At 40.6% G+C, this 72,089-nt stretch overlaps 1 long non-coding RNA gene across 2 annotated transcripts; it reads left to right on the top strand.

Moving 5' to 3' along the window:
- The first annotated feature begins 41,674 nt into the window (after window positions 1-41,674).
- Window positions 41,675-49,285, top strand: LOC116451447. Of its 2 annotated transcripts, none has more exons than XR_004243197.1 (3): window positions 41,675-41,762; window positions 42,118-42,197; window positions 46,851-49,285. It is a non-coding gene; the product is annotated as an uncharacterized LOC116451447 (long non-coding RNA). The 2 variants fall into 2 exon arrangements; XR_004243196.1 differs by having other exon boundaries at window positions 42,115-42,197.
- The last annotated feature ends 22,804 nt before the right edge of the window (window positions 49,286-72,089 follow it).

Genomic DNA, 72,089 nt, shown 5'->3' with positions numbered 1-72,089 from the left:
TAGACACCCAGGCTTCCTATAGATTTAACCAAATGGTGATTCATCTTATCTTCATTTACTCCATTTGTCTTCAGAGTTATTCCATATATTTCTTTCTTTGTCCTGCCTAAAGAGTGAGCCCAGACGGATGGTTTAGACTTGACAGCTAACTTCTAGATGGCTAATATTAACTGATCTCTCTCTTCCTAGTTCATACTTCCTTATCTCACAGGGGTCATATGAGAAAACATTAATTAAAGATTATGAGTTCTTGCCTTTCTAATCAGAAGACACATAAATAGAGCTTAGATGGTGTATTTGCAACTGTGAATATCTTGTTATTTTCTATGCAGTCAAGGCTGCAACTATAACCAGCAGCAAAACACAACCCAGTGTATGTGGATGTACCTCTGAATGTGGAACCATTCAAATGCCCCAACGCCCATGCGCTGGAGGAACCCAGCACACAAGGCTGTGGAAATGGAAGATTGCTGGGGGAAGCTTTGATGGGGGCACCAGGCAGGTATTCCTATTTCACCCCTAACACCAGGTCTCTCCCAAATACACTGTGCTGCTGTTTAGTTGTGGTCTTCTAACTTAAATTGGGGATCTGGCCTAGAAAATAGTCACCACAGGAAACAGAGTCAGCTTTATATCACCTCCTACAGTGAGGCAGGAGCTTTTTGGTGAGAACCTCAGCTGTGGTCCGTAGGATACACGGATACATCACTCAGGGCTTACCAGTAAAAGTTCATTTCTGAAAACTACTGCAGCACTGTGGTGCATATATTTGCACATACACAAGAACTCTGTATATTGTACACAGGATCATGGTTTCATTTTCACTCTGTCCTGATTTAACTCCATCAATAACAGATTTACTTAAAGAATAAAGGAACTTGTCTAAAATCCTGTACAGTAAAGGATGTGACTAGATGATAGCCAAAGAAAATATGTGCTGATAGGAGACAGAAACCCTAGAATCCTATGAAGAGTGTTGCCCTGGAGATACACTTTGCTTATGTACAGGTATCTTGCCATTCTTCTTGTGCCACAGCCAACTGGGAACCTTATGTTTGTCCACCAATAATGTAAATAACTGTACAGCTTAGTGTTGTATCCCCCAGACTAGAAAGATTTAACTTTGTAGACACCAGAGCTCTTAGCTCCTAAGAAGTGTTATTATGATATTCTTCAGCTGATTTGGCTCTTACCCACCACCTCTCCCAATTACTGTCCTTGTCTCAAATTCCTCATGTACCACTAAAAGTACTGTGGTGGGTTGGCCCTGGATGCCCACCAAAGCTGCTTTATCACTCACCTCCTCAGCTGGACAGGGAAGAGAAAATACAATGAAAGGCTTGTGGGATGAGACAAGGATAGGGAGGGATCCCTCAGAAATTACCATCATGGGCAAAACAGACTCAGCTTGGGGAAATTGTTTGCATTTGTTACAATCAAATCAGAATAGGATAATGAGAAATAAAAGCAAATCTTAAAAACACCTTCCAAACACTGCTCCTTTACCCCTAGGCTTAATTTTACTTTCAATTTTTCTCTATCTCCTCCTCCCAGCAGAGGAGGGGGATGGGGAATGGGGGCTACAGCCAATTCATCACACATCGTCTCTGCTTATTCTTCCTCCTCAGGGGGAGGACTTCTTGTACCATGTTCCAGCGTAGGTCCCTTCCGTAGGGTGCAGTCCTTCAGGAAAAGACTGCTTCAGCATGGGTCCCCCATGGAGTCACAAGTCCTGCCAGAAAACCTGCTCCAGCTTGGGCTCTTCACAGGGCCACAGGCTCTGCCAGGAACCTGCTCTTCCATGGGCTTCCCACAAGGTCACAGACTCCTTTGGGCATCCTTCTTCTCCAATGTGGGTTCCTCCATGAGCTGCAGGTGGATATTTGCTCCGCTGTGGACCTCCATGGGCTGCAGGGGGAGAGTCTTCCTCACCATGGTCTTCACCATGGATTGCAGGGGAATTTCTGCTCTGGAACCTGAAGCAGCTCTTCCTCCTCCTTTTTCCCCACAGCTTTATATCCTGGGCATGATGTCATTTTGTCTGGAACATCCCTTTGGTCTGTTGGGGTCGCCTGTCCCAGATGTGCCTCCTCCCACCCTCCTATGCACCCCCAGCCTCCTCACCATCACGGCAGTATGAAAAGCAAAGAAGGCCTTGGCTCTGTGTAAGCCCAGCTCAGCAATAATGAAAACATCTCTGTATTATCAACCCTGTGTCCAGCACAAATCCAAAACACAGCCCCACAACAGCCACTGTGAAGAAAATTAAGTCTACCCTAGCCAAAACCAACACAACAGGGCATTGTAGTATGTGGTTGATCAGAGAATGCAAAGAGCCCATTAGCTGTAGATGAGGATAAGGGAGGAGCATGCTTTCAGTAGTTATCCTGATGGATCTATCAGCTACGAGGTCCTCCAGAGGCAAGGGAGTCACTGAAGTGGGCAAGGAGAGGAGAACTGCAGAAATTTTCCAATCATCTGGAAAAAGCTTCAGAAGTTTTCAGTGAGTAGGAAACTGAGGAAAATGCATTGGATATCATACAAAGGAGGGGGAAATCAGTGCAGTAGAACAGTGGGTGCTTGGGGTCAGGAAAGCCAAGCCAAAGACTTGAGGAAACAGATTGTGTGGTTCAAAGCATTTTTGAACCTAAGAAATATTAATTTTGGTTCAAGGAAAAGACATATTCCAAGTTAGTTCCTATTTTAATTGGATCAATTCGCATGTTTATAACTACCATAATTGGAAGGTATGTGATTTGTAAATATCAAATAAGATGAAATCTAGCATACTTTTTTCTTTTTAATAATACAAGCCAAGTTTATTGGCTTTTGCATATAGTCTGTAATTCAGATGTGTACATAAAATTGTCTTTCTTTTGTAGATTAATATCATTACGAATTATTACAGATGTTTCATCCTAACATAATTTATACTGTGATGATCAAGGTATTATTGTAATATCCACACACTGAAAAGTAAAATGGGTGAACACAGCTTTTTATCAAAATTAGAAAAGTTCCAAAGACCTTCAGAACCCTTTGTCTGGAGGTGAATTGGCATAGATTGTAAAATATATTTTAAAATCTGGAGGAATGTTTAAGATGCATAAAAAGTTATCCTTTCATTTCTGCTAATGACAAATCTCAAAATGTGTTTCAAATTCCACAAGTATACTAGGTACTTGGAGGTGACAGCCTACTGTTTTCATTTGCCTTTTTAGATGTCTTTTGCATTTGCCAATAATGCTCTTGTATCACAAATAGAAAAACACAAACAAAAAACACAAACAGAGAAGTGGAAAAAAACCATCACTTGCCATTTTAGAGATCTGGTTGAAGTACATTAGAAGTGCAAATGCTGGGAGAGTATCATGAAGTGTTAACCATGCATGAATTCATAACCATTCAGAGTAGCATTCCTGGTGGCAAGCTGTTGCTAAATAGCATTTTCCTGAGCATCACCAGCATATGCAATTAATGCTGTTTGCTAGGCATCATTCCTCTGCTTTGGGCAGTGACCAGAAGACCCTAATGTGCAGTTAGAGAAAATACCCTTTCAGTGTTTTCCCCCTGGCAGAAAATTCAACACACAGAAAATTCAACTAGTGGCTCTGGAGGAATCTCAAGTCTGCCACATAGGTGGTCTGCTGCCTGCTGAAGAAGTCTGGATACCTTTTTATTTGGGACATAATTTTTCTGTCACACTATGCTCACTGCTCAGAATTTTCAGACTCATGCTTTAAATCAAGCCTGAGGTTCCTCCAAAGCATAGTTTGAAAAAATCCTGAGGAGCTATTTTTAGCACTGCTGCACAAAGGGTCAGAGGATCCCCACAGAGGTGAGGGTTAGTCTATGTATAGCTATGGCAGCTACCTGATTTCTAGGTGACTACAGGTAACACATTTCCTGTATTCCATTCTGACAGAAAGTCTCCTTTCTTCTGGTCTGAGCTCTGCTTCAGTCATTACAGAGCTAAATGCTGTGTCTCTGCCAAGAAAGTAGAACAGAAAAAAATCCCCAAACAGTAAGTGGGACTGAATCTCATACCAGGATACTCAGGTTGCAGAGTACACATGCATGTGTGTGTGTATGTGTGTGTGTCTGTAGAGGCTGACAAGTATGCATGCACACAGGCAAGTATGCATATTGCACACCAAAAACATGTAGCATGTGGGGTGCACAGAAACAAGCCTTTATATTTCACCCAAAAAGCAGCAATTCATGTTGTGAAGAATACCTCTTCTGCAAGACAGATATCCCCTCAAACAAATAGAAAAAAAAACAGGGAGGGGGGGGGAAAGGCCAACCAACAAGAGAATAATAGCATACCCCAAATGTAGTCTGGAGAAGAAACAGTCATGCTGCTGGTTGGCATAGAGAATAAATTAATTTCAAGACAAAGAAACAAAGTCCTTACTATTCCCTTCTGGAAAAATGCAATCCTTAGCTCAGCATCTCTGTCCTTGAATCTTGTGGAAGTGACTTCAGCAGATTCAGCTCACCAGACTCAGAAGTCTGCATTGCCTATGATGATTGTCAGAAAATACCAATATTTAAAGGAAGTCTATTTATATTTTGTAAGAACTGGAAATATTATAGTACCAAAACTATTGATGATTCTCTATTTATGCGTAAAAGAGATTTTGTTGGCTATGTTGACTTTGAAGAAATTAACAGTAGATGATATCTCAATTCAATAAAACTGACCTGTTGCATTTGACTATGACGTTGTTCCTTAGAACAGTTATTGAACACTTTTTCAAGTTAAACAACTATATAAAGCAGAAGTTCAATTTTCTTCTATTTCCTCTGCTCTCTCCAATTGTTTTTGTCAGCTTTTAAAGGTGTTATCCATATGAGAACAGATCAGTTGCTCAAGATCTGCATCATGATTTCGGTACAGACTGCATTTACATTATATGTTAAGCTTGGAACAAGGGAAAGTTGCATCTGCTTGGACATGGAGTAATCCAGAGCTACCAGAATTGTGGCAGTGTTTCAGCAAAGCCACACTCATATATAATGCAGAAATTAAAAGATGCACACAGGGAGAAAGAGTTCCAGCATAGGAAGTAAATACATCTTTTATTAACCCCAAGGAAGGTGAATTTGCTATGAATAGTGCCATAAGTCTGATTTCAGTTTAGTGGCTTACTGCTTATATTAAAGACAACAGAAGCTACCTAGCACTGAAGTTCAGGTCTAAAGCAAGTCTGTATTCAAGGATCACAAAGAAAGGAAGGTCAACCAAGGAGAAATATCCAGATGGAAAGCTACTTTTCTCAAACTTGTCACCACAACATCCAGAAATGGAATGTGAGAGACCACTCTCAGAAGCAGCTGAACAACAAAATGATCAGAAACATGTTTATTCTGGTTCCACCTTCTTGTTACAGATAAATTAGATCCATAGCAGATAGCCAAATGAGAAGTACATCAGAAGTCCAATAATCTGGTAATACACAGAAAAGCAGAGGCTGCCTTCCTGTTTGTGGGCCTGGATTCCAGAATATGCAGTTGGGTAGTATCTCTCTGTCCTCCTTATTAGGTAATGTGTTCACAAAACCAGGACATTACATTAATACAGTTCAGACAATTCCACAAATATTTCCCCAAGAGAAGCCATCTGATGGCCTGTGTTTTTAGGAATTTACCTTCTTTAGTCCAGGATTGCTTCAGGTGACCCAAGAGAATATAAAAGTAGTGCATATTAAGCAATGGATGTTGGTTTGAATTACTAAGATTTCTCTGAAATGGAGTTTTCTACTCTCCCAAAAGAAGGTGCAAAATCCCATTTGAGTAGAACTAATCTCATAAATCGTAATATAACATCCAGTAGAAATAAACAAATTACTTCAAGGATCAAATATTCAGATTTATTTCAAAAGGCAGGTCTGTAAAAATGAATCACAGCTAATGTATCTGACAATTTGCATTTGCATATATGTAGATTGAGAAAATAATTTTAAAACAACTATTCTATGGAAAAAACCCCATATTATTGCCTACACTGTTTAAACACACACAATAGTGCTTATTTTATTTTCCAGTTTACCAAATAGAAATATGGCACATAGTTTATCAATTTCAGTATTAAATGCTCATGATATTTAGAAAGGGAGGGAAGGACGAAGCATATGTGAGCATGGATTTAGCTGTTTGTGTCAGATACATGTGATTCTTTTTAGACACATTTTTCCTATAGCATTCAAAAACATAGTCACCGTCCAGCTAAATTACAGCATGGAAACCCTTGCAGATTGTTCAAGAGAAAAATGTCTAACATAATACAGCTTGATAATCTCACTCAGTTAAAGGCTCTGATTAAAAGAAATCCTTTAATGACCACCAAATGCCAGATTCAAGCCCACTCACTCTCTCCATCAAGTAGCACTACACTTAGGGCTGAGTGTGAGCACAACCATTTTTCTGAATCTGAACTGTTTTTCTGAATCTGAAAAAAAAGGTTTTATGTTATTAAGAAATTGCTTTATTTGAAAATATTACTTTAACATCCTCTACCTGGATATTTACAGTCTTATTTTCTAAGTGTGGACTTCTGGAAGGTTCTCAGGTAACCACTAGCAAGCATATGTTACACACCCTATGCTTTTGTCCGTCCAACCTGGATATATGTTGCTAAAGCACGCAGCTGCAGAGTCTTGGCTCTTAACTCAGGTGCTAAAACTTGAGCTGTGCACTTTGGGTCCCTGAGCTGGAAACTCAAATGAGAGGGCACTTGACGCATAAACTGAGACCATTCCCAGACTCAGGGAATGCTGCTGTGGTCCCACGTATTTGGATGCATTGCCCTGTAGTGTGTAACCCTCTAGTAAGTGTGCATTACAAACCCTCCCAGTCTCAAGAGCCTGATCCACCAAGGTTATGAGATTTTAAAAGAGCCAGCTAAAGGCTTTGGCTTCAGCTTTATGGCAGCTTATGCTTTATAGCTGCATTCAAAGCCTTCTTGTCAGTCTAAATGAGGCTGACACCTTGAGTGCTCTCCACTCCTGTCAATAGCTGTCAAAGTTAAAGGCACTCAAGGATTCCTAGCTGCAAATCAAAGTGATGCATTAACAAAAAACTGCATTGGAGCAGCATACATTTTCCTTCTAGGAGCAAAATTTGGGCTTCAGATCATCTTATTTTTAAAATTAGCTTAAATTAGTGAAAAAAAAATGGAACCTATTTATTTGTTTGATGCAGGCCTGCATATTAAAGCAACACTGAGGGAATAATTGCAAACCGCAGAACTGTCCTCCCACTGGTCTCATGCTACCAAGGTTACTTTACACCACATATGTATGATAACTGGCATTCCATGTGCTATGTCAAGACTAACTCACTGACATTGTGTATTTTTTTATTACTATAATTTCCCTCAAAATCATTTTGTGGGAAGAAATGGTGAAGAAAATCTGCAGGGTTGTATTTTCATTTGAAGTTATAGAATGTCTTGGCTACAAGTACAGCACCACTTGGATTACACTATCATTGAGTTGTTGCTGGAGTCTTCAACTTGAATAAAGGAACAGAGAAGCTGCATTACTTTCAAAAGTTTGAGCACATCTCTGCTACACACAAGTATAAGGGTGGGATAGGAATTCAACCAAAACATAGTAATTAAAATGTGCTTCTAAATGAGGAAAGTATAATTATTTTCATTGCCAATATCTTGAATTTTTAAGATAAAACAAAATCCTATTAAATTCCATTTTAAGATTTTTTGAAAGAAGGAAAAGAAAGCAGAAAGTAGGAAATGAAATAAGACAAAGAAAAATGGCAGCAGTGGCAGAATAGCCAACTGGGATAGTTATTTCCTTTATGGAAAAACTGTGGTTTAGATTTCCCTTTGGAGCCATCTTCTTATAACACAATTTTCAGGAACTATAAGGAGAACACAGACCCAAGAAAAAGTGCTTTGAAAGTATTTCTGTTCAGTGTGAAATACTCATATTTGTGCTCATAAAAAGTTTGCTTCCCTTCATTTTTGATACGATGCCCAAAAAGAACTCCCAAAAAGGAAGCAACATTCCTGTAACTATTTTTTTTCCCCACCAACCATGCACTGTATTGAGTTTGTCAGTCCTCAAGAGCACTGCTGTTCTGTGCATTATTTCTTTTCCTAAATATATATATATATATATATATAAAGAAGCTAAAATAGTAAAAAAGATCAGTTGCCATTTAGAAAATGAACAGACCTCATTTAACAGATAGAAATTATCTGGTAACAATACACTTAATTGAATAAGTCAAAGTGTAGCTCTTTGCTCAGTCCTCGTTAGAGGAGGATTGCATTTAACGTATTTGAAGTGAACAATTTGTATAGCGTGCATCTGTAGCTGTAAAGTTTTCAATTTCTCAGGCAGAGAAATATCTCCATTGCTTTTTGCCACAATGAAGCTCCTTCTCCTCCCAGTAGCTCGTGGGAGCAGGCCAAGCCAACCCAAACACACCTTGCTGGCTTTTACAGCTTCATCTGCGGCTTCGTCACGTATTTGGTGAGTCACAACCATTGATGTGCATGTAACAAAGTGGATTCCATGGACCCACATACTAACAGAGAGTCTTATTTTCTTTCCTTACCCTAATCTGCAGAGGCTTCAGTCCCAAAATACCCTCTGGGACTGTCAACACCACTTCTTGGTAACAAGGGCCTGTGTCTAAGGAGCATCTCTGTTTGCAGCAATTAAATGTATTTCGGATATTCACATGTGCTGTGGTTACCCCATAACAAAAACATACTGGATTATGAAGAGATTTAACGTTTCTAAGCCACTGTCATCTTGCCACCCATTTAATTTTAGAAGTAATAGTAGTCACACACCAGTCATGGAGGAGTGGATCCAAGTTTAACAGGATTCCTTAGGGAACACCGAAAAGGCGCATCAAGAATGAAGCTTCAGGGACACAGACCAAAGGTTGATAAATATTTTCCACATGCTGGGTGCATCGGGGAAAAGAAGAAAAAACAACAGCAGCCTTTGTATCCTTGACCCTTTGCCTACTGTGCATTTTGGACAATCATATGCACGCAATCATAGCCTAATGAGAGCCTGCATGACTTGCCAAAGCTAAAGTTTGACCTCAATCAAAAAGTGATTTCTGCAGAGATGAAGGAGGATTAGGAAAAATGTATTTCAATTTCTCATCAGACCAGTGTTAACCAAGCTGATGAAGTTATCTTGCCCCTCTAGAATCAGTATTTTATTAAAGAAACCTTGTGCTGAAGTTCTGAATTATGCAAACATGCACTGTGCCAAAAAAGCTTTCAGTGGCACGTTCACATCATATTCTTTCCAACTATATTAGTGGATACTGCAGCTGGTTACATCTGCACTGAACTGCCTCTATAGTTGATTTTTGGCTGAATCCCAGGGGAGATTCTATTAGCTTGATAACAGTTTGGTAGGCTGGAGTTTCTTTTAAGAAAAAAAAAAAAAGGGCCCAATATATCTTCATTTTCAACTCTCTAAATGCTTCACGTGACTCAAACCTTCTCAAGGTTTCATCAGCTCCAACTATTTCATAGTGCATTCTCCACATATTATTTAAAGATACTATTTCAGTTGGAAATGTAACCCTGCCCTTGTACAAGCATCACTCTGCAGAAGATGCTAAACATTCATCTCATTACTATTACATTGTACATAAAACAACACACCTAATACAATTGCTACCAGCTTAATTAACAAGATTGCAAGGAGATAGTTGGAATGAGCACAAACAGTACTGCGCTTTTCTTCAGATGCCTGCATCCACTGAAAACTCCTCAGCTTAAGAGCAGGAAATAACTTCTCAGGTGCACAGTGAGACTGCAGATCTTAACTCCAAGCTCCACTTCTTCCCACCAAAAAAGTTAGCCTGTGCTGCAGAAATGGGAACAAGATATTTATGGCATGAACTCAGTTAACTTGTGGAGTGCTAAGACATAGTGTACATTCAGGGGTTGGGCACCATTAACGTTAATGAAAGGCTAAGATGTACATCCACAAGTTTTTACAGATGATGCATGAATGGATATGTATCATACTTCCTAAGGGCACTAAATCAGCAACACAGCAAACCCAAAATTAAACAGCTCTTGCTTGAACACAACACATTGAACGGCTTGTTTATTTGAGCAAATGGGTTTGTGTGAGGGAAATCAAAATTTAGGACAGTACATATGTGGAATGAATATAAAGATAAGCAAAACAAAGAGCTCTGCTTGTGATCCTGTGTAACAAAATTTTACATTTAGTGTTTGCAGCTTGCTGGGGTTTGGGCTTTTCTTTATTTCCTCATTGTTGGGGGAGGAGGGTGGGTATAAAAGCCCAGAGGAAAATAACCAAAACAAAAAGAGAAAAAACATCATAAAAGCATTTCAAGAGGAAAATATGGCATTCAAATACAGCATGCCCAACAAAAGAAATACCATACAGTGTAGTCATATACCAGCATTAAGTGATTCAAGAGTGCCCCTCCTGACTGTTACTGTCACACCACTGTAACAATGGGCTGGCAAGAGGGGAGAGGAGAATATATTTCAGTTTTCTATTTTTTTTTAGTGTGCCACAAGTCTGTCTTCAGCTACATATGTGCAATGCTGAAGCTCTTCCATGGTGTCTTGGGTTGCACAGACACCTGTAAATAATATGTCTGTTGAGGCAGATAAACTATTTTTAAAAAACCCAGCACCAGTAGTTTTCTTGCATTATATTGTTCAAAAAAATGTGCTTGAACTCAAAAGACAGCAAAGCAATTCAGTCTATTTTATTTCTGATGTGAGGAAGGGCTGTTTGCCACCAGGTGATTCAGGAGGTGCCTTGAGGTCCCCTAGCCTTTGGTACCTCACCCTTGAGCTGCCACTTTTCCTCCATAGGAGCAGCTCTGCCTCCCCCAGGGAGGGAAAGGGGGCAGAGCTGTGGGTCTGCAGCTGGCTCTGAGTATATACACCTCAGCCACCGCCTCACTACGGACCTGCTGTGGTGATTAAAAGGGAGGTCAGGGAAAGAGGATCATCTCAGAACTGCAGTCACCCCCAGAAATTGGATCTCTTACCTGCTACCACAGCTAAATCTGGAAAACAGGGGATCTAATCAGGACCCCTGTTCACCCAGGCTGTTTCTTTGATTCTGTCGTGGACAATACTGATCTGCCCACCAAGTATCTTTTACTTCTCAATTTCAGCAACTTAGGCAGGCAGGTTTTACTAGGGAGCAGGCCAGGCCTGCACAAATTAGACAATACACTTTATAATGTGTAGACACTTTTGTATTCCTTATCCCATCACCACAGACTCAGCAAAATTTGGCTTATTATTCAAAAATTTCCCTAAGGTCTGAATTTATTGAGAATTTTCTTGCTATACTTAACTGGAATGCCTCTATTCAAGCTTGTTTATTACAGGATTTCTCAGTATGATCTTTGCATTCCAGTTACCCCAGCACAAGCTGTGATGACCCACAAAAAAAGAATTCATTTTCCTACCTTAGATTACGTACCTGTTGGTGCTAGTTGGCATGGTATGGTAGCAGTACAAAATTTAATGGAGGTTTTAGCATAAAAAATAAGTTGGGTCAGTTTTCTCTATAGCATAGTGGACATTATTAATTTATTACATACCCTGTATACTGCTACAAATATTAGATAACTCTTATCTCTGAGAAAATTTTATTGAAAAACCTGTATATAAGCTTTTTACATAGGTTGCTGGTGGCTTTTCTGTGGCTTCATCAAAAGAATGCATTGAGACTGCAACATAATATATTCCACCTCATTTTCAGCAGGAATATCTGTAGGGAGAGGACTGTGATTGTCTCAGTTCTTTTAATGGAACTAAAATCCATTGCTTCCAAATGGAAAAACAATATCATCTTAATTTCCCTTGTGATGGCTATTTTATATAATAGAAGGGAAGTATTATTAGTAGTACCACTGTTATTAAATGAAAAAAAAAATGCCACTGTTCTTTGGATGGTTTTCTACCCTGGAGAACAACAAAGAAGCAGAATGGTCAGAGAAGAGTTTGAAACATATGTACATTTTATTTCCATTCTTTGGGCTTAACTGAACCCTGGAGTTAGGATTCATGGTTCTCTCCAACTGGGAGAGCTGCGCATCATCACGTGCAGCTGAATTTATTCACATTACTTCGAAGGGGTTAACATCTATGCTCTGAGATTCTCCAGTTCCCTTAATTAAAAGTGGCTTTGTAAGCAAGTAGCTATTGTTTTAAAATGCCAGATTACCCCTGTAGTTGATAAGGAGATACGATAGTCATAGACCAGAGCTAGTTTTCATTTTCATTTCCTCATTTTATTAGGTTTAAAACAGTAAGAGTGGGCTGCAGTGATTAGTACAAACAGGAGAGCCACACTTAAAAGCTGTCAGGGTTTTTGTGTATCTGTTTAAGCTCCCCAGGCTAAGAAACAAGTCTATCCTTGCATGTTTACAATGCCTGCTAAGCATAACTGACAAGCACTTCCAGAGCCAACTCTAAGGGCAGAGCTCTCATCCAAGCTTTGGACAACTTACGTCAGATTTTTGTAATCCACTCTGCTCTGCTATCAACAGCCATACAAGGGTCCCCCTTGAGACAATCAAAATGCTGCTGCTAACCTTTTCTTTCCTACTGATGGCTATGTGCTACCCTTGGTGTAAGCTCTTCCCCTTTTTCATCGTATGCAGCACAAATTTCTTGGCCTTATCTTCAAAGCCCATCACAATTTTGCCCCACCTTACCTTTCCTGCTAAGTCCCAAATAGAGGTTAACTCCCACCTCGCTTCACAACGCTCCCCTTTGTGCTCTGTCCCACTCACAAGCCCTCACCAGCAGAGTTTCTCAGCAAATGCACCTCCTGACACATAAACTTCACCCTCCCAGGCCTGCAGCTCACAGCCCAATGAACAAAGCAGGACTGAGCCACATTAAACAGCCCTGACTACTGGTTTCAGGGCTCCTCCAAAATCGGGATACCATGCCCTAGACCCTGCTCTAGGATGCTGCTCAGGTGCTGCAGCTTTGCTCCTTCCAGCAGCAGAGCTGACTTTCATTTGACTGAAATGCTTGTGTGACTGCAGCCTCGTGTTCAGTAGGTAACAGGATCTCCAGCATTGTGGGCAATATCAGGTCAGGTTTATTACAGTGCAGTGAGGGCTGGGGATTTAATGTGCAGAATTTATTCTCTTACTTTTCTATCACTTAGGTCAGAGTGTAACCTCTGTTATCCAGGGAGATTTCTCAACATGTACATTTATTATTGTTTGGCATCAGGCTCGGCAGTCTGATCCTCAGCTGTCAGAGATCCCCCATTTATAATATTTTTTCCATTGCCGGGCAGTGCAGTCGACTGGCACACAACGTGCAGCTTGTAAAACACAAGCACATTGCTTCACACTGTGCATGTGCTCCTGAGCAAACTCCCAGCAAGATACCACATACAGTGTTTGCAGAAAATTGTTGACACTTCCCCTAAATGTTCTGGCTGCTAGTGTGGGCTTGCATATCTATCCACCTAATACTCAGGTTTGACAGTAATGTGAATTCAGCATGTCAGGGAAGGTGGTACTTAAAGATACTGGCACGAGCAAGGCAGGTGGAGTCTAGGAGGCCATTGCCAACAATAGCTGCCCTTTTTACACAGTCTCTCCCTTTTCCCCCCTTTTTCTTCCTTTTTTTTTTAATTTTTTTTGTGTGTGGGTGTGTGTGGTGTGTGTGTATACACTGACGATTCACTTCATTGCAAATGCTTCCAGGGAAGTAACACTTCTGTCTACAATCCAACTGACTTGTATAAGAGTTGGCTGATGGTGTTTTGAGCCTGACTACAGTTTTCGTCAGATTCGTATGAGTATCCAGTCAGTCAGTTCAGTGGGGTATCTAAAGCCTTGTTATGGAAATATCTTTCTAGCTACATCCATCAGTCAAACAGAAGCAGGATGCCAATGCTGGATGGACATCTTCCACCCTAGCTTGCATTGCTAAAGAATAAAACTGAGATGAAATTTATAGGCACAAATTGCACTCGTGTATTTTATGTATCTTTTCACCGTATCCAAAATAATTGCACTTTTGGGTTTCCTATGCATGTCATTCATACATGATGGACAATTTGGCCAAAGCAAGAACTACATCTGGCCCTAAAGCTATGTGAAAAATAGCTATTCTTTATGAACTCCTGTATGTGAGTAAATAGAAGACAAATGATCTATTAATTCAGTTCCTGATCATATTTGTTATGTATTAATGAGAAGGACACACGCAGGTTCAGTGATTTAGAAAAGGAAAAACTTACAATGCTGTCTACAGTTATTAATTCTCCCAAATCATGATTCATCTTGTCAGAAGACTTCATGAGGGCACCTGGCTTTGCCACGGCTTTTCTTCTCTATTTTTGTTTGCTTCCTTTGTTTTTCTTCCCTGTCAACAGGTATTTGCCCTGAATCTATTTGGATTATAAATGCCCAGTGAGCTAAGACCTGAAATGGAAAGTTGATGCTACAAGATACTGCCAAAATGAATCTCACCAAAAGCAAACTTGACACATGTCTAGTCCCAAAGTGAAAAAACTTAATTGTGCATTTCAATCACTGGCACAATTGAAACACAGCCTTGCTGCCTCACACTTTTCCTACCAAACCCCAGAGATTGCCACCCTATTTTTAACATTTTTGACACCAATATCCCTCAACTGCATGGATGATTACTCATGTTCTCCTGGCATTCAAAGGGGACAGATGTATACTTGGAGCTGCATCTCACAAAATGTACATGAAGCAAAGGAGGAGGCATAAAGCTGCATCTTGCTGGCCATGTTTGTTAAGCTGAACAGCTTGATGCATCTTGATTTCTGGGCTGGTATTCTCAACAGCATTTCTGCACTGCTAGATGCCTGCAAAGCACCTGAAGGCTGGTTTCGCCTGCGCTTGGAGTTCACAACTGAGCCTGTAAACTCCACAGTGAGGTATCCTGCTTTGTGTGCTGCCCACGAACACGTCCATGATTTTAGGCTGGGACAGTGAGCCAAAAGGTAATCACTTGTATATGTACACACATGCTGTGCGAGTGAGGAAGATGTAAGTACCTAAACACCTAAAGCTGCCTTATTCTTTTGCTACTAGAATGAATCAGGTTTTGCATGGAAGATGGGACCTTTTAAACACTGGGTAGTGCAGTGGCAGACAAATCATACCAAATAGCACAATACTTTCCATTATACACTAATCACCACATTTAAAATTGTTATCATCAGATTATGTGGATGCATGATTCACAGCCCACTCCCTGTCTCTAAAGAATCGTTTTTTAAGCAGGCTGCCACGCGCCTACTGCACCTGATTTTTTCATCGGCACATTCCAGCTAACAAAGGCAGACGAGCCAGGGCAGAGTCCAGGACACTGATACACTTGTTCTATCCCCACAGGTGTAGCAGCCTTCTGTTTTGAAAGCTTCTGGGTGTAGGCGTTAGGGCTGCATTCTTTCTTTAATTTGTACTCGCTTCTTTTGGAGTCAGATGGAACGGCAGCCAAGTGAGGAGTGCGCAGAAGGAGCAAAAACCCACGTTCAAAAAGCCCTGCTAGGACGGGGACCGTTACGGCAGGTCCTGAGCCCTTGTTCTCAAACAGAGGGAGAAAAAAGGGGGGGAAAGGGGGATGACACAAGGGTTTTTAAAAGTCCCTTCCTATCCTCATGTATTTTTGCTCGATGGTTCTGGCAGGAAATGTATTCTGTATAACATTCAACGAAAGGTAGTTCCATGGGAATTCATATTTTATGTAAAATTACTGGTACAAGCCACTATTTGCACAGTAGTATAGGTGCACATTTCATATATTCTATGTGCAATTACTAGAACCAACTATTATTTATATGGTACCACTCTTTTATTGTCAAACAAGCAGAGGAGAGGCCACATTCTCCTCCCAGTCTACACTATCTGAGGCCAGAACAGACCATCATACCCATCCAGTCTGACCCCTTGCACTCTCACGCACTAATTTTCTCAGTTGTGCAATTATAACTCGGAAGTCCTACTTCCAAAAAGCCAACAGTTTTCTAGATTAAAGCTTGGGCAAGGTGTTGCATTCTCAGCACTAAAAACTGAAGTCTCTTACATGGTTTGAAGACAATTGTGTCAGGGGTAACACGTTACCTTCTGAAAGGAGGGGACAGGTCACTGAACACCCCACATAGACACTGCCACATCTGCTGAGGTGGCCTGGCCCACAAGATTTCTTACAATGAATCTTGTGACAACCACCTGTTCACCAGGATTTTTATGTAGTTTTACCCGTTTTGTGTAGATTAAGGTACTCTGTCTGCATTGCATTGGAGATTTAACTAGCCAATTAAGAGATTAATTTAACTCACTGATGCTTACAAAACTTCTGTGAGCAAACTGGCTTTTGTATGAAAATTCAGTATGGGCAGGAACAATTTTCATGGTCCATAAAAGGAAGAGTAAGATGTGTGAATCTGACATTAATAACTCCTGCTCATAGCTCAGTGGTCTGTGTTTAAATCCCCGCAGATGGAGCTAAGAAATTACCTTTTTTTTTTTATTAGAGAAAGTATTCAGGAATTTCTTGAAGCTCCACCTGTTTTAAAGCCAGCTTCAGATAAACTCAGAATTCTGCAATTTTAGAAAAAAACCTCACAAATATCTTCTTTCTTTTTCCTTTTTTTTTTCCCCCACCAACCCAGAGTTCTGTTATCTTATACTTATTTTGATAAGCTACCTTCAGCTTTTCTGTCTGCACATGCAAGGCAACATATCCAGCCCCATTTCCAAAGCAAGTTTAGACAACGTGGTTAAATTAACAGCTTGAACATTAGAAAAGAGATTAGGATAATTAATGCCAAGATGATAGAACTAGGAATGTTTTGTACTGTAGGCAGGGCCACTATTTGGGAGGCCAAAAGAGGAGTTTTACCACCAGCTTGCAACAGGTTCTAACAGTGGAACTTGAAAACTGGAATCACATTCCCCTGAAATGTTAGAGTCATCTTTTCAAAAACATGTGCCACAATCTGGTCTTCCAAACTCAAGAGGAAGCACCCAAAATACACCCTATTTTCCCCATTTTAACAAGAAGATTCATTATATGCCCACTTTGTTCTAGAAAATTAAACATTTCTTTGGGTTATTTTGTGACCTTGTGTTCAGAGTCGGCCAAAAAACACGGCTTCGACACCTTAAAGAACAGAATAGCTGCTATCTATCTAAAGCCCAGAAATTAATTCAGGGGGTTTTGTTTGGAATTAAGAAACATTTTTTATTTCCTTGCTCCAGGGCCTGTGCAATACCCTCCCTTAAGACACTGAGATCACAAAATAATTAAGAGCATATTTCTTGACCTGGAATCATTATTTACTGTCAAGCTGCTAGGTTCTTTACACAAAATTCACTACATAAAATTACACTGGGAATTAATGATACTGGTTATACAGAGCCAGTCAAATTTCAGGAAGAGTTTCAAAGCCAATGGGAAAGGGAGATGTTTGATTCATGACTAAACCATTTACAATGTGCTAACACCAGTGATATAAGATGGACAAGAATTTTAACATTTTAAGAGATACTTTTGCAAGGAACAAATATAAGCTTTGCAAAGTCCTTTCTCAGAGTTCTCCATGAGCATATAGCTGTACAAGCTTCTTCCTAAAATCCAACTAAATCACCATTCCCAGTCTTAAAATAGTGCTTGGTTTGTAGAGAGGTGCACTGATACTTATCTATAAGATCCTCGTGGGGTTCTGGGTGCTTCAGAATCCCATGAGAAAAGACAAATTTTTCCAGCGAGACACTTTAATTCTTCCAAAAAGGAAGCAAACTATGAGAAATTTTTTCATTAAAATAGTGAGTTTGGTCATCCTCTGTTTTCAGGTGAAGTTTGCTGTTAGTATGTCTGCAACTGTCTTTGACAGATGCAAGAAAAATGGATTTTAGAAAGAAGGATGTGAAACAGAGAAACAAGAATGTAGAAAGATAGACACATGGTTAAACTGGTAAGCAGAAATGGCCTGATTTTTGTAATTGTTGAGAACTCAAGGTCCCATTCACATCACTGGAAATTTGACATGCTAAAAACATTTGATTTACATTTTCATAACTGTCTTACCTTGGCACCAGTAGACAGGTTATCAAAACCTTCTGTTGTAATGCCCAACCTGAGAGGACATAAAAAGACTCATGTTCAGAGGACACAGGCTCAACACTTCCCCAAACCATAGCTCTCTTAATGTCCAGAACTAGAGCTGCTCACTCTAAACTGGGATACCAAGAAGCACTCATTTCATTTGAAACCCAGACTTTCAGTTCCCTAGTCTCTGCACCCACGTGTGAACATAGAGCAGAAAACAAGTCAGTGTCCGAAAAAGCTGCTGCCTGAATCACTAGAGCTGAGGCCACCAGAAACACATTCAGAGTTTTTCTCCCATCTCTTCTCAGGAGAAAGCGCTGGAAAATCAGTTCATCAGGGCCATTACATCCCAAAGCAACATTAGATTCATTTGATCTGCAAACTGCTCTGTCCTCAGCAATTTGTGGCTTTCTGTGTACCCTTACACCTCCAGCTTGAATCCATCCAAAAAAATATTCCTCCCCCAAAACACACATCCTTTTGTTTACTTTCACCTACCCTCCTGCCTGTTGAGCTGTACACTGCTCTGTTATGTGGTCTCTGTGTTTTCCAGGCAGATTTTCCTCATCTGAGGGATCTCTCAAGTGAAGGTTATTTGAATAAATGAGGATGTTATAGCCCACCCACCCTAAGCCCCCTATCTGTCTTCTGAGAGCTGGCCTTTACGAAGAGCCAAGAGCTTGTCTTTGGACTGCAGAAGTCTAGAGGGATTTCTTTGCTAACATGAATAGATGTAGAGGCTTTCAAAGTAATAATTTAGATATACAGTCAAATAAAGCGTAGATATCTCAGAAAAACAGATTTAGAAGACTTCTTTTCTTGCCACAGAACATGAGCTAACCGCAGAACTAATTTTTATGATCTCTGTGAATCTGAAACATAGTTCTGGGAATTCCCAGAGTTCCTAAGTCCAACCATACCAAATTATAACATTTTAATTTGTGTGCATACACAGAGAAGTTGTCTTGGACCTTGTAGCTTTGTCTGCCCAAATGGGTACTTCCCTGAGATGCCCGAATGCTCACAGCCAGCTGATATTTTACTGGACAGTAATTTTGATTTCTCTATCAAACTCACTCATATCACTGTAGCAAAGCTTATACTTGCAGATGTAGGTTAGGGTTGTTGCTGAAAGAAACACTGACAGGGGAAGGTTTTACATATTGATATAGTGAACAGCTACAAGCAGGATCATGCCAAGTGATGCTTGGAGGCGGGGGCTGAGAGATGGAGGGGGTCTTCCCATACTGAAGGCATTGCTGAATATCAAATGGCAGGTATCAGAGTGACAGCTTTTGTTTTCATAGCCTATTGAAAAGTTAACGAAGTAAAGAAGATATAATCATTCAGGTAAAGCAGGATACGAAGCAGGCCAGGGCTTGCACTAAAAATGCATAAAGTTATTTCACTAAAAGACAGAGGCACTTGCCCATGGCAGGTGCAAAACTTAGGCATTGCTCTGATTGCCTCGAGAAAGGAAAAAACCTGCAGAAAATGTTGGGACATGTTCTAAGCCTCCTCAACAGCCGTTCTTTTTTTTTTTCTGTTCTTTTTTTTTCTTGTTGAATACTTTAGGTTGTATCTTTATTGTCTGCCAGCAAAGGCTGTGGTTTTCAGGGCTCCAAGCAATTGGGGAGGGAGAGCACACACAAAAATCTTAAGTGGTTTAGAGAAGTCTCTGAATCAGGAGATTTCTTTTCATGACGAGGATGATATGGCAGAGCTTTAAAGTATGTGTCTGCTGTAAACCAGAGAAAGGACAATATTTGAGGCTGACTCACATCTGTCTGACTCTACTCATGGATTGAAGAAAAAGTGTCAACCTCACCTCAGCTGCCACTTGATAACTCTGAGTGTTTGGTTTCCTTGGTTTCCCCTTGATGTTAGGTGTTCAAGTCCTCCTACTTTTGAGACATATGTGCCCCGATTGCTCTCAGCATGTATCCATACTGCCACCACACAGCACGCTAAGGTCTGCTCCAGGGTCCTGTCCTTCTCACCTTCTGGTGGTCAGTAATGGCCCTTGTCCAGGGAAGGCAGAGCAGGCACAGCTAGCCCCTGCCTGTGGTACAGCTGTGACCTGGGAGCAGCTGCAGCAGGGCCCTGCCAGTGGCTCTGTTCTGCACAGCTCCTGTGCCCACCAAAGGGCCCATCGTGTCCTGGAGGACATTGTCCCCCCCCAGCATTACAAAGAAAGGGCCCAGGGTTTGGGGCTGCATGTCTCCATGTGTTGTGCTGCTCACCCGCCCTGCAGTACCCAAGCCCAGCTCTCAATGCTTGCTCAGCAGAGACCACAGCCACACCACAAGGGCATTCTGTACTCAGATCCATGACTATAAAGCAAGGGCAAAAGGACACGCTAGAAGCAGTGGAAGCTTTTGCAAAGCAAAATCCTTAAAATTTGATGAATCATCAAGTGAAGAACCTCTCAAAGCTGCCAGAAAACACAGAAACAGACAAAGGAACTCTTTCGATATCAGAATAGTCAAGAGGTGCCAATTTGTTCAGCCAAACCCATCACTCTGTGATAGCACATGGATATCTGTTTTCCTAGCTGCCTGCTTTTGAAATGGTTAGAGACTCCCACTGAAAACATGAGGTGGTGTGGATGGAGTTTAAAGGAAATTACTAATTTGGACTGGAAATTGAAGGTACTTAAAAACAAGTTCAACTTCTCACTATCATTGGGGGGTGGGAGGGGGAAATGGAAGAAGCCAAATTTATGCTATACCTTATTGCTCAAGCTCGGCAGTACCTGGAAGACTCAGGAGCAGGCACTGACCTGCATACATTTTTCCAGCCCCAGCCCTTGGTGATATGAGTAAGAGACAGGAAAACAGAGGAAGCTTTGAAAACACAGGCTCAAAGGACAGAAGTAAGTGCACGAGTGAATTGTTTTCATCAACAGCTGCCGCACACCGAGAGCTGTACAATCTAGCAAAATTCCTTGCAAAACCAGTGGCAGAGGCACTTTAGCCATGGAAAAAAGTCCCTTTTGGATATAGTTTTGTTTATTTGTTTGTTTGTCTGACTGATCCCCATGCAAGCAAACACACACCTGTCTCTCTCCCTTCCTCCCTCGTGTGCACAGTCAGGAGCTGTTTGTGTAGGAGAGTCCTTCAGTAACCCAGCTCCTTCTGTCCCAGCAGCTCCTCACTCTCCCTGGCAGTCACTGAAGCAAATGGATCACTGAGCGCTTCCCCAGGGAGAGGAAGTTTGGTGCCTACAGGTAGATGGTGGGCAGGGGAGAGGCAGTGGTTTCCTGGTAGCCTGTCGCTCACCAGCCTTCCACACACACTTCTTTCCTCACAAGGCAGGCCACAGCACATTGGATCTTTCCACATCAAACCCAAATGCAACTTTTCTTTTACCTCCCTGACATCCTTTTACCCTCATTCCCCATTCCCAGCTCCTCTTGAGTCCAGGTGTGTGTTTTGAAATATCTCACTGATCAGTCTCTCTCTGTGGGACAAATAAGCCACAGGGCCACAGGAGAAAGAGATCATAAATACCACTTTCCTTTTGGAAAAGCTCTGCAGCCTGCAAGCTTGTAGCTACTAGATGGCTAGAAAGCAATTGTGGTGACTACTTGGACCCAGGCTGTCTGTCACAATCCAAGGGATGCAGGTGAGAACTGTGTTTCAGTGTAGTGCAAGGACAAGCCTGTGGCTAGGAAGAGCTTGGGCAAGTAAAATGGGAATTCGGGAGTACAGCCTACTGTCATGCACATTTGAGGTAATGGAGTCACTGCATTGCTGTAGATCTACTCCATGTAAGACTCAGTGCTCTTACAGGCATTTAAATACAACTTTCAATCTGTGCGGGGTTTCAAACACTTTCAGATTCAAATTTAAACAGAGCCACAAACCCCGCAGAGTCGCAACTGAATTTGGCCAATCTTATTGGGATAAGCATTTGAAACAAGAAAATGTCTAATAAATTGTGTTTGTGACTATGTTCACAGAAGCTGATCAGCAGTATGAGAAAAAGCAATAATAAACTACCAAAAAAAGATATATGGAAGAATACTAGTCAAAATGACAGAAAAATTTAAAAATTATGGAAATAGACCAGCTGAGAACAGGACATCAGTAAAAATATTGCTGGCAGAGGAGAGACAAATGTGTCCATAACTCCAAAGGTCTCCTATCACCTTTGTACAGAACTCTTTACAGAGTTTATGTTACAGGCATAAATAAGATGAGATGTCAGTGAGGCCTGCTCCAAGTAAGGAAGATGTGAACCTTTGCTGATAGCAGGGGATTTTTACAGCAAAAAGAAGGATAGTTTGGCAGAGGAGACATGAGAAAATGCTGGGCTCAGAATTGCAGTGTGATCCAAGAGCTTCTCAGAGCAGGATCTCTGTCCAGATTCCCAGCCTGCCTGTCCATGCTCAGTCACTTGAGCCAAGGATTATTTTATGTCAATAAACTCAGTCTTTTTCCAGGGAATAGGAAATTCATCCAGCATGGATGAATTGGCTGGTATATGAAAGGAACAGCTCCAGAGAAAATAATTTTAATTACACTGTAGAAGAGGCAGCGCAAGCAAACAGTAGAAAGTAAAAAACTCAAGGGAAAAGGAAAAGCTGATTCCAAAAGAATAAGGCCAAAAGAGAAGTGTGTATCTTATGTGTCATCAGTGTACTTTGTAATTCTCTGAAATGGAGGGATGTGTCATGTTAGCGTGTTGTTGCCTTCCTCTGGGATAAAGGGCATACCACGTGTCAGGAATCTCCCGTCCTCCAGCAAAGGACTGATACCTGCAGAGACCACACATTCCACCTGACTGCAGCTAAAAACAGTATCTGATTGCAGTTTTAGCAGAAACTGTGGGTTTAGAACTCTTTTTTAAAGGCAGCAGCCACTTTTTAACTATTATATGGTGAGAAGGAAATTCCACCAAAAAAAAATAGGAAAGATATTCCACATTTCAGGTTACACAGAGCCATCAGATCACCCAGATCCTGGGCCAGGAGGAAGTGGCAGGTATTCTGAGTTGTATTTAAAAGGAAAAATAGATTTTCTCAAGCTACTGTTCAAAAGAAACTTGATAGGACTGAATTTTCCTATGAAGAGCTGCTCTGACAGGCTTTTTATTACTGAAAGGGGCAGGTTACTCCTGAAATTTCCCCTACTTAATGTTCAAATCTCAGGAGAGGTTTTTGCAAGGAGCCTCCTCTGCTGTGCTGAGTAAGCAGTCTTAGCACTGGTTTAGCCTTGAAGCCACACTTTAGCTAAAGACCGAACTAGACTGTCATCTAGAGAGTGCTCCCCTGGTTTTCTTACCTCTGACTGCTATATTGCAGGGGTGAAATGCCACCAAATGGACTAAAAAAAAAATATTAACAATTGTTTTGTAATTATCTTGGCAGCACATTCACTGCAATTACAAGGAAATTGCTTTTAACCACGTTTTATGGGTTTAATTTTCTGTTCAATTAATGCAATTGTTTTGCAACTGTTAATCTTAACTTTAGCTCAGATACTTAATACCAAGGGAGAACAAATTTTTACGGAGCTTTATGGAGCTGATTCGTTGCATGTATCATAAAGAGATTGGGTTGTTATAAAATGAAGGAATTCTTTATTAAACAGTCAGCTTTGCTGATCTTAATTGCAAGCTGCATCTCTACACGGCACCTGTACATTCTGATGTGTTGTCATAACCCTCAGAGCTATGTAAACAAGCAAGTCCTGTCGTGTTGCTGGCTGACTCCTGCAATCACAGAGACAAAGTGATCTCCAAGGAGTCAGGTATATGTACGTACATTTAGGGAAAAAAAATAAAAGAGAAGAAAGAAAGTAAAGAAGGAAGGAGCAGTAGTTAAGCAATAGGACTTTTTTTTTTAAATATCTGTTTCATGGGGAAGACAGTGAATCATTTAAAAACTCAAAAGGATTACACGACCTCAGAAACTCAAATGGAATACAAGTGCATCTGGACAGCTGAATTCCTGATTCCAAAGCCAGTTTCCACAGGTGCTGGGGGATTCTGGTTTCCACAGAGGTAAAACTAGCACCTCCAGGAAAAAGCCCATTTCAACATCTACAGTTTTTCAATCCTGGTTTGAAACTGGGGCTCTCCTATTTTCTCAAGGTAAATTTTGAAACATGCCACAGTTCAGTAACAGTTCCTCTGGTTCATCCACAGGTTTTTAGAAGAAAGATTTATAAGTCAGTGCTGTGCTGGTAGGAGTATGAGCAGACAGATTCCTAGCTGGCATAAATCAGCATCATTCCACCACAGTATATTGTGCAACATTGATTTACACCAGCTATGAAATTAGCCCACAGTGCTCTGCCATGAAAAAAAATATAACTCCCGGCAGCAGTAAGGAGGTGAAAACCTTCAAGCTAGCCTGATATTTATCTGTCTGTACCAGACAGATTTTGATCACTGTCACATTCCCCTTTCATTTATCCAGCTAGTGGTCCTTGGCTCCAGAGGGGAAATTTTCAGAAGAGACTAATATTAGACTGAACTGCTTACACAGTGGGACCAGTGTGAAGCTGAAGCTAAGTGGTTTACAAAATCTTGGCAGATTCTATTCATTCCCAAGTTACAATATGCACCCAGTTCTATTTCTGACAGAATATGATGCACCCAGAGAAAAAGTGGACTCCCGGGGAAAAGGCGCAATTTCAGGAAAGAGACTGAGTCTGGTGGTGTGTCTGTAAGTGTATGACTAGATAAAAAACAAATCAAGACATTTTGTATGGTCATCTCTGCCAGAGTTTCAGTTGGCCAGTTCACTGTCCCATGCTTCAACCCTTCACATCTGACAAACAGTAAACATCTCTGTGACATTCTCTCAATCCCTTGGGATATTGGCTTTGAGCTTCAGAGATGTGCAAAACTTCAAGAAATAAATATCCTGTAATTTACTGTACCTTTATCTGCAGCACTTAATAATCTAAAAGCACTTCTTGTCAGAATTAAAATATTGAGGTAAGCATAAAAGTTATGGCTCTTCTGGCTCTAATGTATGCACCGTGGTGTATTCTTCTATTTGATCAAACCATCTGCAGCAACCAGGAGAAACTACTTGCTTGTAAGTTCAGACTTTGCTTTGAAATAGCCAAAGATTTCCAGTCTCTGGAATCAGCAGTGTTCTTAAACACTTTGAGAGCCACTGAAAGATAAACCCTTTCAAACAGTAGTTATTCAAGCCTTGCAATATCTGCCCACAGTACATTTTCCTGTGCTGTACTGTGTGATTAAAGTTTCTGCACATCGTTTTCGTATTGATGTCAATCAGAAATTATGCCTTCATTGCTCTCATCTCAGACTTTCTCAATACCTTTTTCCTTGGGTCAAAATTCCTTAGGAAATGCACAAAAAACAGTATTAGCAGACACTGCTTTTTTTTCTTTTTTTTTTCTTCAGTTTTTCACATTTTTTCGGCTTTTGCTTTGTTTTCACCCAAAAGCAAAGCAAAATACAATCCAACAGTTTGCTGCCTGGAGACACAGGCGAGGAAAGTTGGCTCCAGCCACATTTCCAAGGCCGTGCCTCCCTGGAAGCCCTGTCTGAGGGCTGCCGCACAGCTGTGCACACCTGCAAGGTGCTGCGTGTGCAGCTCGGGGAGGTGCAAATGTTAATGTGAGTGCCCCCCTGTGGTACCGTACTGGCAGCTGAGCCTCGGGAAAGAAAAGCCACTTGTTACCCTGCAATAACCTGTTCTTGCAGAAAGCATCAGGTTTCACGGCAGGTTGGCTTCCCTGTGCACTACGAGCAAAACAATTAGAATAAGCTGTTGGAATCACCCCTGCTAAAGCCAATCTGGAAATGCTCCTAGGAGCATGGGAACGAAGCGGTGAAGCTCTTCACAGTGTTGAAGCAGTATTGAACAATGTCATTAAGGGCTGGGTTCAGCCACAGTTGTGAGTTATTATGGTTTGTTTATTGTTAGCACTGCCTGGCCAGGCCTTTGAGGCAGAAGAGCTTAGTGTGTGAATGGCAGCATTTGAGTGAGAGTCACCACCGCCAATCACTTTTGATCCCAACAAAGCTGTGCTCTTCAAAGCTGGATGACAGGGATAGAGGGCCCAAATGTGAAAACAGCTTCTAGGCAAGGGAGGCATCACAATTCCTCAATCAGCTCTAATACCCTGAATTAAGCTTGGACAATCTTGTAGCTGCTCCTCTAACCGAATGCAATGGCAGCAGAAGCGAGCGGGAGTGAAGCAGCTCCAGGACAGCTGGGCCATGTGCTTGAACACCACTTCCCTTTCCCCAGTATGGTGGGGAGCCACCACATGGCCTTCCCCAGTGTAAGGCTGCTTTAGTCCATGGGCCAAACTCCACCAGAGCCCTTCCCCTGAGGCTGACTGGGGCAGAAAGGAAGGAAACTTGGACCCTTGCAAGGCCTGTGACTTTTTGCTCTTATTTCTGTCACCTGCTTTAGAAAACAAGACACTGTGTTCCCCTTCTTTGAGAAAAGGATAACGGCTCCAGTTTGGATCAACACTCTCCCTTCCTAATCTTTCCACCCACTTGTGTTGAGGGTGACCCTAGGTTCTGGCTCACACCTTGGGCAGTTGCAAAGGGCCAATCAGCCCTGCTCCTTTTCCTGGGACCTCTTGGTGACAATGTTCCTCATGTCACTTGTTCAACTGCTGACTTTTTGTTTGCTACCAGTAGTGTTTTAATCCATGTCTCCAATCAGGAATTCCAACAAATAGGTCAAATGCTCTCAGTTAACTGTGTAATAACTCTATTTTCTCATGCTTTGATAATAATTTTGGGGGGGGGGGGGGGGGGGGGGATGGTTCTACATGTAGTGGAATGCAGTAAAGAATTGGGGGGATTTTAGCCTACACTAGTAGACAATTTAATTTTTATTCTCAATCTCAATTGTTCTCTGAGAACCATGTCTGAGACTTTGAGCTTTCACTACTCTTAATGACAGCCTGTGTGAAAAGCACCCCGCCTTTTTCATATCTTCCTTTGGATATTGTGTCAAACTCAGAACCCAGGTTTGAAAATGTTGCCCATACCTATTTACTCATCCTTGTAATTAGATAACAGTGATGGGAGGAGTTCATCTGTCTCACAGGATTCAAGTAAGGGCATGTCCACTACCTTACTCTGGAAATTACTCAGCCTAAAAGCCTTGCTTTTCAAATGTTTTTCTTGACAATCAGGTGACTTAAAAAGCTTGTTCTCTTTTCAATTCAAAAGTCATTTCATTCTCTCTTCTTAACCTTTTTGAGAAGCATCTCAGCATTTGAAGGAACTGTTAGACCAATAAGTCTGGATTATGAACTCCACAGAACAAGTTTTCAGACATTGCCTTGACAAAGAATCTCAAGTATTATTTGTAGATGTTCCTTTTATTGTCTCTTGTGTCAGATATCACTCTACCCCTTCCTAGAATTTTGTCTTTTCTGATCACAGAAAGGGAGACTCAGTTACTGTCTATTTTGGTGCATATATTAGGGTGTGGAGATCCCCCAGGAACTACTTCATTATTGGCTTAATTGCTAGAAAGCTCCCAGATGGCAAGCAATGTATTTTCAGTCACTACCAGACTAACGTCACTTTGAACAAGTAACCTAGAATGGTATCTCATCATCAATCCACTGAGCCATCTCATCCCCATAAATATAGTTTCACTTAACAAAATGGCATTTGAGGAGTAGTTAATCCAGTTTATACTTTAATCTCTTTTGGTAATTAAAAGGAAAAAATCAAAGCAGCAAAATATTGAGGGGTACAAGCAATATTCTCCTGCTAAGGATTTCAGTAAAAATACGTTTCAGGAAGGAGGAGAGGAGAGGAGAGGAGAGGAGAGGAGAGGAGAGGAGAGGAGAGGAGAGGAGAGGAGAGGAGAGGAGAGGAGAGGAGAGGAGAGGAGAGGAGAGGAGAGGAGAGGAGAGGAGAGGAGAGGAGAGGAGAGGAGAGGAGAGGAGAGGAGAGGAGAGGAGAGGAGAGGAGAGGAGAGGAGAGGAGAGGAGAGGAGAGGAGAGGAGAGGAGAGGAGAGGAGAGGACTGCAGTTTATCTGATTTAGGCCCCAGAAATCATTGCCTCTCTTTTTACACCATTTGTTCTTAAATATATTAAAATTATAGTGTCAGATCATTCCACAGTTTAATGTCTTTGGCCAAAATCCATCTTATATGACAAAAAAGATCACAAACAAGATATCTTCTAGTAAAAACAAATATGGACTGATATCTATTAGGGCACTATACCAATGTATTTGTGGAGGTCCCAGGAAAACATCTGAACCATCTTTCTTCCGTGCCAATAATTACTGTGATTTGAAGAACCATAGAGAAGAGTGACATATTCAAACACTGGCTCCAGAACTGGGAGGTTTTGGAGCGGTGGGAGAAGGTGTAATTGTTCAGTAACATCTGCAAGAGAGGAAGAAGAAAATAAATCTTGAAGGATTTTGAGCACGATCCAGATACTAGTAGGGCAACGCAAGACCAGTTTACAGCATAAGTAAACACAAAGATATGTGATCTGTTTTCATGAACAGGTGAAAATGCAAATAATATTTTACAGTGTGTAAGGTAGAAAGCACAGTAGGCAAGATTATTTCTGTGAGCCATCTACCCACCATACCAAGTCCACTTCATAGACCTGTTTTCTTGCATAATGGTAAGAAGCCCCCCCCAAACAATTCTGTGCCTCCCAGGAAAAGAAAGGTCATTCTCCAACACAATCCAGCTTTTTTTCAATTCTATATTAGAAGTGTCTGCGATGTTTTGTCTGCCACTATGCTACCTGCACATCAGTGACAAAACCTGCCTTGCCCTTAATCAGAGAAGGTTTAAAATGTTCTTGAGCAATACTGACTGTGTAAGATAGCAAAAGGGAATCATTAAATGACAGCCACTATCCTTTCCCTTGTATGCTGGAGGGAAGTATTGTCACAGCATCTCAGAAATGCTTCTTGGAGGGAAAACCTCTGGAGGTTGTGTACACCAGCCAGAGACAGCGGCCAACACTGTGTCAGGTCAGCCGGCACTTTGCTACATGAGTCTTGAAAACTGCCACAGGTGGCAATTTTACCACCACTTGGGATACGATGTTCCAGAGCACACTACCTGCTGATGAATAAACTTTTCAGAGTTTTGGTCTGAACCTCCCCAGTTACAACTTTCAATTCTCTCCCTTAGAAAGGCTATTTGCTCATGTAGCTAGCCTAGTTGTCTAGTAACCAGTAAGCAGCTGTCTGAAAAGAGTTTGGGTCTTTTGATACCTCTACCATTTTCTTTTCAGCAATTGTAAGCTACACTTGATAAGCTCTTTTTTCCTCTCTGTAAATGAAACAAGCCTATGTCTTCCTTATCAGGCCATGTGCTACACCACCTTATGCATGTTTGTGGCCTGCCACTGGACCTTACTCTATGTCTCAGTATCTCTCTCTAACTGGAGAAACCAAATCCAGCACAGTATTTCAGGGGAAGCCTCACCAATGCCAAGAAGAGATAGTTTCATCAATCTGTTGTCCAAGCTCATCCTAGTGGCATGTGGTTTCCCCTACTGCAAGCACGCTGCTGGCTTGAAGGCAGTTTGGCTGTTTCCCAGCCTCTCAACTCCCATCTGCACTGATGCAGAGGGTTACCACACTCCAGATGCACAACCTTACACTTCATGCAGCTTGCATTGCCCAGATCTAAAGTTTCTCTTGGCCCTTGCGGCTCTGCCACATGGTGTGTCAACAACTTCCCCAATGCACCACCCTCCACAGATCTCCAGAGGGTGCATTTAGTCAAATCATCCAGGTCACTGATGGAGATATTAAATGAGTAGTCCTAGTATCAGCCCTTTGGGTACTGTAATAGTTGCTGGCCACCAAGCTGTCCTCAGGACATCAATTACCATTCTTGGAGCCTGCCAATCCTGCTAATTTTCAACTCCTCTAATAATCCACCCATTCCATATTGACTGAAACTACAATTTTAAATGCTGTGAAGGTGGACTCAAAAGCCTTTTCACATACATTCCGTTCCCTTTACTTCCATCAATAGCGATTTCATCATAAAATCCAATCACATTGGTGAGGCATAGTATCCTTACTATTTCCATGTCTACTGTTTCTCTTTATTTTCTTGTTTCTCGTGTATCTGGAATAGGAGTCTGGGAGGTTGTGCTCCATGGTTTATCCAGACACTGAAGCAGAACTGACTAGTAGTTCCCCAGATCGTCCTCTTGCTCTTGTAAAGCTGAATTCACTGTTAGTCTTTTCCCAGCTATCAGGAACCTTCCTCAGTCACCATGAGTTTTCACTGAGGACAGGCAGCAATCTTGCTATCCTGTCTGTACCCTTAACACATTTTTGTGCATCCCACCAGCTTCTCCCTAAATTTTGCTCCCCTGCTGTTGACTGCCCCTCCCACTCCAATTTATACCAGTATGCACAGAGGTCTGGGTGAGGGCACTTCCTTTGAAGGATGAGACAACAAATTTATTGAGTACTTCAGCATATCCCATGGCATGAAGTGTAAGAACCTCAACCATTTTTTATATGGTGTGGTGTTGCCTCTCAGCACAATCTCAGGATCAGTCCTTGTATGGTTGCTTAGTACTTTACATCTGGAGATGAAAATTATCATGGAGGTGGTCTTTTAGCCCTGCATACAGCTTAGAATGTAACGGTCAGTAGCCACTATCTACAAAATCCCCAAAATAAGGCAACACGTCAGGTGGAGCTGGAGGGATCACACGACTCTCCCATTCTGCACATCACTGAATGTACAGGTCTATTCAAAGGGAAATTTCCAAAGGAGTAAAGCAAAGTAGGCCGCCACTTTCCCCTTTGAAAATCAGTAGGTATTGCCATTTTCAGCTACTAATGTAGGTGTTTAATTTAGAAAATTAGCTTCCTGTGTGATCAAAGGAGAGAAAGGCTTCCAGGAGGCAAGTCAGAATACCTATAAAGGTATGTCTCTACTCTGACAAAGCTAGGAGTTTGAGTGGGAAGGGGTGACTATCTTCTTAAGCGTTTTTTATACGTTTTATATTTTTGAAAAGCCCAATCCAGTATTTGTACCAAAAGTGCAGTGCTCTTACTTCAGTCCAGTTTCAAATGTCATACCCTCTCACTTATTAAGCTAAATTTCTCTTACAAAATGTTCAAATACAATCTGTTGCTCCACAACTGTCTTTTTTCCACAAGTGAGAAAATAGAAGCAAATACTTTATGTGCTAGTCCCTAGATAATTTTTTTTTAAAGCGGTCTAAGTAAAAGAATGATAGATAAAAGTTGGATGTTCCCAGCATATTGAAAAAGAAAAAAAATCCTGTTTATTTGTCATTTTTGGAAAGGAGAACATGACAAGCATGTTTGACGTGGAAGAAAAGCTTGTTTGTAGATGCTGGAGAAATTATCCAAGGACAGTTCAATCGTATAAAAAATGACCCCTGCATTACGGCCAAGGTCAGTGAGACCTAGAGCAACCTGCCACAAAATTGTAGTTTTGTCTGCTTGTTTGGGCCATTTCATCCCTTTTCTCCATTTCCTTTCAGTGCTTTGGAGACAACTAACACTCCCCCACTTCCAGTGTACTTGGCACTTTACCCAAGATGCCTGAAAATCCCTCAGAAGGATGATATAGACCTTATGAGGTCATTTTTTTCCCACTCATTCTTTGGAGGGAGTTATGAAGGGATGATATTGTACTGCATCAAGTGACAGATGCTATCATTTTTTTGCTAGTTCTCTCTCTGACTCATTTGCTAACTTCCACAAAGTCTAAGTACTTCAGCTGTTTATGCTTTGTACAATCACAATTAGTCGTATCCTGCTTTGGGTTTATCTGCTGCTATCCACTTAAGAAAATCTGCTCCCCATCTCAAGGCTCTGAGATCTTACACCTGCATAAAATACCACAGTTGAGAACATGAGGTATTATACAGTCTTTATGGTTAATATTCTCATGAAAGCACTTTTATTGCAGTGCAGTTCTGTTCTTTCCTCTCTCTCTAACTCAAGGGAATTTGAAGCTGCTCCTTGAAAAATTCACAGGCCACATAAAACTACCAGTGGCTTCAACAGGAGCCGGTTAAGTACATCAGAGGAATGAAAAACTGATAAGAGAGGGAAAGAATAAGACTGTGTTTTCATTTGTACATTAATCACACACTCCTCATCACTCGCCTTTTTTGAATTCTTGATTAACATCAAATGACCTTAATTATATGGTAGTCTTTTTTATCTAGGAAATGAAATACAAATAAGACTTAGTAACAAAAGACAAAGACAACACCAAAAGTAATAATCACAATGCAAAGACAAGCGTCTTAACCACCTTCACTAAACTCCAAAGACAGAGATGCTGCAATTGTATTTATGTTGTAGACTTTAGGAATTAGTATGTGAAAACCTATGGGAATCACCACATGGAGAGCAAAAAGACAAGGGCTTATTTATTCTCTCTTTCTCCATGTCCATAAAAACTATGAATGCAAGATTCAAGGTGGTAGTCTACAGTAGATTTTCATTTTCCAACAGTGTTTTAACTTTACTCAGAGCACAAAAATCTCTTCTGCTACAGTTACATTTGCCCAGTTATTTACTCTTCTTAACACTGAGTTCCTACCAAGAGAAAAATGTCACAGAAAAGAAGGGTGTGCATGAACTTAAGCATGTGAGCATTTATCAGCAGCTCTGGCTTCCCCCTTAGCACTGACCACTTCATCTAACCTGGGTTCACAGCTGCATGGCCCTCCATTGCCCTTCCAGCCCAAAAGATCACGTTGCTTCAGCCTGTCCCTGAGTGGATGTATACCTATGAACACATATGGACACTTAGTGCATGCACCATAGCCACACATATACATTGTGCAGTCAATTTACCCCTTGAATGACTTGACAGAGATAGGACATGGCTAAAAGTTAACTGAACGAAGTAACAGGAGGAGCCAGTGTTTCATATGGAGGGGATGGTATGGAGTGAGTTTTTATGTCATCAGTATAACATTAAGAAATCTTACCTCATTTCCTTAATTAGGCTTTTCCAATTGTGCCTATAGCCCAAAAGATTTACTTATCTGAGCTCGAAAGGGTGGAGTGTTTTGGCAGCCACATTATGTTGCTTTTAATTGAGGGGTTTGGCTGTCTGGTTACATTTCTTTACTATACCTAATGTTGTGAATGTTATATAATAACTTTGGTACAAATCTTTTTTCTTGGTTTCTATATTCAGTGAAATCCAGACCAAAGTGCCACTGAGACACTGACATTTTATTTTTGACTAGCAAAAATGTAAATTTGCCTGCTCTCCACATGAGAATTTATAAGCTCTGCAAACTTCCAGGTTTTTGTGGGGATTTAAAAGTGTAGAAATGATCAAATTCTGGACTAGCATTCACCAGTTTTGAATTATTGGAAACACTGTCTTTCCCCTCATCCGAAAAAATGCCAAAAGCTTGTGCAAATGGGGACGGCAAAAGAAGGCCTGACGCCAGCTGAAATAAAATGTTCAAAATTAAAACCCAATAAAAATTTTCGCGGAAGTGATTTGGTTTTTTGGTAGATGAACAAACATTGCTTGTATTACATGACAAACTCACAAAAACCATTACTATCAATTCTACCATTCAAAGAAAATTTAAAACATTATTATAACATTTTGCAGCACCAAGCACTTACATGTTTTTAAAGGATCACAAAACAAGAACTCATGCTTTTACAAATGCTCCAGGGCCATCTATTGAAGATTTACATTCTCTACGCTTAAGAGAGACAACAATGCTTGGGTCTAGCTGTGTCTTTGAAAGGTATCAGAAGCCACTTGATGCGAATTGATGGAGTTAGGTTAGTGTAAAGCCAGATTCAACGTTTACATGTATATATGGCAGATATGAGAAAAGAGCACTGAGCTCCAGAGCTCACATAGAGAGGAAAGGCCAGGCCTGGAGCTGTGGTATATGTGGTAGCAACTGTGTGCTATCTTAGCAGTGAGGGCTCTCTTTGTACGCAGCTGGGATGTCTTTATACAATAAAACCTACTCCAAATGCTTTTTTTCAAACTCATCCTGCACCATATAAAACCTGCCTTAGAATCAGCAAAACTGCAAAAGGAAATTGCAGTAGTCACTACCAAGTTTTATAAACAGTTTGCACTGCATGTAATTGAGTCCTCCTCACTGAGCAAAAAGCACTTTGGAGCTACCAATTATGACATGAAATACCAGCTAAAATTTCTCTAATTAACTTCTTCCTGTCATATTCTTCCTACTGTTATCATATTTATTGATTGAGTTGATTTGATTTTGGATTTTTATTTCTTCAGAGGTAAGTCTGAAAATTTCAGAGGGACTTTTCAGTTGGAGAGAAGGGCATAAGGGGAGTGGACCTGCAAAAGAGGAATGTGGAAGGGACAGATGGTTCTTCGTAGGCTTCCTGTCTTCCTATGACAATGCAACTGGGCTGTACCAAGTCGTATGTCCAATTCTATTACCTAATACAAGGGCACAAACACATAGAGGAATGCAGGCACTGTGGAGGAGAGGATATAGAATGGGGAGTAATGACCTGACCTCACACATCCTGGCTTTCCCATCGAGTAATGCCATACCTGCCCCTAAACAAACTCATTGCTCTTTTCCTGCCTTGTCTAACTTTGTTTCTCTGCCTCTAAATGGGACTTCCTCTCCTGTGCTCCTGGGGCTTTACCCTTTGTTCCCCCTCTTGCTCATACCTCACTGGTTTTATTAAGAATTAACTCTGTTACCTTTTTGTGTCTTGAGTCTTTCTTCTAATGACACAGCCTGAGTCAGTACAGTTTCCTACGCTACTTCTACAGTCCTGCTATGCACAGCTGCTTTTTCTCTTATCTTTCCCTGCTGCCTACTTCTCTGCCAGTATCCATCCCAGGATTTTCCCCTCTGCCCTCCATCCTGCTATGCCACCATTTTTCCTCTATACAGCAGCTGTGTGTATACAATAACACTGCACACCATATATAATCCCAGGGTGGGTTTCATGAGGGGTGCTTGCAGAACATGTAGCTGTGCTGGTGATTTTGTAAATGAAATGAATGCTTTCCTGGAAATTATCCCCAGCAATGTGCTCCACAGGTAGTACTTGATACAAGGCTCCCAGACTACCATTGCACCCTTCTTTCAATCTTCTTCGTTCAAGGGATAGATTGCACGTGGATTTTTTTCTGAAGTAAGCAGCACTCTGAACAAGTAGAGGCTGTTAAGAGATAATACTTCTGTCCCTGAATCTCTTACCAGCTGCTCCTTCTGTTGTTCCGATCTTCATAAATTCACTTCTAAATCTCATAGCCTTCATTTTAGCCAGACTAAAGTTCTCAAAATAAGTCTTGGCATATCTGGGCTATTTACTGGCTATATATAGACCAAAATAAAATGGCCAGCTACAGTGTGACCTAGTGAGAACATAAGGAATGCCTCACAGACTTTAGAAACAACTAGCTGTGGAAAAGTGTAATTAACTCATAGGAAGGCTACTGGGACATGAAAGAACAATTTCTACCATGTTCTGCTACTGAATCTGATCTGATCTTACGGAAAACTATACTCTGGTGCAGGGAACTTTTGAAACTTTTGGAAACTTTTACAAATATATACATATATACACGTGCACATATATATAAAGTATAAAGGACAAAAATGCTGAAGGTGCTGGATTTGATCCATGTATGTAGACAAGTCTTGTGGAGAAGGGGGGAATACCACATTTTTGTTATGTTTCTGTTTAAATTAGCAATTCAAGTCTACCAAAATTCAAAGTATAGGAATACTGAGACTGTGGTTTGAAATCAGAATTTTCCCTTTTCTGTATTGAATCAGATTAGACTCAATTTGTCTCTATATGAAATATTTGTTTAAAAATCATTTCTATTGCAACCAAAAAGTTTAGCAAAATAGTCACATTATTGTCACTTAAAACATGCTTTACTGGTCACGGTGCAAAATAATTACTGAAGGATAGGATAAGATAGGATAGGATAGGATAGGATAGGATAGGATAGGATAGGATAGGATAGGATAGGACGGATAAATCTCAACTCCCAGATGCCCTAGGATGGGTGGCTTCACCTACTAGCTCTAATCAAAGGCTTGGGTCAAAGGATGGAAGTATGGGAGATGGTACAAAAATTGGAAGAACTTTGAAGAGCCATTTGAAGTGCAGTTTTTGAATTCCACTACCACTTCCATGTATATGGGAGTCATCGGAAATGCTGCTAAAGTTTGGCATGGGGTAAGACTGTATATGCATACTAGGAGAAAGTATAAGGACTAAAAAATGGAGCAGCCATTGAAAAAATTATACAGCCAGTTAAAAGCAAGCTAAACAAAACCAACTACTGCTCCACACATTCTCAGCTGTGACACATTAATGCACAGCAAATAGGTAAGAAATGTCTGAGAAGGAACACCATATAAAGCAAATTTGATGAATTAGGAGAGATCAGTGACAAAATTTATTTTATTAATTTCACCAGCATCCCTAAATACTCTGAGAAGATCCTCAGCTAGCTTGCAACAGCTGAGGTTCCGCTGCCAGATTTTGGATATTGGGTACTTCCTAGCAATATTTAATCTAAGGTCATTTCCTATTTTTTTGTTAATAATCAGCCACAGCCCATTGGCTACAGGCCACTGATAGGTGAAAAGTCAACAGACATTTCACTCTGTTTGTCCTGTTTCAGACTAAGGTTTGCAGGCCACATCTTGCAGGAACGTTATTATGGGAGTTATTAAAAATCTATTTTTGCTGAAAACAATGCAAACGGAAGGAAGTGAGCCTGTCAGGAGACTTATTTCCTATTCAAGCCGACAGGTAGTTGGAGAATGGCCATCTGGAGTTTAAAAATTGCCAGTCAAGCCTCTCAGATTTGTCCCTTCCTGCATTAACACATTCACTCTGGATAGCACAGCGATGTTGTCATGGCACGACAAACAAGAAGCAAATTTCAGGGGGGAAAGGAATTGAAGGAAGTTAGTTAGCCATGAGAAAAATTGTTTGTTCTTGCAGTGCTAATAGCCAAGAGGCAAACACTTGGACATGATCCACTCATCTGGAAACACTTTTGTGTCATGGGAGCACCAAGGTACCGAGCACAAGAAGCCACGGGGCGAGGGTTCGGCTGCCAGCACAGCTCCATCCCCGCAGTCCGCCTGCTCCCCAGCTCCCACAGCCAGATAGGCAAGTGTCCCAGCTCACATCGCTCTTGGCAAAACAGATCATTCCTTCTGCCTGCGGTTCCAGGGTGCTAAATCTTCATTTCCTGAAAACAGGAAAGCTCTCCACCTAAAGCCAGCTCTCACTCTGAGTCCTGCTGCTCCTTCTGCAAGGAATTGCACATGACCCATCCCTCTGGTTAAGTGAGTCTAACAAAATCATAAGCAATCACTGTGAAAAGCAAGTGAAGGCTTTAGGAGAGGAAAATTCTGCAGCCCTCCAGCAGCTGCCCCCGCAGCTGACTGTCCCTTTTGCACTTCACTGTGTTGACAGGATTACTCTACAGTTTTAGACTCTTAAGTGACATAGGGCTTCTGAGCTGAAGTCCATTTTCCTCACCAGTGAGCGAATAGGAAATTGCCTGCATGACTGGTTTGCTTGGCTTGTTGCAGACCTTGTGCTGGCTCCAGCAAAATTTGTTTTCACCTTCGGCATGCTTTAACTCTTGGCTAAGAAAACATCACTCGCCAAGGGTCTATCACCAGAGTGTGGTTTGGCAAATGCATATGTTGCAAAATACTGCCTGACCTAAAAAAAGATTTTATATAATAGTAATTCTTGCACATGGATTGGGGCAATCCCAAACACAAATACAGTCTGAGGAGAAAACGAACTGAGAGCAGCCCTGAGGAGTAGGACTTGGGCTGTTGGTTGTGAGAGGCTCAACATGACCCATCAATGTGCACTTGAAGCCTAGAAAGCCAATCATCCCCTGGGCTGCATCAAAAAAGCATGTTCAGCAGATTGAGGGAGGGGATTCTGTCCCTCTACACTGCTCTCATGGAATACTACATCCAGCTCTTGGGCCCCTAGCATGAGATCGTGGACCTGCTGGAGTCCAGAAGAAAGGCACTAAGTTGATCACAAAGCTGGAGTAATTCTTCTACAAAGGGTGAGATTTGGGGTTGTTCAGCCTGGAGAAGAGAAGGCTCTGGCAGACCTTACAGCAGCCTCCCCATACCTGAAGTGGGACTACAAGAAAGACGGAGAGGGACTTTTTACAAGACCATGTAGTGATAGGACAAGGGGAAATGGCTTCAGACTGAAAGAGGGTAGGTTTAGATTGACTATAAGAAAGGAATTCTTGACTATGAGGGTGATGAGACACTGGAACAGATTGCCCAGAGAGACTGTGGATGCCCCATCCATGGGAGTGCTCAAGGCCAGGCTGGATGCAGCTCTGAGCAATCTGATCAAATGGAAGGTGTCCCTATCCATGGTAAGAGGGTTGGAACTGGATGATTTTTAAGGTCACTTCCAACCCAAACCATTCTGTGATTCTGTGGTAGGGGGTCCCATTTTATAACCTCATGTCTCCCCTTCATATTCATTTTATGCCTCAGTAGTTTATAGTGTATACATACCCAAAGGCAGAGTTTGATCAGTAGAAGCTAGAAAAGAAGAAAAAAAAGTTAGAACATTTTGGAAGCATTTTCGTTCAGTGAGCTGACAATTATGGAGGCTTTATTCCTCCATATTTATTTTTAAAATAGTAACATTTTGGAGGAAGATTACCAAATTCATACACTTATCAGAAACTGTTTTAAGCATGCTGTGTACATGGGAGAAAAAAAAAATATCTCTATTTAAAACTAGTGACCAGCTTCAAAAGAAAGAGCTTTCTCTCTCCACCAAATTTTCGGGCCCCATTTCAGGACCCTGCTGAATCAGGGCTCTCGTGTGCTGAACTAGGGCAGCTGGCATTTTGAATATTAATATGGTAAGGTAATCCCTCAGCGATCCATGACATTTATGTTTTTGGTTTTACTTAAGTTGTAATTTTCAAAGTTGGACAAGCTTGGAGGAAAAAACCACCTGGCAAACAAACAAACTTTAAAAATTAAAGGAATTTTCCAAGTTTGCTGGATTTGCAAGGCTAGGCATACTGCAGCTTGATTAGTAGTCAATGAAGGAGAAACAATTACACACCAGAAAGTAACATTCAAGAGCTCATGAAATGTGGCCCCAATGTGTTTCTTTTTTTTTTTTTTTTTAATACATGAAGGAATCAGCTGCTATGGTGATAGGAAAATAAAGTAAATAATTCCAACAAATATTCCATGAATCGGAGTTGTGAAATCTGTAAACAACATTATGTTCTCCTTCCATCCTCTTGGAGTGAAGAGCTGGTCAAATGTGGTGCTTTGAGCCTAAACTTGCCTGTTGCTGCCTTATTTTCCTCATAACTGTTCTAATGTACACCACAAGCTGAAATAGACAAGGTGATGCAAGGTGAGAGGCTGACCTCAAAATGAATTTGGAGCATGCTAGAAGCCAAGATTTCTCATAACATCATAGAAATATGCATTTTTTTAAATGAGATACAGTTCCTTACTCCAAGAACTGCACTAGGAGCTACCTGTGTGCTGCCTAAACAGACTTAGACTCATATGCAAAGTGTGTCCTCCTTCTATTCTTTATTTAACCATGCAAAAATGCAGTAATCAGGTGAACCTTAGGCTAACCATCTGATTATAAAATCCATTTTCTTCCTGTATCTGCAGTGCAGAGATCCCATGCTGAATGTTCCTTTCAGTTTCCTTGCTGGATTTTGTATGGGCAGTTTATACCTGGTTTATTTCAAACTCTGCTTGTAGTTTTTCTTTCTTTAAAAAGTTGTTCTTCACCCAGGTGAATGCCCATATTCACTCTTTGAATGGCATGTTTTATACTCAGCCTTGAATTCTTGGCAAACCATATACTTAAGGTCTACTAAAATATTATATCCTTGTGGAGATAGTATATTCCCTTGAGCTTTTTCTGTAAAGACAGATAAGCACCATAATCATTTGCCTCAATTGCACCTGCTATGCCATTTTCATTTTGATTTTGAAAGGTGAATTTATTCTTTTTAATCATTATTAAGAGCATATGTATTTCCTGCCAAGGCAGTCTTATAAAAACACTGGAGGCATAGGAGAAAAATTCCTCTGAGGCCTCAGGCACGTTGAACTGTCCTGAGAATGTGATGTGAGGAGAGATTGATGCATGGACTACCTGTCCAGGAATTTGGTAGTACTGGATCAGATTTTCCATGGTTTCTCTCTCTCTTAATTTTACTGAAATTACACATCAGTCGTATGTATGCCTCCATGCACTCACACAAATGCACACACACACACACACACACACACACACAAAGTGCTCCTGCAGAGCCACGAGGATAATGTTAGACAAGATCTGGCTGCAGTTTAGTCACAGAGGGAAAAGTGAATTTCCACACCTTCACATGTATTTTTGAGAGTGTAATTTCTGTTTTAGCTATATGACTACAGCTGTTTGTAACTTAAATACTACACATGGTCAATGTCCACTCCAAAGCAAACTAGGTGAAAAGAATGAGTAGTTACCACTGGAATTATAATTGTCAGCAAAGCATAGAGCCAGGATAGGCAATTTCAAGGAGATTCTTTGATTTAGGGGAAAAAAAAAAGGAAATTTAAAATATCGTTCCATCTATTTATTTTTCTCTGTTATCTCCTGGAATATTGGCTGAATGCCACTGATATTTTTCCAGTGATGTGGATGAAGGTGTTATGTACAGAGCGACACAAAAGCATTTCAAAGTAAATTCAGCTACTTTCTCAAAAGTTCATCTTTTGTACCCACTTCTGACTATTTCTAGGAAATTAAGAACATTAATATCTCTTCTCCCTCTGTCAATAAAAATTATGAAGGCCGGAAGACAGACAGTTATGAGTCATTAGGCTGACTTCCTGCAAAACACCAGTCGCTGAATTTCACCCAGAAATCCTTGCAAACCCATAACTCCAAGTTGACTTCGATCATACTGTTAGAAAGATGTCCAGTTTTGATTTAAATATTTCAAGGGATGGAGAATCCATTAAATCCCCATGGTAATTTGTTCCAACAGATAATTACCCTCACTTCTAAAAATGTGTTCCTTATTTCCTGTCTGTATTAACATAGCTTCAGCTTCCAATCACTAGGTCTCTATTCTTTCCTTTATCTTCCAGAATTAAAAAGCCTTTATCTCTGTAGGCAATTACAGAGAGTGATTAAAACTTTAATCTAAAAGGCCAATATATGGAACATTTTTTCACCTTAGTATCAAAGGCTTCCCTTTTCCAGTTATACTGTAAAGAAGGAGTAAACTCTGAGTGGAATTACTGTGAAGAAGGAAAGATCAGACTCTTCCCTCAAGCCACTTTACTTGAACAGGCAGAAACAAAGCAACTAATCCATAAGGATCAGTATTAAAATCAACAGCTTTATTATGTCCTACTTTGCACTTTATTTCCACATGCCCCAGTGTTTTGCAATACAGATTTCGTTTCGATTGGACAGTCAGTCTTGGCTCCACATTTTCAGTATTTAAGTCAGACTCCCAATATCACTTCAATGGGATATTTAGGCCAACAGCAACTTATCTTGACTTCCTTACTTCCAAATGAGGCAGACTACCGCAGAAGGCACCAGAACTTCTCCAGGTAACATTTATTTGAAGCCAGATTGAATCCTAGGGGACCATTCCAGCACTGCCTTGTACCCTGTATCACTCAGTTGGGTGGGGTTGCCCAGTACTAATGCTGGCCTACAGGCAATGACTTTATACAGTGGGCAAGGAAGGAAAAGGGACAGTGCCTTTAGCAAATCAGATTTTTGCCTGACTAACCATTTATAATAAGATTAGTGAAAGGCATTCCATTTTTCTGCTTAAATGTCCTTTGCAACTGTCATGGTAAAAACACGTTTTGTAGCCTGCAATCTTTTTTGGCACAACTGAAACTTTTTGCATAGCCTACTGATTTATTGTCTTGATGATCTTTTCTTCTGCCTTAGTAGTTCAAGATGTCTCTTGTGACGTTGCTTTTGAAAACCTGATACCTGAATAGAATTCATTCCTCTTTAGCCACTACCAAAAGGTAACAATTTCAACGATAATGTAATGGTTCATAATATATACATAAGCCAAGCAGACCAGATCAAGTGACATTCACATGAAATGTTAACCCCAAAACTAGGTCCCTAAATCCCTGTGTAATTACAGCTATCAATATGTTTAGTGCACATGTATCCACCATCCCTTTAAGAGTTCAGTTTGATCCTTTGGATGCAGATTTGCAGCTCCTGTGCAGTAAAGACCAAGATCAGATACTGTGTGCAGAATTCTAAGGTGTTTGTCTGAATGGATTTTTTCTGATGAGATTTTTGTTGAATTTAATGAGCACATACACTGCCCAAATGTGAAATATTATTTTTCTCACTGGTTATTTGGATAGTCTAAATTTATTGCAGATGAATTCCTTTTTATTCTTAGTTAAGTTTGCCTTTGTAAGCAGTGCCAGATTTGCCAGTTAATACACAAAAACATCACAGCCTTACAGACTGCAGCTTAAGTACAGATCTTGGTGCTTCTTTTTGTCATTAAGTTCAACTATCAACAGCATGCAGCCAATAAATGAAGAAGAGCCTCAGGAAATGTTTAGTTCTAAATCATTAATTGTTTTTTAATTCCTTCACAGCATTTTTTTATGAAGTCACCTTCCTAAAAATTTGTACAATCTTCTCTTTACGTAATCAAACATCTAGAGACATGTAGACTGCATCCAAAAATGAAAGGTGTCGCTCATTTGCATAGCTTGTTTCTATCTACCATTCCTCAACACACTGGCATTTCTTCCTGCAGTACAGTCTGATGACCCAGTGCATTTTTAGTATCCCAGCTTTTCCAGCAAGACAGGAATAAAAACCTTTCTCTCTGTTTCTCAGAGAGAAAGGTGAATGCTCTGCCTAATGTCACTTCCCTATTGACAATCAGTTTTGTAACAACTGATTGAGGGGCAGGAGAGAAACCTGTGCTCCTGCCTTCAGCCCTCACATGCCAAGCTGCAGCCTGGAATTTTTACAGCTCTCTCCTGAAACTCTGACAAGAAGGGTTTACAACAGAAATCTTGCCAGACCCTTAACCGTAGCGACGCCACTATAATATTTATAAGTACATTATACTCTTTCCAAACATATGCGCTTATTACTTATGTCTTTGCTTCTGCCTCTCTTCTGGGGGACTTTTCTGTATAAACAAAACAGATTCTCTTGCTTATACTTAGAAAATCTAATTGCTCTGCGTCTCTAGCTGTTATACAAACGCCCAAACAGCCAAGAGATTCTTTCACTGCATTTGCACAGCAGCAAGTCTCTACAAAAAACATAAACTTCCTTTTCCACTTTGCTCTTCTTCGCTTTCATAAATCTGCCCATTTCACTCGTGTTTGGATAAGACTCTTCTTTAAAAAAAAAAAAAAGAAGAAGTTAAAATAAAAAGATGCAAGTCTGAGGTGGATAGGCCATCAGTTATACAGACCAGCCTTACAAGAGCTGACAATTCTGTCCCTTTAAGTAAACAGAGGAACAGAAAAGATACATAAACAAAAAGACCACTTGCAGGGCTGACAGCTTGTCTGCTCCAGGAAAAGCAGGTTCCCAGGGAAAGTGATTGCCAAATAGTAATAGGGAGTGACAGGGATTTCCTAGATTTTCCATGAACATCTCAAAGCAGTTTTTTCCTGGGCACAGATATGCCCATTTCTGCTGATGAGTTAGACAGATGTGGCCTACATGTGAGAAACTGCTCAAAAGTAGCTAACCCAAAACAATACACGTTCTTCTCCACAAGGCTTTAGCTGGATTCAAAGTCACCAGAGCTTTTAGTGAACACAGACCAGGATGTCCTTACCTGCTGTTGGGTTGGGTTTGCATCAGGGTTTCAGGTTTGCAAATCACAGTCAAACTGAGGAATAATCTGACAGTGGCCTCAACTGAGCTTAAAGCAAAATGAAATAGCGCTCCATTCTGAAATAGTAGAATTCTGCTGAAATCATCTTTCTTGTGAGAGTTTAGCTGTTAAAATGGGTCTAGACCAACTCTAAAACAATAGGAAATCAAACATGTATAGGTATGAATACATAGCCTGATTCTAGTCAGGAGTGCTAGGTAAGTTTTCCACTTCAGCTGCCTTTTTACCCTTACTAAAAAATATTTCAGTTGCATCGTTGTATCTGTTTGAATGCTTAGATAATTCAGAAATTAAACTATTTCAAATTATGATATGCATAAGGCATGCAAAAAGGAAGTGGGGGGGGGGGGCAGGGCAAGAAAGACTTTTAAGTAAAAAAGTAATACCTAAAGCACATTATACACAGAAATTGTGTAAGTCAGGTAAATTACTCCTGCATGGGGTTTTCTGGAAAACAGTTTCTCTGGTCTCTCTGATGCTGATGCAGTCTCTCTTATCAGGAAAAAAGTATACTGGTCAGCATCTTCTACAGTTCTTCTGCAGTCATAAACAGGCTGTAAAAAAAAAGACACAACTTTTTTTAAAAAGCTACTATCACATAACAAAAGCCTTCCAAAATATTCTTTCCTGTTGCACTTTATTCTTTTGTAGTTTTTGTTTTCTCAAAAAAGGGATTTAGTTTTTGGTAAGCTCTTCTGTCTACACATATGACATATGTGGTATGGCTGCAGAAAGAATGGGGAAACAGTAGACTCAAGTTATCCCTAAATTATACGATGAGTTGTTTGAATGACTGATCTGGTCATAGCAGTAAGAAAATGATGTGAGGTTGGATGAATGTCTATATTTCTAATCCTGATAATTTTAAGGACGTGAAGACAAAGTTACCTGTGGGGGAAAAAAACCATTATGGAAGACCAAATATAATCCATCTATAGGTGGAATTGTATTAAGATTGTTCTTAAATATACATATGATTCCTCTCTCAAAATATTTGCATTAAATTCTGGGAATTAACCTAAGTATAACCTCCCACAAAACACCTCAGAACTCAGTCACTAATGCTGAAACCTAGCATTGATAGTAGGCCTGAGCTTCATTATCTGAAAATATGTCTGATCATTCATGATTCTTCTGAATTTGAGGAACTTAAGAAGGAATTAACCCCTGCACCGAAATGATAGGGCACAGAGATAAAGTCTAAAACATTCTTTCATTTTCCCTTTATTTTTGGCATGAGTTGTGTCAGAACACTTTAGCCTTGGATGAACTGTATCCTGACAACTGAAAATGTAAAGTCAGGAAGTTAAGAGACTATTAAGAAAAATGAGATCAGGGGAGCAAAAAAACATACAAATAAGTTTGATGACAAGGAACAAATTTCATTAAGAAGAAACCCACATGAGGAAAACCAGTTTCTACTTTGTTGTTGTAATGGACAAAGTCAGCAATATAAAACAACCAGGTCATCCATCTATTCCTGCAGGAAAACCACTGGAGCCTTCAATATCATAGTGTCAGCTGCTTTTCTATAGCCTGACCTCATGAGCTAAGAAGCATGAACTCTGCTAAAAAAGATTCCTTTGGGTTCAGTAAGGCTGCCTCCTGTTTTTAAGTTTGCTCTATGTGTGTGTGTGGGTACTGTGACACCTGCAGTCTGATACGGCTGTTATTGCTCTAACTAGGCAAACTAATTTAGGCACACGGGGTTTTTTTTTTAGTCATGCTTAAGTGGCTGATTTTTGCCTTTGAAAACAGGAAACAAGTGCTGTAATTGTAAAGAACTAATCTGGTAATTAAACCATTAAGGACAAGAAATCAAGGGTGGGTTTTGAGGGTAGTTTGCCTTTTTCTGGGTTGTTTTTTGGGGATTTTTTTGAGTCAGAAGCTTTCAATTGGACACAACTCAGACACAACTTTCCTTAACTAACCTCTGATTCTGCTTAGAGCACTAAGGAAGTGGAGAAGGAGGAGGACTTAAATGGACTGAACCAGAAAATAATAAAAGAAAAACAATACTATTCTCTGGAGAAATGAGTGTCATGATGAAAAATCAGTTTATTCTCAGTTAGAATAAATTTTGAAAGAAAGAAAACACAAGAAGATAATTTTCAAAGGAACTTCTCTCATAAAAAATTGATGTGTGTATCATGGGGCTAGCTTTAAAAAGGAAGCAATAATTTAAAGACCATTCTCTTTCCCAGAACCCTTGCTTCAAATTTTTAACAAAATAGTCAGGGGCAAGGCTGTTTAGAAAAGCAGTTAGATTCACCTGAATGTGATTTGGGCAGGGTTTTTTTCCTTCCTTTTGTTAATAAATTGTGATTAACAGCTAAAATGTATAAGCAGAGCTAAGTTGTTAAATCAAACTTAGTAAATCTGAGTGGCCAGCCAGGGAAAATGCTGGATTGAAGGAAGAATCATTTTGCTTTCCTGCTGCCCAAGACATATCAAAAGCTTTGCATCTACAGCTCATGAGTCAAATCTTGACCTTAGCTGCACCTGTAAGTGAAAGATAGGTACTGTGGGTGCACAGCTAATTAACAGCTTTGTTTCAGCTAGGTGTTAGAAGACCAAGCAAAGTTCCAGCAAATTTCACTCCTGAGAAACTAAACCAAGCATTTTTGAGAAATGACAGGACAACAGATAAATGCAGCCAACTATGTAAATCCACTGCTTGGCTTGTCAACGATGACATTAGGCAGGGTTCCTGGACAATATAGGGACGCAACCATCTTCTGGTTTTTGCTTCTTGACCTGTAACTGAAAGTTTTGAATTTAGGTCTGCCTTCCATGCTTATTTGCTGAAGATGATGGCCAGAAGCTGCCTCCAACCTCCTGCTATGTTCCGGCACTACACACCTGAGCCGAGGTACTTTCGCACACGGTGTCTCCTCAGATATTGGACAGGAATTTCCTCCCACACCACCGACAGAAGAACAAACCACATGAAAATGGAATGAGTCCTAAGACACTGAATATTTCCCCTCCCCATCCTGGATGTTTACAAGCATTCTTTGCTGTCAAAACAATGTTCGTACAAACCAGTGATTGTGCTGGGGTATTTCAGTCTAAGCATGTGGCTAGATATATAGAGAAACACTCAGAAAACAACTTTCTTAAACAAATAAACAGCTGAGCTCTTGAACTTTATGCTCACAGTAATCTGCCATCATTAATCCCACTCAGTGTTTGACATAGCAGCCTAAATGAGGAAGGCATGGAGAGCAGGGGAGTAGGGTTGAAAAAGGTCATAACCTTCTGTTTAAACTAGCTGAGAACCATTTTCTTAAACCTGGAATATAGGATGGGCCAGATCCATCTGCTCAGGAGCGTCAATCTTGTGAGGAAACAGACCTGATATCTTTGGCATGAGTGTTGCTAGAAGTATATGGATGGCATTCATAGTTAATTGCTAAAAGCCCAAAAGTCCCTTACAAGAAGATTCCATAGGCCAGCATAGCTTCTGTATCATAACTGTTCAGAGTCTCTTTCCGTTTAAAAAATGATAAAAACACAATCCAACTCCTAAGAAAGAGAGTTTCTGCATTAAGAAGATGCTTAGGGAAAAGGATCATTTCAGAAGTCTTGAAGAGGACTACAAACTACTGCTTCAAGCAGTACCCTTGATTTTCCTAAGAAAAGTCTCTCACCTATAGTCACAAATCCAGGTGGAGAAGCTGAGGTAGTCCCCATTGTCAACATGTATTATTCTCCTATGACACCAGAACATTACTAATTTATACACAAGTTACTGGAGTCATTCACATTATTTTCTTTGGGAAGGGGGAAGAAGAGAAGATGGCTGCTGAAGAGGTTGGGTGGGGAAAGAGATGCAGGCAAGGCAAACTGATTATTATTGCTGCTAACAAAACTTGCTCTTTTTTCCCTCATTGTCAAATAGTGCTGTTCAGCTGATGAAAACCAGATGGGCCCTCAGACATTTGATGAAGCAATATGGTCCACATGCTGAATGCTAACATGAAGCAAAGGTGCTAATTACTGGCTTGTAGGTTAAAAAAAAGAATGCTCCACCTGCACGCTATAACTTCTGAACCTTCATTTGCTAGGAACAGGAAAACTATAATGTAAACAACCTGTCCCACTCATTGTTCTTTTATGAGGGAAAATTTGAATTTTAAGGCAGATTACTACCCTGAGTGACAGAAAAATCTATGCAACTGGATTTGTCCATTGAACAGATTGAAGAATCAAACCATTTCTAGGTAGAGAGAGTAGCTGATGCCTAGTCTGGGACCAGCCATGTCCCTTAGTATTGCCTCAGCCTGGGCACAAATAGATCCTGAAAACCTTTAGCCTCCAGTAAAAAAAAATTAACAGAGTCCTAGAGCCTTAGCAGATAGGCCTGATTCCCAGTGCAGCAAGTGAGCCATGGACCCCTGCATGGGGGACTTTCATCCCTGCTGACTTACTGCTGCTGATGGAGCTTGCTTTGCTGCTGATATGCAGCAACTGATTGTTTGCTGTCACAAACAACACATGCTTACTGAGGAAGCTACAGAAGCTGGGAAGGTGACAGCCCTTCCCTCTCCATGATTAGTGTTATGTCTCATGGTGCACTGTAGAATAATTAAACCTTGAATTGAATGATGTGCTGTTGGCCGCCTTCCTCACCCTGGTGTCTTTCCACACTGTCAAATTTCCTCTTTTCAACTACATTGCCTTACCTTTCTTAAATTTTGCTCCAGGACAGATTTCCACCTTTCTTTCACCAATTTTTTTTCTCCTCAGAAGCCCCTTCACTACACGGTCCTGCCTGTGGCTGCAGCAGGGACATGGGTGAAGGCATAGGACCAGCTGGGTGTAGACACATCCCTCCCTCCAGGGCAGTGTTTGAAAGAAATGTGTGCTTGCCTCTGGCCAGTTAGCAGTCAGCAGCACCGCAGTGCTGTGCTCCTGTTTCTGATACACTTTCCTTCAGCAGCTCCACATGGTGGGGAGGGTGGTGGGGAAAACAAGTTCACAGTGTGACCCAGTCTAAAATCAGCAGAGCAATCCTTTCCTTGTCAACTTGTACCCAGCTTCCTGTTTTGATGCACCATTCCCTGACTACTATTTAATCCCAGTTTGGCTCTAAAAGTATTACAAAATACATTTTTGGCAATGGTTTTCTGAGATTCCTAGCAAAAAAAATTCATTTTTGGGAAGATGCCGAATTCTAATAAAGCTGTTCAGGGGAAATGTTTTCCAGCTATAGCTACTGTGACCACTTATTGCATTTAAGCACTGATGTTTGGAAATAACCTGTTATGGGAGAAATTGATACACACTTTTCTGGAAATGATTTATAAGTACTGTTTTCACCGAAAAGACTACCACTCTGCGGAACAGCGTGACCCTGGGACAAGGGACAAGATTAGACATAAGACACAGGCTGAAACAGCTCTTGAATATAATTCAGAGAATGGTGACCTTTCACAAATGAAACTACAATAATAGGAGTCTTGGAAGTAACAAGTGCTACTAAATAATTTCCCAGATACCAGTAACTTGGAGATAAGCCTGAGGAATAGTATGGAGTAGATCTCTCTGGAGTCTGCAATACACAGGTCTGCATCGTCTGAAACTAAAGTAAGATCTAAGATCTTGAGGAAGGTAAAATTAAACACTTGCAGCAATATTTGTGATAAAACACTAATAATTTGGGAATCAGAAAATATGTGGTATTAGAACAATATTCCATGGTTTCTGGTTGCCCTAGAAATTTCATCTGCGTGGTATTATTTTCAGCTTGAAAGTGATGCTGGAGAGTGTCTTCCTTTTACTTGATAAATATTTGGGTTTTAAGAGACGTCACTTAAAGTAGAATTTCCTCTGGTGTTCCTGAATGTACGGAAAAGATCGTTCTTCTGAATGAAAGTAAGAAGTAGCAATGGACATGCCCTGGGTGCAGCATCCAGCTCCCTTGGTGTACATATACAGAAAAATCCCACAAGGCTTAAGTGGACTCAAGATCAGCAGTTCCTTCCTTTCACAGGTTTTCAAAGTCCACTGCATATTCTGATGTTTGCTGAAATCCAAGAAGTACTTTATAATCAATTAGGAAGATCTCAGAGGGTTTCTCAGAAGCACAGAAGTGATAAATGTACCCCAGATCAGGAGGTATTCTGTTAGAAACTTTGGAAAGCAAATGTTTCCTGCCCTAGCTTCCTCATGTTCCAAACCATGTATAGGGGATACAGTAAATAAAATCTAAATACAGCCAATAAATATTATTCTTACTTTAGTTCTCTTAGAAAATGCTAGAAGACCAATTTGCATTAATTTTCACTTCACACCCAGATTGTTTCTTTGTAACACACCCTCTCTGCTAGGTCATATCTAATAGAAATATGCTTCCATGGCAATACCTATTTTCTTATAGATCACAAATATTCTACTGAGATAGCCATCGTTTAATTTTTAATTTTTTTCTGCACAAAAATCGGACTAGTACAACAAAAAGAGACATGAGCTTCAAATAAAACAAGAGGTTAACAAGAATTTGGATAATTTCCATGTTAAAATGGTTGGGCCTAACACACTCAGATTATAGACCACATAAGATTCTAAGATGCATAAAACTTTTTAAATACATCACAAATGGACAAATTAAATCTTGGAACTACTGACAGATATTGAAACTACTGACAGATATTATAGGAAAGATGTCTCTGAGGGGAGATAAAAGAAGACTGGGAAGGACAATGATGGTGTCCATCTTTAAAAAAGAGGCAGAAGAGGAAAGGGGAAATTTTTACACTGCAACCCCAGGATGCCGGAGAAATGCTTAAACAAATAATCAACAAACCATCTGTAAATACCTAGAAAATAAACAATGTGATAAGCATAAGCCAGTTTACATTTGCCAGAACAAACTCTGCAAAACCAAAGTAATTCCTACAACCACGTAACAGAACTTGTGGGTAAAGAAGTTATAGTCGTAATATAGCTCATCTTAAGAAATGGGCCAGACTGTATGACATGATGTGCTCTGGAGAAATTTATGGAAGCATGGACAAGGTGAAAGAGAAATACAATTCTCTTTTCAGGAGGGAACAATCAATGGCTAAAGGGCTTCTCCCATATCCCATATTTCTCAGTATTTTCACTAATGATCCATAAAAGATACAAAAAGTATTTATCAAATATGAAAACCAAATTATTCATCAAATTTGAAGAGAACACTAAATAAGACAAACTCTTAATGCACTAGAGGATATAAAAGACGCCGTAATCCTCCTACATTTGTTTTAGCAGTCAGAAAGGCACACTTTCCACAGGGCAGAGGACTATTTATTGCCTCTGTACAGGAATAAACTGCTGCATGAGCAGCTAGAGAAGTAGTTAGACAGGAAAGAACTAGGGGTTATGTAGTGGATCACAGGGTGAATGATGCAGTGTTTCAAATGACGCACTGGATAGCCTGCAAACGAAGATAAACAGTCTGCAGGAGACTAGATCTCCTTCTTCCTCTTTCAGAGCTTGAGAGGCCTCAGCTACTGTATCTGAGTAAAAGTATTGAGCATTGACAGGAGAACTGCATATTAAAAGCCTACAAAATATGCCTTAGAGGAAAAATTGGAAGATTTGAGGTTATTTGGTTGCTAAATAGAAGATGGAGAGGACATGATTGTCTTAAATATACAAAAGAAAGTTGCAGAGAGGAAGTACATGTTTTCTATGCCCTTGGTGTTTAGGACTAGGTTAATAGAAAGATTTTGTATTAACAAAGGCTTCCTAAGAGTATGAACGGTGAAGGTCTGGAGTAAACACATGAGGAGACTGTGGACTTTTCAACATGAAACACTTTTAAGAAGTGATCAAACGTGTAAGACATAATACAATTATGGTTGATACAGTCTTTCCATGTTCATCACTTTGAAGTCTTCTTTGTTTTTGTGATGCTGTGAAATCACAGTCCACAGAAAGCTGATGGCCTCTGAGGCCACAGTCTTCAGACTCCTATCAAAGTGCATCTCTATAGTACAGTTCTCAAATAAAAGTTTAATGGCAAGGGCAGACAGTGGTCCACAGAAGAACTTGAGGTTTGGCAGTGGCCAGTTAGCTGAAAAATCTTGGAGATACTGGCACAGGCCCTACCTCAAAATCTGAACTCATTTTACTTCCCACCTTTATTCAGCCAGAATCTCACAGGAATATGGGAAGAAAGAAAAAAAAAAAAGGTGGGGGGAGAGGCAGCTTACCTGCTTCCCTTCCCACTTTTTCTTTATTTAAACTCATGGAGACCAGGAAATTCTCCCATATTTGCCAGCGGTATAGCAGTACATTTTTTTTTTCCCACACAGCTAAAGTAGAGTAAATTTAACCACACAAGATGTATAATTATCACCCTGAAATGCACTGCTGTCATGAAATGGAATTTATTCACAGTCAGGAAACAGTTAGGCCTCAGGTTTGCTGGACATTATCAGCAGGGCTGTGACATCCAGGGCAGCCAGTCCAACAGCTCCAAGCGAGCTCAGCACTCACAAACCATGTTATGCTTCTGAGTACTTATTACCAATAAAACAAATGTTATGAGTGTATATTTTTAGGTAGCCCAGTTGATTTTTCAGCCAGTCTCTCATAAGCTGAGGAGGTCTATGTGACACGGTGAGGCTCACTTGGAGAGTTTGAAGACAACACATTTTACTGCACAGCTTTGGTTCTGCGCTTCAGGAGCTGCTCTACAGCAGTGCTGCTGGAGAGAAAGGTCACACACGGAATAAACCCACTGCAAATGATCATTTCTGCTGCTGGAGAATGAATCCTAACACCTCTTTGGCAGCTGTGGGTATCAAACAGCAGCTGTCCTCAAAGGAGAGGAAGGAACACTGGAGTGTTTCTGCTGCAGCCCCAACCACAGCAAGCCCCAGGAGGCAGGCAGTGGTTGTGGGTGTCCCTGTAACACCTACCCCGCTCCAACAGAGACACTCTGAGCAATAGCTCAGCAAGGCTCCAGCTCACCCACACCAAGCAGACCTCACCATGCATTGGGATCTGGCTAAGTTTTAGAGCCATGACACATTTTGGCAGGCTGGCATCTGGCGGTTCAAATGCACCTGCTTACAATTAGCTACAATAAATTCCACATAAAATATGTCACTGCTTGGATCAGGGTACCTTGTTCACATACTCATTTTTTAACCCTTTCAGTATCCTTGTTTTATTAAAAGTAAGCCAAAGAGGTTTCCTTTAACTTTTATTGACCTTTCCTTCACCAGAGCTTCCCTTTTTAAGGACCCTATATTGCGGACAAAAGAAAAAAGCCCATTAACAGCAGCACAAGAGACTGAATTGTGCTGTATGAGGGCAACTAAAGTAAACAAAACCCACTGAACATTCTCTGTGATGCTGAGCAGAAATAGATTAACTCCTAATATGGAGTTAATACTCTTCCAAAACACACAATAGCATTTCCTTGTACTCCTAATTATGACAATAAAACAACTGTGTTTGGAGAGGAAATGAAGAAACACCAGAAATCACCTGGTCACCCAATACACGTGCATTATTGAGCTATAAAGTTCCATTTTTGGATACCACTACCACATTCTGCTGCTATAGTGATATTTTTTATGTCTCACAATATGAACTTTAAGAGGGACAGATTGCCTGGTTTATGTACTATTGTGGGACATAGAGATTTTTACTGGAACAAAATAATGAACTATCAAACAAGCATGCTCTAATTGTACTAATAAATAGTCACAAAATCCTGTTAACTCCAAAAGCCTGGGGCAAAATGTATTTACTTCAGGAAAATAAGAAGTAAATTAATTTAGGATAGGATGCACCTGGAGGAAGTTTAGACCTAACTGTTGGCCCAAACCAAATGTGAAGGATGTCTGGATCCAGTTCCATATTCATATTCCATCTTGCTTCTACCTCTATAACATGATGGAATGGGAAAAGCCAAATTCCAGATCCAAGAATACACAATATTTCAAGGACTAATATAAACCCTTTTTCTCCTTCAGTGAGACATAGAACATCCTTGTAGTCAGCATGGTGCAAAGTGGATGCAAACATAAGCATATGAAATTTAACTCTATCCATCCATGTTCTATTTCTTTTGGTAACACTAACTTCACATCCCTAACTGCATTATTCTCCCAAATGAAAGAAGAGTAATGTTCACCAATACTACAGCCTGACAGGCAAAAAGAGGTACAGAATAAAGATTGACTACCAGACTTTCAAAAAACTCTTCCACCCTGATTAAAAGTGGAAAGGAAGTTTTTTATCACAAAAACAATTATGCTGCTGGCTCCCATTCTTTTTAATTTTTATTCAGGAATTCAGTTAAACTGAAAATATAGATGACATTTAGGCTGAATGGGCACTTGCAATTCAGCATGTTGGCAATGAAATCCACTCCTTGAAAAACTGTGGGAGACTAAACCCAAACTATACTGCAACAATTTTTTTATCTTTTCTTTTTTTTTTTCTTTTTTTTTTTTTTGTTTGGTTGGTTGGTTTTTGTTTGGGTTTTTTTATTTTTTGGGGTTTTTTTGGGTTTTTGATCACTGAGGTCAAAGTACTGTGGCATGTTTATCCTCCCCTACTCTAGCTGGCAACCCTTCTGCTTCCTTTCTCCAACTGGAGGGGGAGGTGAGAGGCTGCTTCGCATTGTCTGGCAGGGGACGTTTGTCTCATGGGAGAGAAAATGCCTTCCTACAGACTACAAAAAAAAGGTCTCTGTAGACAGGATATACAGCACACTCCATGTAAACTTCATTTTGATGTAGTTAAGTGATATTTACAAGGCAACATCTCTTCATGTGTTACTAAGTTGGCTCTGGCATACTCCAGGGGCTAAGCCCATCTGGGGCCAGAGAGCAAGAAAAAGGCTCAAGATTGCAGATTTCCGAGTGCAAAACCACCTGGTCAGGTTTTAGATGCTTAATCCAAACTGTCACATATAAATGCACAAGCTTCTATAGGCCATGTGGAGCTCACAAGAATCAGTGTTGGAGAAGCTATCTGATACACTTAAAGAGACACTGATTGCTCTATAAAGGAATAGAGGAATCCCGTAGGAGGGCCACAAAGTTGATAATAGGACTGGAGCACCTCCTCTATGAAGACAGGCTGAGAAATTTGGGACTGTTCGGCCTGGAGAAGAGAAGCCTGCATGGAGACCTCACAGCAACCTTCCTGTACCTGAAGGGGGCCTGCAGGGAAGCTGGAGAGGGACAGTTCATCAGGAACTGTAGTGACAGGACAAGGAGCAACGGGTACAAACTGAAAGAGGGGAAATTCAGGTCAGATATTAGAAGGAAAGTCTTGACTGTGAGGTTGGTACACCACTATAACAGGTTGTTCAGGGAGGTTGTGGATGCCCCAATCCACTGTTCAAGGACAGGTTGGATAAAGCCTTCAGCAACCTGGTCTAAGGGAATGTGTCCCTGCCCATGGCAGTGGGGGCTAGGAGTAGATGATCTTTAAGGTCCTTTCCAACTCTTAACATTCTGTGATTATGTAAGTAGGGCTGAAAATTACATAGAGGTCCCTTGCAATCTTATACAGTTAGTAATGGGGTTAATCCAGAAAATATCTCTGACACTAGAAAAATCTCAGTCAAGCAAAAAACCCCAAAGGATCATAATTGCAACGTACCTGAGTAAGGGAACAGGAAAAACTGCTGTCCACAGCTTTAATCAATTTAAACATCTTTATCAAAGCAATACAACAGATACAATACAACAATTTTTTCATGTCTGGTCCACAGAAGCCAGATGCACTTAAACTGTGTGTACATATATACATAAAATTCTTGCCAAAATTTGTGGGAGTTGTGCAGCCTCACAAAAGGGGCACAGTCTTCTTACTTGAAGCACTTTAGCCATGAAAATTCCAGAGAACTTATCTTGTCACTGGTCTCTTGGGGCACATCTGTCTCACATTCAGTAGTTCAGGTAAAACAATAAAAAAAAAAAACCAACAGAAAAGCTCTGTGAGGTTTTAATAAAGACTTTTATGTAGAGCAGGGTTCAACAAGATGTTTGCTACTCCACCAAAGATTTATGCTACCAAAAGCCAACTTGGGTCTTTAATATAAACCAAATCCCCCTATATTTAGTTGAGCATGGAGAATGCAGTATCACATTAAAGTGAATCTAATAGCTGAAAGGATGGAATCTATAATTTATATTTCTCTCTATATAATTCTTGTTGACTTGACACAGCATCACTCTCTCCAAACATATTCTTATTTCCCCAAAGCTTGAAATTCTAAGGAGAGCTGTAACAACATCTCGGTCCAACAACTTTGTGATTGCTCCCTCCTCATAAAACAGTTTCCCTGAGTTCTGTGCTTCCTTGACAGCTCTTTCTCATTACAGAGCTTTCCCTACCTCATTACTCAATATCCTATCCCATATTGTCCTCAAACACAGAGAGCTCCCTCTCCCCCATTTCTCCATAGGAGACCATGAGTCATTTTTATACTCCCTCCCCAGGAACCAGGAGTTTCCCAGGTGCATTTCATAAGGGAGAAAGCAAATGGTTGCTTAGGCAAAAATATGTTTCATGTGAATGCACATCAAGGCAACAGACAAGCAACGTGGAGGAACCAGATTTACCTTTTCCATTGTTTACTTATTCCCAAGTCTAATTCCCTTCATAGACTGTATCACCAATTCCTACAATTGCTCTTGTTTTTCACAGTTGGCCTCTGCCTTCCTATATCCTCTTCCCTCTTAATTTTAACATGCTTAGGAAAAGCAAATCACCCCAAAGAAATTCCATGGGGAAAGTCCTTATGCAGCTATGCAGTACATAAAGAGGAGCCTGTTTGCTCAGCTTATTGATGAGCAGAAACTTTGCCAAGCTGTAAAGAGCAGGACTGTTACTATTTGATTATGGACAGCTGCTTCACACTGTTACAAAAGACAGTGTTGCTGCATGTTTGAATTTTGGCTGGTTTTTTCATAACTATTCTGTAAGTGCTTGTGAAAACCTCCAAAGCAACAGCTTAACAAATACTATTTACCATCCTTCTTTTCCTATGGGAGTCATTGTTTTGTTATCCTTACAGGTGTTTTCCTTATAGCAGCCTTAGTATGCAAAGTGGGGATTGGTGGCTCCACAGCATCATTTTCTCTCTCCTTTTACTTGTACTGTGATGTCAAGATTGTTCTGCTTTTCCTGCCTGGTGCCTTCTCGGATCTAACTTTCACTGCTAAAAGGAGCCTTTCCACTCAATTCTTAGTGTATCATAGAGGGATTTATTTTCAAAGGTGCCAAATTTCCTGTCACCTGTTATAGTGGATCTTCCTAGAAATCACTGTGATCAGATAGCACACTGTGACTTTGTTCCCCTATCAAATTTCCTTGGCATTAGAAAAGAGTGATGGAGTGCCAACACAAGCAAAAGTACTTGGGCAATTTCTTAGCTCGTGTCATCAAACAAGTTCATTCCTCCACACTAAATTCTTACAGAAGTTGAATTTCTGTAAGACATAGGATTTCAGCTACAAACAGAGCAAACTTTGACCTCCATTATTTCATCTGAAAGTGGCAGAAATATGAATTTTTCCAGGCCTCACATATGAGAGACACACGACTCAGTGGAAGTGCAAAAGAGGAGACCACGAAATCAAAAAGAAAAGGAAAGGAGGAGAGGATTCCCTTTGCAAGAACAGCTGGAGAAAGAAAAACCCTTCAACTGCTGTGCTGGCTGCCTCCATCCCTCTCCTTGGAGTCCATGTAGGTGTTGGGTCTGCTGGTGGGTTGTGACCTGCTGGCTGCTGGCATGAGTGATGAATTACAGGCTGCAGCTGGCGCTGGCCAGTGACCTCCAGGTGGGAAGCCTGCCCAAGTCAGGGGTTCTTCCTTGGCCTCAGAACGTGATGCAGATGCACGTGGCATGACGAGATGGCTGAAATATATCTCACCAGAGGTGTGAGATATGCCGTGTTCCCACGCACAGACAGTGCCGCTCTCTTCAACTCTAGGTTGGATACAGCACTTTTCTTCAGCAGGTTTATAAAGCACATCAGGAAGGTTAGTGCTATTCCTTATATTCTGCAGACTGAGAAAATGGGGCACAGGTGAACTAAGAACACCCAGGAAATGTCTGGAAAGGCCAGGAATGGAAGCTGGGTCTACTCTGGTGTCTACATATGGCCTTGGTACAAGATTATCCATTCTGGCCTGTCATATGTAAGAACAGACATTTTACAAGCAACCTTTCTTAACATGATTTTTTTTTCTATTATTATTCCTCTTAAAATAATTCTGCCATTAAACACAAGTGAATTCACAGGCATAAAACTCCATTTAAATAACATTATATTGACAGAACCTGACACAAAGCCTGGAAATTCAGAGTTATGGTTGGCATTCTCTGCTGAATTTGAGTCACTGTGTCTTTTATTTTCCACATGAGCATTAGTGTCAGCCTTAAGTGTGGATTTCCTGACTATTTCAGCCTGTGTCATAACCTTCACTTTATTTAAACATAGAATTTTTCCTGCAAGTGTCTACTGAATAGGTCACCAGAATTACAGTGTCATTTTACTGCTTCTAAAGCAGGACTTGGGAAATAAACTAAGAAACAACATAAATCTTGATCCAAAGGCCTAACCAAACCCAGTTCTAATTTTTCTGACTTTATAAAGAAGAAAAAAATGGGCTGTGGCTTTCTTTAAAAATAAAAAAATAGAATATTTTGTCTTTTCTGTCCAGGACTAGAAGGAGAAATTAAAACACTAACAAAAAGTCTTCTTGTACTGCCTCGCTGTGCTGTTGCAAAGGCAGGAAGACAGACAGTTCAGCCACGGTCATATATCTGAGCAAATGATGTTTACCAGAAGAACTGCCAGGGCTTCCATCAGTGCACTGAATTTTTGGCTATGACAAACCAGACGGGCAACTGCAGTTCTTAGTGCATGCAAAAGGGAGATGTAGAGTCAATATGAGCAGTGGAGTACCTCTTCTGGGGGAGGAACACGTGCATTTTACTGTCAGCATGGCGTGCTCTCCCTGCTACTTGACAGGCACATACCCAGACACACAGCATCATTTGGCACGTGCCTGGGTGACGTGCTGGGTACATCTATGCAAGCAGACCTGTCTTATGAGAACAGATCTAAAGGTGCATGCTCACGCTCACTGTCATGTGTGTCTGATGGAGAAGGGATGGACGACAGTCAGGACAACACCAGCAAAGAGTATCTGCCTCAAGAGTCCTCCAGCTCCATCTCTGATGGACCTGGGAAAGAAGGCCAGGCCACAGGTTGGGTATTTTGTCTTGCAAAGCCAAATTTGAATTCATGACTAGAAATGATCCACTCACCAGCTCTATGAAAGTCCACCAGTATTATCTGTATTGCTTTCTCTTTAAATCTCCCTCATGTCAAATCCCCTAATTTGGACATTTGCTATATATTCTACCAATTAAAAGTACACATGTGCTGGGGCTGCTCAGCTGCACCTGTACAGAACTCAAGGTATCAACAGAGCTTTGCTACTTAGAGCTCTACCGAGCCCTGGCCCAAATCTGCACCGACCCAGCACACAAGCTTCCCTCTCTGTGCTCGACAATATTTCAGTTTGTCAGGATTTTTCTTGTTGCTTAATTCCCAGCTTCTTAAAGACGTGGCTCTGGGAAGTAACCGAGTGGAAGAAAACTGCGAAGATTGTAACTTTATTTGTCTCAGATATAGCCTGGTATTTTAAAATAAAATACTACATAGATAAAGACTATTTCTATCACTTACGCAATTTCTAAAGTTTGAGAAACTACAGGAGACAGTCCAGTTCATTCTCTTTAAGATAGAAAATAAGACAAGTCCTTATCACATATTTTACATAGAAGCTCACTATATACTGTGGCTCATTTAAGGTTTGATAGTGAAGTTGCAAAACTGAGATCAAAGTAGTTTTCAAAAACATAATCTCCTTCTTTTAAGTAGAATCTGTAGATTATGCAGTGTTTCCTGGGTACGCATAAACAACCGGCTTAATGAAACCTCATCATTTAGTAGTCTTAAGACAATGCTACATTCTTACAAAACTTGTCTGTGACAACTTGTTATTATAGCAGAAAACTAAACTAGCACGTCCTTAGGCCTGATCAGTGAAAGGTCTATTCCCAGTTTAGGATCACATTCTGCCTAACACATAGAGAAAAAAAAATTCTGTAAGGTCAGAAGAGAAAAGCACATCCCAAAGGACAGTATAGACTTGGACTTCTTCACGTCTTCAACACATCCCTGTAAGCCCATCTGTAGGTCTATTAACATGATCCAAAATTCAAAGAGGCCAAACACTTTGTGTCTCAGTTGTTCTGGCACTAGAGTCGTGCAAGGCTGCTGGGACTAGAGCTGTCCCTGTGGTTTGCAGCCACACTTGTCTCCCCAGCGCCAGAAATGTGCAGCACAGAGCCAGCCCAGCACTGCTGACAAATGTGAGAAGTTTGAGGGAATGAGCAGCCAAAGCCAGAATCATGGATGAAGCTCACTTTTGCAAGACCTCAAGACTTTTTTCTGGACCAAGCCTGGGATCTCAGTGCCTACTTCCCTTCTGTTTAGGGAGAAGGCAGGCATCTGATTTCCTTGTGGGTATAACCTCTTTTCCAGGACAGCTAATACAGGTTTAACTTTATCAACTTCACATCTATGTCAATACTTAAGCACAACTGTGACAAGTCTTTTCTTCCCCTATATCCTTCTTTGTAATAAGAGTAAGCAATTAAAAAGGGATAAGATTGTCATTTCCAGGATTGCTTTTGCAGTATCAGTATGTAACTATATACAGAATCCAGAACTCCTTATGCTGAGGTCTCAAAGATGGAGCAAGGAGAGGAAGAAAAAAACCAAAGCTCCTCTCATTTTTCCACTGGAACAATGCAGAGTGCCGTGTGAGCACCTTCCCACACTGCACAGCTGTGGCTACCACTTGAACACACCAGGAACAAGCAGGGGAGTTGTGGCAGGAGCCAACCTGGCCTCCTGTCCTTTTAACGCTGCCTTAAGACATCATATTTGGCATCAGTCAGATGTACAGGATGGGGAGCCACCATCTGGGAAGCAGATAACGCCTGCTAGTAGAATCAAACCACCTGCAGGACTGGATGGGAACAAAGTCCAGCAGTGCAGCCCCAGACCCAGCACTGGCTGCCCCAAGCACCCACAGTCCCCAGCTCCCCTCCCACATCAAGAGACCCATTGGTGCCCAGTCATGGAGACTCCAAACCATAGGCTCGCATCTGGGAAAAGAAAAAGTGTTGGGAGGTTTTGAATCTGAAGGATAGTCTTTTCCTCAATACGTAACATTGCGAAATCCAGTTTCATGCTTTTGTGATTAGTAACTCAATTGCAGTGCTTGTTCCTAAAATTACATCGGAAAGACTTCAGGACACTATGCATAAACATGCATATTAGAACATAGAGGATGTTTCCAAAAAGGTAAAAAAAAATACCCATTTTTTCTCAAATCCAGAAACTTTGACATCACATGTATGCATAAGAGATTAAGTGAAATGCCAAAAGTAACAGTTTCAATTGGATTTCATTACTCTGTGATGAGGTTGTCCTCTGTTATTTTTGGTATAGCTCTTAATGAGCTGAGCAACCATGCCAATCTAATAAAGATTTGCTTAAGGTCTTTCTTCAATTTATAAAATATAGTTTTAAATAAATCACAATTTATTCTGACTAAGGAGTAACATAAAAGACTTGATTACGGAGCAGACGGTTCCTTTTGTGTTCATGTTCATGTGGATAAGAGGGTCATGTTGGTGACCTCCCTAGCATTCCCTTTTTTCCCCCTTTTTTTTTCCTCTGGATTTCCATCAAGCATGAACTCTTCTTTTAATGGTCTGGAACTAGAAGTTTCATTGGGTGGAGCTGAAAAAAATGGGAGAGAGGAAAAATAATTCCACACTTAATACCTGATAGGGTGGGTCATTTTTGCAGAATGGAATATAATTTTTTTTTTAATTTCTTCACTGAATAAAATACGTTTTTCTCATGTCCCTTACACCTCATTCAGACGTGAATGTCTCCTTTATTCATGTACTCTGAAGAAAGATGTCTTCACTTTGGAAAAGACTATGTTAGTCAAGTAAGAAGGAGATTCTCTGAGTATGAAATTGCTTAACAAAAATGGCACATTTCATAGCAGAAATGAAAAATCAAAAAGACCTCTGCATGAATTCTTTGTCTAAATGAGTGCCACATGTCATGGCTTCTCATAGAGAAAGGGGAATTTTTCTTTCTGAATCTCACATACGGTACACAGTCTAAATCAGATGGAGATAAAAATGCAAGCAAACTATGCACAGTTTGGTCATGTGGGCTCTTAGGATATTAATACTGCCTGTTTATCAGAAAAAGTAATTAAAAGAAAAAAAGCAGAAAATACCCAGTTTAAGGCAACTAGGCCCACTCTTTCCAGTGGGATTATCAGTGGTAAAAACTAATCTCTTTAAAGCATCATTTAATTTACATTCAAATGTTTTTCCACATGCTGCAAGGGACAAGCATTGTGAGACTTGAAAATCTATAAAGAGTTTGTTTTCTATACTTCAGAAGACTCATCATTCTCAAGGTTCTGGTAGGCCATTGATGCAATGATGCTACTCTGCAACTGAAGCCTTGGATGCAAGACCTCAAGCATAAAAGACAGCATGATTAGGTCCCAACTGTCCCTACTTATGTTAAACAGATTCTTCTCAGAGTCCTGAGTTCTCAATGGGCCTAAATTTCTTGTTTAAAATACAAAATGTTAATAAGGGGAAAAATGCATGGGTCTTTTTTTAATCAGTGTCAGCAAGACTGTATAAGAGCATATTACCTTAATATACTTGTAATCAATGACATTAACATATATCTTTCTAAAATAAAATTCTTTTTGATAATCCTTCAGAGATAACAATACAAAAAACCCCAAACAACGACAAAACCCCTAACATAATTACCTCTTGTTTAATAAATTACTTTTTCTACTCACCCTGCATTTCAGTCTTCCAGGAATAGCTTGGCATATACTTGGGTGTCTGTTGTAAATGGAGATTAATGAAGCTTATGTTTTAAAGGAGTTTAATAAACTCCAGAACAAATTAAACCAGAAGTAGCATAACAAAAAGCCTATTAATAGTGTTACACCAGGGACCTCTTAAAGGCACATAGCTTTGGTGTATTCCAAGTATCATCTTGCTCAGTACCTTGAACAGGATGTGGGTTGAGAAGGTTTCACAATGTGTCTGCTTTTCAGAAAACTAGTTGTTAACTTTTGGGTTAGTTTTCACTGAAATTGTCAAATGAGCATTGTTCCAAATTTAATTTCTAGAGCACTTTATTCCCTTATTAGATGTGTATTTCAGGGCACACAATGATACACACTGGGTTTTGTTTGATCTACCTTTACAGAGTCAGTTAGTAGGTTCAATTATTCTAATAATAACCCTCACAGTTTGGAAATGTTTCTTCCCCAGTGTTACTTACACCCTCTTGGACCACACAAAATAATCCCTTTTACCATGCAAATACAATATTACTTTCAAGTTAATTTTTTTTTTTATTTTGGGAGTCAAAGAATAGAGTAGGATGTAGATAATTTTCATGTTCATTTTAATTATTTATTAATATTTAGAGCACTTCACGGAATTTGAGATGAGGAAAAACTACATATATCAAAATGCTGAGCTCCTCGGTTTGCATTTTCAAGAAGATGAGTACATTTATTACCATTTAATTAAAGTTCAATACAACAAAAGATAGAAAATAACTTTTTAATATGAGTAATTATTCGCAAATAGGAACAATCATGTGAAGGAAGCAAGGGAAAATATTTACTAACTCAGCAAAAAAGTACCCCATGCACAGCCAGAGCAGTGTTAAGTTAGCTGGCTATTTCCAGTTACTTATCTGGGGCTAAATTCACAGAGGGGTGTAGGTATTGTGACTCTTCCTTTTGCCTTGACAAACTATGGCAAGCATTAAACCCACTGTACCCACAAGCCTGAGTTAGCTGCCTTACAGCCCCCCCTCCATCAGCAGGAAAGTAGGCAGTATGGAGTGAAGTTCACAGGTCAGCAACAAGGACCCACATGGACACAACACAGGTGAAGAAAGAAGGGCACATATCTGCCATCCTGTCACTCTCCTCAGCCTAAAAGCACTGAAATAGACACCTTTGGGAAACTGGTCTTTGATATCTTGCACTAGGCACGTAGGGTTTCTGTCCGTGTGTTCATCTCCTGGTTTCAGCTGGGACAGAGTCAATTTTATTCTTAGTAGCTGGTACAGTGCTGCGCTTTTTGGATTCAGGTTGGGAATAATGTTAATAACACACTGATGTTTTGCTTGTTGCTAAGCAGTGCTTACTCTAAGTCAAAGACTTTCCAGTTTCCCATGCTCTGCCAGCAAGCAGGTGCACAAGAAGCCAGGAGGGAGCACTGCCAGGACAGCTGACCTGAACTGCCCAAAGGGATATTCCATACCAGAGAGCATCATGCTCAGTGTATAAACTGAGGGGAGTTGGCTGGGGCAAGGGGGTGAACTGTGGTTGGGGAACAGGCTGAGCATCAGTCAGCAGGTGGTGAACAATTGTTTTTTATCTCAACACATGAGTCTTACTGTTTATTTTTTTTTCCAATTCTCCTCCCCATCCACCGGCAAGGGGCAGGGAGTGAGCAAGTGACTATGTGGAACTTAGTTGCTGTCTGGGTTTAAACCACAACAGTACACAACAGTCTTATGATTTCTCTTGGATCACGGCTGGAAGAAACATCAGCACAACCCTTTTTATATATAAGAACCTAAGCAGCAGCCTCTCTTTTTGGGTGCTAAGATACATCCTAACTTGAAGCATGATGCTCTTCATACCTCTTGAAGCTGGGACACTGAACAGTCCAGCACACAAAATATATAGGGGTTAGTGAGAAAGAAAAAGCAAGTCAATGCATTACTTGTGGCTTGAGAGCAAGGGCAGTCTTGCTGGGAGAGGAAAGATGTGGATGATACCCAGAGAAACTTATATAACACAAATTTCTATCCCATAGGTTTGCATACACATAAAAATATATGCCTACCACTTCTTAAACTTCACTTCTCCCCTTGGAGGCTCTTCTCAACTCTCTTTTGAACTCTGAGGATTTTTCCACTCTCTGATATCTCGTGCTCTTAGTACCATTCCCTCAGCCTCTCTGGACTTCACTTCCTCTTCCTCTCATCATTGTTGATGTTTGAATGAGATGGACCACTTCTCCTTGTTGTCCCCTTCTTTCTTCCTCTCCCACAGTTCCCTTGCCTGAAGTGGAGCATCCAGCTCAGTCACTCCCCAACCCAGCTCTTCACAACACTATACCACAAAACTATGGACCAGCTGTGTGCTGTTAGAAGATGTATACTAAATCCTTTGGCTTTTTAGGGTCAAACTTTTATCCAAATAACACATTCAGCAAAAACACTAATCCTTGAAATCATTTGTACTGGGAAATGAAAGACCATGTTCAGCCATGATTTCTTCTTTCAATAAATAAAATTATAGCATGATAGGAAATAATATTCGAAATAATATCAAAAAGCTCTTCTCAACACAAGCTAGAATCAATTTCATTTCAGCTAATCCTGATGTTTAAACATCTTCAGTTTAGCAATACTGCAGACTTCTTCAGCGATATCTTTAAGACTTCAGTTATCTTTATAACTGAATGTATTATTTAAATCACTCTTAATCAGTGACTTAATCCTTTAAATCACTTAAATGTACAGTTTATCCTTTTCCCTTCTTTCTACCTTTTATGTGTTTGAATACTGTCATTGTGCCCCCAAGCCTCATTTTCCAGATTAACTCAGTTTTTCCAGTCTTTCCCATATTTCAGACTTCCTAGCCTAGTCTGGATCCTTCACAACTTTTTTGTATCTTTCTTGGTATCCAGTACCCAAAATGGTCACAAATCTCCAGCTGAGGCTTTGAGAGAAGAAAGATGGAGTGGAAGAATTACTTCAAATAGGCCCACCAAAACAAATGTGACTCATTTCAAATTAAGTGTGGCTCTTGGTGAGTGAAGAGGCACAATCAAAGTAACATTTCCAAAAGCTCTACTCCATATTTTCCAACAATGGTAGAAGATTCAGCACTTTCTGAAAAGCAGAGCCTTCAAATGCATGTGAGCAGCAGAATGTAGAATCAAACTGTCATTTGCAATGAATATCCCTGAGTAAGGAATGGCCAAAGGCTGATGTCAGCTCTTGTATCTGATACTACTAATCACTGAATGCACTCCTATAATTTTTAGTTGGAGGATGAATTGAAGTCTTGATTCTGCAAAAGACTGTATCCACCACCTAAGCCATATGTCTGTGTAGTATTAGGGGTCCTTTGCAACTGTGTAATTTGCTGTTATGTACAAAACCAGATGACTTTATAAAGGTAGGAGGGAAGACAGCAGAAGTCTGGGGGTTCCCAGAAGCTATTAAAGCTTTTTACTTTGGATATCATTTTAGCCAAAAATAGTTCTCATAGGAAAAAAAACATTTTCTCTTTGTCTAACACTTTCCAAAATGGAATAAAACCTTTAAATGAGCTAAAAGTTTTTATACCATGGTATTCTACAAGGTTTTAAATTATAGGTTCCTGATTCTTCCATCCCTAAACAGTAGCCAAATATAATAATGTAGGGAATATATTGCCAGTTTAGCAGGTTTGGAAATAATGTTGTTGTGTTTCTTAACACAGAGCACTTTCACATGCTCCCTGCTGTGTGCCTTTCAAGAATGGTGATGTGGCAATGTATAGTTGGCAAGGTATACTCCATGACAACGGTTAATTAGTAAATAAATGATCCCAGGTCCATTTCCCCTGAGTTCCAGTTGTAATAGCACAGCATGCAGGTTTAAGCTCCAAGCTGACTAATTCTAATAGTTGTAAATGAAATGTTGCTTTGCTTTGATATATGCTTTAATTTTCTCCATTGACAAGCAATAGATCCAGGATCCAGATATAGTTCTGGTCTCCAGCACAGTGACTCCAAACTGTAGCAACAGCTGGTGAATGTGTTGAGATGGTAAAATGATGTACAAATTTACAACCTATTTTAGAGAACAAAGTAAGATGTTTAATCACAGAACTTCATAAGGAGCCAAGGCTCTCCCCATGCACCAGCCTGTATTAAACCTACACAGGAAGGCTCCTGTACATGCTGGTCCTAACATCAGGCACAAGAAGAGAGACAATAGTAGCTCAGACAGACACCACATCATATGGTCATCTCTAGCAATTTCTAGGAATTAAAGCATTCCTCTTCAACTTTGCCTTAAGGCAGAGTAGGAGCGCTCAAATGGCACATTACAAGTGAGAGGTAATTCAGGAAGTTGCTGCTTTTCAGAAACAGACAAGGAAGATCCCTTAACACAACAGGATGGGAGAATTCCTCAGGCACAATTCACTGGACACTAACACCATATTTTCATGCCTGCAATAATGGTGAATGCATGCTCTTATCTCACCAAGTAGCCATAAGCTCAGGAAGAAAGGCTCACCTGACATTCTGGGATCAGAAGCTTCCATTAGGGTTGCTGCTCCACTAAGAGCTCTCTGCTTCACCTGGGCATGCTAACAACATTCACCTCACCCAGCAGGACCTCTGTGCCTCTCTCTCTCCAACTCCCTCCATTCTCTATGGGAGAACTACCTTTGGTACCACGCTGATACAAAACTATCTTGGGTACAATGCTGACCAGCCTTCTCTTTCATTAACATAAAGGGCAAAATCTCTTGCAATTTATAAATGAAGGAAGTAGCTATTGGCCTTTATAAAAATTGCTAAGCACACTATCTAGGTCAATTGACTTTCATCATAGAATCTAGGACAAGATTTTCACATGCTGAGGGAATTCATATGTCTCTTTCCTGTCTTGTTTCTCTGGTCTCTAATAAAGGGGAAATTTATGCTTCACCCTTAGGATACCTCTGTTGGAGTCAACAGCAGCAAGGTACACATGCCTTAAAAAAGCAGACACTTGTGTGTTCACTGAACCACTTGTTTGGTCAGATCCATATGCTGATCTTTGCCACCACTTTCTAAATAAGTAGAACTTAATAAGAGGGAGACCAAATTTTCTGCTGCTCTGTATCAGCAAACACCAAAAAGCTCAATGAAGATTCACACCCACTGTGAATCTGACTGCAAACACTGAATTTTCTACATGCACAAGTCTGGAGGTTGACTGAAGAATAAGATCCCCCTATATTCATACACAAAATTTCTATTGGTGTCAGTGGGAAGCCTGGGATAGTATAAATATTTTACACACATGCTGGTATATCCTGTGTCTGCTGAAGAAAATGTTTGTTTAATTTAAAGTAAATGCATGTAATGGGTCACATCCTCAACCTTACTACACTTCTCTGCCAGAACCATGTCACCTGCTGATGCTGAAAGACTGCACAAGCCTTTGGATGCTAAAATCCACAGAGAAGCTCGAGGATATTTTAAGTTTCATAGTATAAAAATCATTGCCATGGAATATTAGAAAATATATAAGAAAGACAATAACTTAGACATTCCATAGTCTGCTGAACATGAAATAGAACTTCATGATCATAATTACATTCCTACACTTCTCCAAAAAGGCTATTTTTAAGATAAATAAATGTTTTCCATAAAAGAATATGTAAATTTAGAGTAAATCTTATTGTTAGAAAGTCACTTAGATAATCATCTGACTCTCACCAGCTACTACTCTTCTGAAAAATGTGAAAAATATACCTGTTCCTATATTTTCTGCTACTTAATTGCTGTTGAACTTTCTAATAACATATATAGTGACAGCATGTTTCCCCCTCTTATAGTAAGGTCAGCTGAGCAAATGTGGGGTTTTTTAAAGTATATTTTGTGATTTTTAGTCAGCAATTTCATTGAAAAAGTTTGTTTCATAAGCCACAGTTTGTTAAAAAACACTTGAAAAAATAAAGTCTTAGCCAAACTTCTCTGAAGTCCATTCTACCAAAAATCAGACCAGCTACTTCACAAGATCTGTTTGAAATCTCCAGTGGTCAAAATCTCTTTCCCTTGAGTTGATTTCAAATATATAGTGAAATATATAATGGGAAATATATAGTGGTACTTTGCTGCATCCCTGCTTCATCCGTGAGAAAAGCGGGTACAAAACCAGTAGAATAGTAGAACTGGACAAAACATTGCTACAGCAGAGCTCCACCACCACACACAGAGGTAACACAGCCTCTCAGCTGCCAGTCATGTACCACCATTCACATACTGTGTGCTATCTCTTGTAGACAAACATCAACATGAGAATTCATGAACACCAAAAAAACAACTTCTTTGACAATTTTATGTCTTCTCAAGATAGAGATACCACTCAGCCTCTGCCTTTCTGCCAGAATGACATATCTTTCTTGATGTATGACCTTAAATACAGCTGAAATAAAATAATATGACCTATGTTTATAATTTGCCATTCCCGTCTTTTTTTTTTCATCCACAGATTATACTGACACCAAATTCATAGGGTTCCTTGCAAACCATTGATGAAACTGTTAATGAACTTCCATGGGAACTTCTCATGTAGTGGCGACTGCCCATCTCAAGTTATATCTAATGTAGTTTGCCTATTTCTCATTTGGCCAGTACAGAATCCCACAATCCAGTCTGGAAAACCATAACAGTGAATTTATCCATCTTTCTGTGTATCACAACATCCTTGATCCAAATGGTGTAAGGAGTTCTGCTGAAGTCAGGGAGGAAACCCATTCCCTGGCAGTTTCTGTGTTGCATCTTTGCAGCATAGCTGTTTTCCCACCAGATGTTGCAGCACTGTTTCAGGACAATCCAGAACTGATCCCGCCGTGGCCCAGTTCTGAAATTACCCCAAGCAGAATAAAAGTCTAAATTCCAAAGTCCTGATATAATGGCTGAATTATGGCTAAAACACTAAACTCCTCCTCTGCAGGTACAAATTACTGGCTTCACACACACGGTTAAGAGAACTGAAACATGCTGGCCTCTTTCCACTTCTTGAAAAATGGTTATTGAGCACCTGAACCTTATTTTGAGTTTTAAGGCATAAAGGAAGTAAGAGAAATGTGAACAAAACTAGGTGAGGCTTTAGTTTTGCAGACAGAAATTAATTCTCTTTTTCAGTGTTCAGGGAGCCTTGACAGTAGGCTGTGAGTACATACCTATTTAAGAGAAAAACATCCTTCAGAATGGAAAAAAATGATCCATTAACAAGTCCTTATCACATATACCCTTGAGATCTGCCCAGGCTCTGTGATAATTGCCTGTATCCAGTGACCAACTCCTCATGGTTAAGCCGGGCAGTGGCCGGTAAGAAGGGAGGATCCTGGAAGAGCCATTACACCCAGTTTTGGGAGGTTTGGGGTGGTTATTTTTAACTCCACATTACAGCCACAGTTCCAGCACACTGCAACTGTAGAGACAGGGCTGCTGCAGAGCCACAGGAGGGATGAGGCATCCCTGGAGATGTGCCTGGCACCAGCTAGGCAAGCCCAGCAGATGCACCAGTTGCAGGCAGCCCAGAAAGTCCCTGTGGTACAGTGGCACCATGGCAAAGTTTCCCTGGGAGGACAGAGGATGATGGCACTGAGCAGGAGGCTGCCAGGGCAGAAAGAAGGAGGTTTGGCTCCTTTTGTTGCCAGACCCATGGGAATTGCCTTGGGCTCCTGCCTCCTTCCTCCCCCACCACCATCTTGGCAGCCCCCTCTGTGCTGTCAGGCACAAGCAAACTTTCCATTAGTCAGAGGGAAAACATCCAGAAGTACTGGCTATGGATTTATTCAGCATAGCTTTAACCATATTTTGAAATGCGAGATCAATGGCACTGTATATATACCACTACTTTTTATATGGAACAAATTCATTTTCACACTTGCCGTGCAGTTAAACACCGGAGTCATGAAGAAGCACAGCTTCTAAAGGCCAGCGCATTTCATGCTGGGAGAGCACTGCACAGCTACTGCCTAATAAGATGCAGTATAGACCACAGCAAGGCATGTGATAGTTCGATTAAAATGAACACCGTGGCCAATAAGCAAAATGCCTAAAACTGTAAATATTACCATAGCTGAGCAAATGAAAAAAAAAAAAAAAAAGATATGCAAAAAACAGATCTTACAAGTCCTTGAATAATGTTTCAGCTTCTCATGGCTTGAAATAATTCTCTCATGTTGGGACTGTTATTTGCTCTGAAGTGATTCTTATGTGAGGGCAAATTCGCTGTAACCTTTCCCACACGCCTGCTCTGCAGTGTGTACGTGGCTTAAAGAGAAACTTCCACACTCTGGAAAGCTCACCAGCACACAAGCATTAACTGCAAATTTCCTTCACCTTCTTCCTGCATCTTTTCATCTGTGTCCCCAGAGGTGCTAATTAATGGCACTAGTTGTGTCCAAAAGCTAGAAGCCTTCTCTTGCAAGCCGGTTTTCTCTCTGCAGCTGAACTTTCACAGAGAACCGCAGGAACAGCGGCTGCATTTCACCCACAGGGATGCATTGACATAGTGAGACTTTTGCTTCTCTGCTCTTACTCCAGTGAGCTAGGCATGAGCCAGCTGCATCCCAAAATCATATGGCTCTGTAAGCCCAGGACTGAGCCAGGACATGTCTGCCATGTGGCCACTACTGTACCAGACCAGCAGGTACCTCCATGGCTATGCCTGGAGTACAGCAAAGCAAGTTCACATCTTTCGTGCCTAACATGGCCTAAGCATAAGTAGGAGGGATTTCTCAAGGTCCTGACCTACAAGGGGCACTCAAGCCGCATGGTCTGTTGACCTGTTGGAGTTCATTCCCCTGGGAGTGTGCAGCCTGTCCCCTGCATTGAGGTTCAGGAGGGATCAGTTGTGCCATATTCATTCACCTACCCCTATACAGCCTGAGACAACTTCCCACCACAGAGGCAGACAGAAGTCATATTACCCCTGCACCCCACACTGCTGTTTAATTTCACTTTTGCTTAAAGTGTGCAAGGTTCTGTTCATCCTCACCCCAAGGACTCACACTTCAGGCTGAGACAATC

The sequence above is a fragment of the Corvus moneduloides genome, chromosome 1 (assembly GCF_009650955.1).
Source record: "Corvus moneduloides isolate bCorMon1 chromosome 1, bCorMon1.pri, whole genome shotgun sequence".
NCBI lineage: Eukaryota > Metazoa > Chordata > Aves > Passeriformes > Corvidae > Corvus > Corvus moneduloides.
Note: the sequence above shows the minus strand (reverse complement) of the source record. Positions and strands in the feature narration are given on the sequence as shown.